Genomic DNA, 60948 nt, shown 5'->3' with positions numbered 1-60948 from the left:
CGTTATTACAATGTACAGTTACAATTATAACTCTTTACATTTTTTCCATATAATAGCTGCATTTTAAAACAGGGTTTGCCTTTCTGTACTACATTATTTACATTTTTTTTTTTTTTATACTGCACTCGTTTCCCGGCTGCCTACGGAAGTACGGACACTCCTGCGTCTCTTTTACCACCGCTGCTTTTCACCTCCAATTTTTAACCCTCAGTTATGCCACCATCCTCACTGTTGACCAACTGCTAAAATTTTTTAATGTACGAGCAGATCTCATAGAGTCCACTTCCACTCTGTTACCACTCCATTCTTCAATGAACTTTTTCACCTCTCCTTTAACTTTCATCATAGTTTCTCTACATTTAAATATGTGTTCAAGATTCTCCTTTTCATTTCCACATACTCTGCACATCCAGTCTTGGTAACCTTTTTTTCCTGCCCTTCCTATGTTGCCACACCTTAGTCTGCACCACGTAATTATAAATAATAATTAATAATTAATTATAAATAAATAAAATAAGAAATTAAGGAATAATTTTATAGTGCCGTAGCTAAACGCACAAAAATTTGACTCTCAATTTTTTTGGCGAGTCGGTGATGAATAGTTCAAGTGTAAATTTAAACCGATGGAATAAAATTTTATAATAAACGAAATAATTAAAGAATAATAAAAATGAAACAATTCGAATTAATAAATGAAATAATTAATTCCATTATTAATAGATATATAGATAGATTTGTTTTATTTGCATAACGTACAGTGTCATTCAGTGTTTAAGAGTAGTATTTGGTTTATTAATTTAAAAATAAAAAACATATAATTGATCTAAGTATTTATTTATTCAATTACCCTATAATGTATAATAAAAAGGAAAATAAATAAATTTGTTGTAAGTTTCAGTAACAATTGATTTCTAATTTATAATTATATATTATATTAAACATCATTTATTTATTTATTTATTAATAATAATAATAATAATAATAATAATAATAATAATAATAATAATAAATAATATTCTAATACAATCTTATTTAAATTAATTTTTTTTTTTTTTTTCAATTAAATGGTATCCAGTCAATAATTATTCTGTACAATTTGACAGAATTTTCATATTATTTAATGAAATTCTACAAAACTGAAATTTTGGCCTCACACGAAATGTTAAAATTATAATATTATATTAAAACAAATAAGTTGATAAACAAATAAAAATAAATCCTTCTTTGATAGAGAGACAGTAGTCTCATTTTAAAGAAAAAAAGTGATTTAAAAAAAAATTCAGCCGTTAGAGAGCAGTAGAGAGAGCACAAAATTCTATAACTATGGAGGGTAGAGGTACCTCTACCTCTACCCTGCATATCTGTAACCAAGCACGTGGTATTTAAATCCGATTGACTTAACCTTTAAAAATAATTTTCATAACAACAATAACTTAACCTCATAAATAAATTTTTTTGTATGTTATCTAAAGTATTTTTAAATTATTCAAGATACATTAAATTATCGAAAATGAGTATTTTTACCCAAAATTATGATCCCATTACTGGATGTTCTGTTTGGGAGGAAAAAAATCCTGATTATGATTATCATCAAGAAGTTGCGCGTTCAGCTTTTGCTGATATGCTACACGATCATGAAAGGGTATATTTTTCATATTTATTATAAACTAATAAATCATATATTTATTCATTTTTTAACATAAATTATTTTATTTATATTCTTTCAGAATGAAAAATACTATCTTGCTTTGCAAAAAGCAATCGCCAAAAAACATAAGCAAGGTTTAAAAGCTAACGTTCTTGATATTGGTACCGGGACAGGTTTGTTATCGATGATGGCAGCTAGATGTGGTGCTGATACAATTATTGCATGTGAGGTAATTGTGATAATTTATAAATAGAAGTAAAAAAGAATATTTAATGTCATCAATAAATACAAAATATATATTTTTATTTTATTCAAAGGCTTTTAGACCAATGGCTGAATGCGCTGAAAAAATAATAAAAAACAATGGGTTTGAGTCGCGAATAAAATTAATTAAAAAAAAATCAACTGAAATAAGTGTCAGCGAAACCGGAGATATGAAACAACGAGCAAATATTCTAGTTACTGAAGTATTTGATACCGAGTTAATCGGTGAAGGTGCACTGCCAACATTTAAACACGCCCATGAACATCTTCTAGAGGTAAAAAATATATTGTTTTAAGGGGGTCCGTTTTATAAGCGTTTTTTGAGACTTTTTTTTTTTTTTTGACGACCAATGAAAAGATAGAACTTTGACTTTTTTTTATCATTTATTTATTAATATTTCAAGAGTATATAAGACGAATTTCAAATAAAAATCTTCATTACAACGTAAGTTGTACCGCTTTAAAGATACCCGCTTCGAAAAAAATGTACGCTCACTTCCTCCACGACTTCGGCTCATCGGCTTATCTGAAAAAAAAATAAAATAAATAAATAACAACGGCGTTTCAATCTGTAAGCCTAAATGCATCGAGTGAACTAGAATCATTTGCTAATATTAAAAATTGTATTTTTAACAGACTTCTGAAAAAAAAGTTTCAAATTTCGTGATTTTTTTTATTTTTTCCCCGGGTCAAAAATGAAACTTGATTTAGACTTAGTTTACCAAGTCGAAATTCGGAGCCGTTTTTCACAAGACAAACTCGACTTTTTTTAAGATTTAGACTTAACTGGCTTACTTAGTCACGATTTAAGACGAAAAAGTTGAAATCAAGTCGATATTAACTTGATTTAGACTTAATTGACTTAAATTATAAGGCGAATGACTATCATGCTCGAAGTAAAGACGAATAAGTTCAAATTAAGATCAAAAAATACAAATAAGTTGAAGCTAAGATGAAAAAAGTTGAAAAAAACTTAATTTAAGTCAGAGAAGTCGAGATCTTATCGAAAAATCCTCAGCAAATCGACAACTTCATAAGAAAATAAGATGAAGTGAGCCTGAATCAAGTTTTATTTTTGACCCGGGTCGTTACGAAACAAATAGAAATACTTAGAAATTTCGGAAGATAAATAAATGTTAAAAAATTCAGAGTTCTATCTTTTCATTGGTCGTCAAAAAAAAAATTCTCCCAAAAAAAAAAGACGCTTTAAAAACAGACCCTTACATGAGGAAACCCCCTCAAATAGCTGATAATATTTATTAGTTTTTATTAATTAATTTGATAGTACGAATAAAAATTGTCATATTTTTTTTCAGAAAGATTGCATTGTAGTGCCCGACAGTGGAACCGTTTGGGTTCAAGTAGTCGACAGTTTAACTGTTCGTAAATGGAATCGCGTGAATGAAATAAAAGATCCAAAGACTGGAAAGTTACTAATGAAGCCTCCTAATTCAGTAAATGAATGTGCTGGTTCTTCAGCAGTACATGATATTCAGTTGAGTCAATTACCAAGAGAATCTTTCATACCATTATTAGCACCTCAGCCAATTTTTAAATTTGATTGGTCAGGAAAAATTCCTTTGATATTCAATGAAATAAATACTTTGCAATGTAATGCTATTGCATCCGGTACTGCACACGCTGTATTTATGTGGTGGGATTTAAATATGGACGAAGATAAAGAAATTTTATTGAGTTGTGCCCCAGTATGGGAACATCCTGACACTAAATTAGATATTTATAAAGGATTATCTCTAGAGGAAATGACTGACAAACTTCCATGGCGGGATCACTGGATGCAAGCTATTTATTATCTTCCAGAAGAAATTTCAATAAAAATAAACGAACAAATAACTCTCGTTGGTTATCATGACGGCTATTCATTTTGGTTTAATTTACCTAAATCAAATTATTCTAAATTAAAATTTACCAAAAGTCCTGTCTGTGATTGTTCATTACATATCGCTTACTCCAGAACCCGGCTAGGTCAACTAAATGACAGCGAAAGAAATAACAAATATATAAATGCGTTAAAAAAACACATTACTTCGGACACCACGTGTCTTTGTATATCAGATGGTTCATTAATTGGAATCGCTGCTGCTAATCTTGGCGCTAAAAAAGTTATTTTATTTGAACCAAATTATTTATCACGGAGATCTATTGAATGTTTTATAGATGCTAATGATTTAAATAATAAAATTAAAATAATTGAATCAATTGAACAATTTGCTTGTAATGATAACGATGATAAATCGAATTATTTAATTATCGGCGAACCTTATTATGCTAATTCTATTTTCCCATGGGATAATTTAAGATTCTGGTATTTAGCGTCGACTTACGCTAATGGAATTAAGTCTGTACCCATGTCAGCGTGTATTCGTGGAGTTATTGTTGAATTTAAAGATCTACATCACATTCGTGCTCCACTTGGAGTTTGTGAAGGATTTGATTTGACAATATTTGATAAGCTGATTGTAGTAAGTCATTATCTTATTTATTTTTTTTTTCAGTCTTTTTTTGTTAGATTTGTAATTATTATATTTTTATTACAGTCGTCTAGTGAAATAAGTGATCATCCAGTTGAGGTTCATCCACTATGGGAATATACTGGACGTGCACTATCAGCACCGTTTGATATTGCGTCTTTTAGCTTTGACCAAAACTTTGATAGTGAAAGTAGAAAAGAATTCTCTGGACAAGTGCCTATACTTGAGTAAGTATATATGTATATGATAAATATATTAAGGAGAGAAACTGGTCTGAGATAAAAAAAAAACATATTTTGGTGATTTTTTTTTTCAGAGTACTTTTTTTATTAAAGGTCTTAAACTTTGTGACATTATCAAGCATCATTCCAAGAATATTCTGCGAAATTTTCATTAAAAAATATTTAAGAATAAGCCAGTGATAGTGGGGAGAGACGAGTTACCTCAAAAAAAGTCTCCATGCCGTAGGCAGGATAACTCATGACTGCTTCATCTGAAATCAAAAAACCAAAAAGATTTCTTTAGTACATAAGTTTATCTTTGATCTGAACGGATTATTTTTTTTTTTTTTTCAATAAGTACGTATTTTTTAATTAAACAAAAGGAGCAGTTTTTAGCAAAAATCAGAGTTTTTCGATTGCACCTTTACCAAAAATTAAAAAATGAATATTTTGTTTATTCCTTCGTTTAAATCCACGATAAGCTTATGTATTAAAGAAACTTTTTTGGTTTTTTGATTTCGTATAAGGTGGTCATGAGTTATCCTACCTACGCCATGGAGACTTTTTTATAAGTTGACTCGGCTCTCCCCATTACCACTGTCTTATTTTTAAATATTTTTTTATGAAAGTTTAGCAGAATATTCTTGGAATGTTGCTTAATATTGTCTGAAATTTTAAAAATGGTAGTAAAGAAGGTACTCTGAAAAAAAAAAAAAAAATCACAAAAGTATCATTTTTATTTTGTCTCTCAGACCAGCTTCCCTCCCTTAAGGCTATTTTTAGACGCTGCTTAATAAACTTTTTCCTGTTCAATGAAATTATGCTATTTAAGTTTCGACTTTAAAATTATACATTTTTAATTATAATTCCAAAATTAAAATTTTATTGACTAAATTTTAGATATGAATTGTAATTTTTTTTTTATATTATCAATATTCTATCAATTTTAATTAATTTTATCCTTTTTTCAACTAGTGCTTTAATTAATTTTTTGTCAACATTTTGACATCATAATTAAATTATTAATGCAAAATGGAAAAATTGTCTTAAAATTGACCGTCAAAAAATTGATGACCAATCATAAACAAATTTATTAAAATTCTTTGGTATAAAATCGATTAAAAATTTTAAAAATTTTAATTGACTTTGATGTATTTTTCAAAATTTGACTTAAAAAAATTAAATCAGGATAATTTCGCATCATAAGATTAAAATATTTTCAAGTCGTTATAAGTTAATTACTCTTGGAATTCATATTTTTATTGTATACTTTTTTAGAGAAGGATCATGCAATGGAATAGCTTTGTGGGTAGATTGGTACCTAGATTCTGAACTGATGGTATCAACAGGACCATCAAAGCCAATAATTGCTGGTAAAAAAATAACTTGGGACATGAATAACCGGCAAGGTGTTCATCTCTTAAGAAAAATCCAAAGTGTCACGAAACAACATTCAGTTACATGGTTTTTCAAGTATCATAATCAAGATTACCAATATTTTGACTTTAGATCCTGCATTAAATTGCAATGACTGTTGAACATTGACTAATTAAATAAAAAAATTGTTTTATTATATACACATTATAATAAAATATATTATACATATTAATAAAATTTTATAAAAATTAAATTAATTATATACTTTTGTAATTATCAATTTATAAGTTTTATATTTTAATAAATTATCTAAGTATTTAATTATGTAATTCATTTGAATTTATTTTTAATTGTCTAGCCAGTCGTTTACCTACTAATTTAGGATACGTTTTTTGTTTGATTAAAAACTCTTTACTCTGGTGTGTCACTGCTCCATTCTCCAACTGAAATCTTAAAAAAAAAATTATTTATTAAGAAATTTGAAATGTGCCCATGGAATTAATAATATAAAATTAAATTTATTAATTTTACATAAATATCGATGTACTAATTAGCAAATTGTCTAACTCCATTTCAGAAAATCCTCCATTTATGCGAAAAAAAAGTAATTTAAAAATTTATTTTTCATCTAAAAATTAATTCCATATCTAGTATATGTATATTATTTTGGTCTAGGTTACTCGAATAAAATTTTTTCTGACTATTAGTATCGGAAAATTGCACAGAATCACTTAATAAAAGATATTAAGTTGGACAATTTGCTAATTAGAACGTCGATATAATTTGAAAAATGAAAACATTATTTTTAATGAAGATACAATTAAATGGGATTATTTGAAAATGTATGCTCTATGGGATCAATTTAGATATTAAGCTGGTTTGGAATACAAAGAATTTTAAAAATACAGTACTCAATTTTTTTTAATAACCTCAATTAGTTTTTGATAATTGTGAGTTTATTTAAGCCTTGCTATGAGCTTTTTCGTATTTAAAAATTAATTATACATGAAAAAAAAAAATTTCTATAAAACTGATTGGTTTTCAAAAAACTATAAGCGATAAAACTATAAGCGATAAAACAAAACAATTATTTAAATGAAACAAAATAAATTCGATTGTGATTTTATATAACTTTTATGACAATTATATTTTATGTTTATGACTGATTTGACAGATGAGAAAATTTATTGCACTTGACTTAAAAATTTTTTAGATTTTCGAGAATAATGTCATGGATAATTGCCATGGAAATTTAACAAAATTTATTACTTTTACATAAATAATTATTTTTTACGTAATAAAAAAAATATATATTTTAATGTTTAGTGAAAACACAAGATGACTATTTAAGAATCTATTTTCCGTTAAATTACTGAAGATTTTGAAACGGAATTTAATTCAAAAAATACAGTACTCTTTTTTTAAAAACTTTATTAGTTTTTCATAATTGTGAGTTTATTTAAGTCTACGAATTGAGAAAACATAACTCTTTTTAAAGACGTTTTACTGAGTTCGCTAGGTGACTCATTCGACATTTTGAGAATTTCTTAAAGACTTCTTTAAGATGTTGATGAGACGTCCAAATCATAAATAGGAATTCATTCAGAACTCATCAAGATGTCATTTTGCTACCTGGGCATTTAAATTACACAAATTTTTTTTGTTTTGTTGCGCGAAAAACGTTCCGATCTTCAGGTACATGAAATCACAATATGCATAGATATAATATTTCGTTGTATTCTCCTTGACTTGCTCAAGATTTGCTCCAAAGTTGATCAATATTGCCACTAGGGTTAAAGTAAAATATCTAACTGTATAAATAAATTAAACATACTTGCAAAGATAATGCAGTGGACCAAGCATTGCATCTTTGTACCACAGTTGGTTTTCTAGAATAGCCAGTGAAAACGCACCGCTTTCAAGTGTAGATAAGCATCCTTCAGTTGGTTGTGTCCTTATAACATAACTACTCGCCGTACTTTGTACTAATTTACAAGCTCTAAGTTGTGACAAATATGGAGTAGAATGATAAATAGCCTAAAATATATGAAACTTTTATATAAAATAATTTAAAATTATAATAACTAGTGCTGATAAAATAATAATACTTTAGCTTGAGGCCAAGTGCCATCCAGTAGAACAAGATTGTAAGGTCTTTGTCCATTGACACCGACTTTAGGAAGCTCATTTATGTCAACAGCATCAGCCGATGGATAAAGCAGTATTGTATCTTTGTCCTTGAAAATTTCCATAAGATCTTCATGTTTTGATGAAAATTTTTTACCACGAAATACAAGGCATTTATTTTGTTCCAAAGACAATGAAAGCATCGGAGCAGTACGAAGACACCGTTTAACCTCTGCAGGATGTTGGAGAATAATTAGTCGTGATTGAGGACACAAACGAGTTTTAGGTAATCCTGGACACCAACAAACAGTAATTGGTCTTCTGTAAATTAATATTATTGTTTAAACAAATTTATTTACTTTTAATTATAATTATTTATATATTACCTGCATTGTGAACATTGATCTCGCATTTCAGGTGGATCTGCTGGTATTTCGGCTAATTCTTTCCAAATATCATTACTTTCTTCAGTCATTATATTTTTAAATAAAATACTTGTACTAGCACGTGTCAATTATTATTTTATTGTGTCAATTATTTTAAATAATTTCAAATTTACTTATTTTGCTTGCGTCACACGTGTTCGCTGCAGTTCACTGATTTAAACGTCAGTGGTTCTCATTTTGTTTGCTCAGTACCCGAACCCAAACTTAAAAATTTTTTAACTTTATTATGTATGACATAATTTCAATATCGAAATTCATCAATATTTTTATATTGAAAAAGTCATAAAATGGATAGTGGGAGTATAAGAAATACGTGCTAAGATGGTGGTGGGACTTTTTGGTTGGAATAACAATACAGGTGAACTTTACTGTGTCAAATAGTCACTGTTTCGCAAAAAGCTCGCATAAATTAAATTTAAAAACTCAGAGCATTAGTTGATTGTGTACTTATTAATGATTTTTGGAAACTTTAAAGTCTGATAAATGTGATGGTCAATTTTGGTATTAAATATAATTGTTTATAATTAAAGAAAAATTCAGCAAAAAAGTTTCCCTGGTTCAGAAAAATAGTTTGATCCATGCTAAGTGTATGTTTATATATCACCTTATTCAAATTGTTTTAAATCATTTCAAATTGTTTTGAATCATTTAAAATCATTTTTCTTAAATCATTTAAAATCATTTTTCTAATTCTTTGTGTGGAAGATGTCATTAATTCTTGGGATGAACCCTATTGAATATTAACAACCAACTCTTTACCATTTAAAAGATGTCACTAAAAATAGATAAATTTTCTGAGATTTTTTCTTAAAATTTATTGTCCACATCCCTAATTAAGAAAAATAATTTAATCCATGCTAAGTGTATGTCTATATATTACTCGATTCGAATTGTTTTGAATTATTTCAAATTGTTTTGAATCGTTTTAAATAATTTTTCTTAATCAGGGATGTCTTTCTGTCTTTTTTTTTTCACATTTAAATTTATACACGCAGCCCTGTTTAGAAAATCTCATAGAATCCAATAGATTCTCATAAATTCTCATGAAGATTTTATAAGATAGAATAAGTTCTATGAGAATTGCTATAGTTAAGTATAGGGCCTTATATACAGCTATAAGAATCTATCGGATTTTTTAGGCAGGGAGAGAATTTTTGAGTAAAAATTACACATGAAGTTTGGTACTGTAAGGACATCTAGCCACCTGTACGAAAAAAGTATATATCTGTATATATCCAGCCAAATCTGAATATATGTCACACATATATTCAATTTTACCCGGATACTTTTTTCGTACGGACAGTAACTACATTTTTTTACTATGTCGTTAGTAGAAATTGCACGTAATTTATAGTCGTCCCTATCAAAAAGTCGTCGCCCGCTATCATAACTTATTAACACGTATTTCCTATACTCCCACTATCCATTTTAGGATAACGTTTTCGTTGGGAATACTATACATGCTACCGAGTACGATATTTTACAATGTGCATGAGAAAAATTTAGATACTTATCTCATGTTCTCACAATATCATACTTTTTTGGTAATTTTTACTAAAAATTTTTCTTGTTACCAATTACGATCGAATCCTATTGAGATCGATAGAAAATCGATAATTTTTTTAGATCTATCAGATCTACACCTACACTATTTATTAAGAGCACACCATTTGCATAGCTATAGTTTGCCGCTGGCCAGCCCTTAGCTTGCCGGCACTTAAGCCAATGGCAGTTTTTAAAAAAATGTCGTTATCATTCTTTAAACACTTTCTCTACTTCATTAATCTTTTGAGGGCCGCGGAGGGGGGGGGCTATGTAAGGCCATAGATAAGCCGATTTGGGTCTTTTTGTTCGTGACCTCTGTGCGGATAGCATCTCTCTAATCACACAGTACCTGAGCGAGCATAAAAGATAACCTTGAGACGGCGATATAAAATATTTCGCACCGCGGCATAAAATATACAACCATAACCTCAATTAGCAATTATTGAATTAAATATTCGCCATACACGTTGACCATTTTCCGGAAACGGATAATTATTATTTTATTTTTAATTAAGTATTTATTTTAATCATGGATTCTATTAACCCAGAAAAAATTGATAAATGCATAAACGATGCAATGCCTAATATAATACATGCATTATGGAATACTATGTTGAAAAATAATATTTTAAACCAGGATGATGTTAATATACTGACATCTGAGGTGAAATATTTTTAAAAATTAAAAACTAACTTTTTTTTTTTTTAAATATAGTAGACATATTTAGTAACATTAATTTTTATCAGGATCAAGAGGAAAATTTAGAAAAAAAGCGGGAAATAATGATGAAAATAGGCCAAGTTGGGGAACATGTCAGCGAAAATTTTTGTGACCGTTTTTCGAACACTGACGACAATAAATTTTATCGAATGATTGAAAAAGCCCAACTGGTTTGTAAGACCGATGATGATAATAGGTAAGTCAAAAAAAACATCTTATGAGTATGCAAACAATTGCTAATCAATGGCCGATGGAAATAAGGAAAGTTTTGATGGAAAAATGCAAATTTGAAAAGATTAGTTTCTATAATGAAACATACTAAGATTTAAAAGACGAAGTGTTTAAATCAGTTATGAGTCACACGACGTTTATTGAGAGGAAAATAATTTGAATTTATGAACGAAAATGAATCTGAGAAGAGGTCCAAGAATTATTTTTAAATAAATTGGATTAATTTGAATTTCATTGAAGCGCATTAAATAATTTATAAATTATAAGTAATGAGTAATGAGTTGAAACGGAATACACACGAAAAGTATATTAAGTAAATCTTGCTGAGTAAGAATTGATATGGAAAATTTATGAAGATTTATAATATATATATATATATATATATATTGATAATTAAAAGGCTGATAGCCAGAGACTACTCATTACTATAACTATAAATATTTAAAAGGCAACGAAATACTTGAAAATAGATTTTATGAATTATTTATAATATATATAATTGTGTCCTACTGAATAGTAAAGAGAATTGAGATTCGACGAATTAAACAATGAATTGATAATTTTTTTTTTAATATTATAAACCATCAAAAGGCTAAGTATTTTTTTTTTTTTTTTTTTTTTTTTTTTTTTACAATAATGATTTCATCTTATTGTTATTGTTAATATATGGGTTTGTTGATTTACATACATAGTTATTTTTTTTCACAGGGATGATGAGTTAGAAAATCCTCTATGGAATGCTCAGGAGCTTTTGAATGTTAAAGTCGAAAAAATAGCGAAGGGAAACATTATACCGGAGCATATACTCAGAAGCAATCCAAGAGGCTTAGTATTGTTGATAACAATGATTGACTATAACGATCCAAAGCGCAATCGAACATCTGCTAAATGTGATAATAAAAAATTATTTAAATTATTTCAACAATTTGGTTTTCGAGTTATTGAAAAAACTAATATCACTGTTAATGTAAGTAATATGTGTGTATGAAAGGGTATATGGATGTGTATAAGGGTGTGTGTGTGTGTCTGTGTGTCTGGTTAGAAATTCCGATTGAGAGTAATAGAAACTTGATTATTTTCCGATTGAAAAGAATCAGATTCAATTAGTGAATTATTGAGTTTCTATAGTTCTCAATAAAATACAATCGAAATTTTTAACCAGAGATGTATATATGACTGATTGTTTAATTAATAAATCAAACAAATTTATATTACAGAAGTTGAATAAATTTTTAAAAAAATATTCAAAATATTCATTACTTAATAAAGTAGATTCATTATTTGTCGTAATATCAGCACACGGTGGATCTAGTAATGATGAAAATAATAATAGTGTGATTGAGTTTACCGATGGTCTAATACCATGCAGTGAAATAATTAATTATTTTTCGGTCGAAAATTGTCCTACTATGGCTGGGAAACCAAAATTATTTTTTTTTCAAACATGCAGGTAAATAAAAAAATTATTTATGTAATATCATTTTTTTTTTCGTTTGTTAATTTGGTGTTATATTTTTCAAATTCTCAATTAAACGAAGAGCTCGAGAACACAATCAAAATATCGATAATCCTTTAAAGGATTTAGATATTAACAAACTAGATAATAAATATATGAAAGTTAATGACAAAGGAGAACGTAATTTTTCTGATATTTTTGTTGTGCACTCAACTTTGCCGAACCATATATCGTATCGTAATAAAAAATATGGTTCGTATTTTATCCAAATACTCTGCGATGTTTTTCAAAATTATGCTTGCCGTTATTCAGTACAGGATTTACTGCTACTAGTAAGTTTTAACATTTTAATATTTTATGGGAGTAGTATATATATATTAAAGTGTTTTTGCAATAATCCGTTCGAAAATAGTTCTTTTTGGTTTTTTGATTATAGCTTCTTTGATAATGGTCTAAATCGAAACTTTTTTTTTTTAATTTTTTTACAATAAACTACATCTATTTCACAATTTTTAAGCCCAACCTGATCGTGGGGCCTTCATATAGCTATTAATTTTTTGCGATTTTTGAAAATTTGAAAAAATTTGTTTACTCTATTAATCATTATAAATGCCAATTTTTGTCACTATTTATTTTTTTTTTCTAATTCTTTTAAGTAGTTTTTTAAAATTGTTTATGATTTGAAAATGTTTTTTTTTTTTTTTTTAGATTGATGCTGAGATGGCAAAGTTACGGTTCGGTGAATACACTAATTCTCAGACGATTACTGTCAAGACTATCGGAGTAAATAAACAATTATATTTAAATCCTGTGGTTAACAATAAGCTAGATTGAGCTTTAGAATGATGCAATAAAAATTTTGTAACAAACAATGTTGCATATACAAAATTGACTATAACTAATACCACGTTGACGTGGTGGCCATGGAATTGTGCCTTATTGAAAATAACTCTGTCGCAGGTTCTAATTTTCCTGCGTTGACTGACTACAAATTATATTTATTAAATATTTATAAATAAATTATATAATTTATTCTAATTTTTTTTTTGTACGTTTGTAAGAAAAAACTAAATAAAATATTGAAAAAAACTGACGAATATTTTTTTCTATTCTACTTAATGATAAGCAATTAGTAAGATTAAATTTAATTAGTTTATTACATTAGGAACGAGAATAAAAATTTTTTTTGTGGTAACTTTATTTATATTTTGCAGTTTGAAGTGAAACTCCGATTTTAATACTGTTACTAGTAATTAGCAATTTTATTGCGTACAACAGATTAATTTTTTTGAAATTTAAAAATAAAATTTCGTGTATAAATGTATATTGTGATGAATTACTATTTTTTAGAGCTTCTTTAATATTTAAAATTATCTACCATCACAATGCGAAAATTATTTTACAATTAATGTTCAGTTAGAAGTTATCGCTATCCAATTCCGAAACTTAGTAAATGTCAAATGTTTAAAAGTTAATTTTTGTTTTGTATGTAAGGTAACTAGACCAATAAATGGATGAAAAATATTTTGATAAATTTTACTAAAAATATTTTGTTCTTTTAACAAGTACTAAATTTCTGAAATCAATTTTCGATTAATTCTGACAAAAAAGCTTTTCAAAATTCATAGAAATTTTTGTCTTTATTTACTACTATTTCTTATGATTTTGTTAAAGTTATTTATTTACGCTTTCAGCAATTTACAAATTTTCGATTCATTTGCATTCTCCAGTGCAAATAAACAAAAAGAAACTACAATAAAATAACAGATGATCTTTAGGAATAAATTACCAAGCAAATAACAAACTATTTGATATGCTAATTATTCCTAATTTTTGAATTCAGCTTTCACTCTAGTTTCCATTTCCACTTGAATTGACTTTTTGAATGAATTAAAAGATCCACCAAAGAAATTTACAGTTTTTGAGTTTACATTGAGTAGTCCAAATATTCTGTTCCTGGGCCCGTTTTGTATAAATGACTTATTGAAGTATGGTACTTGTAAAAGTCTATTTACCCTCAGATTCTTATTCAGAATGTTGAACTTGATATCTAACAAAATTTTATATGAATTTTCATGTATAAGTGTGAGATAACATTGCAATATTTATCAATATTTTTTTATATTATTTCTTCAGAAAACCACGAGAAAAAAATGAATTATCTATTTATTAGTCGACGCCCTACTCTATAAAATTTTTTACCTATTATCTCATTTTTTTTATTATTGTTTTTTATAGAATAATCAATTTTCTATTTTAACCTATGATGTTTTTTTTTATTTGATAAAATTAAAACAAAGTAAGAATTAGCTGTTACTGTAATTTGAAATTGCACAGCCAAATTTGAATCACACACGATATATTTTTTTGATACGGGTAATTGTTTTAATTTTTATAATTATGATGCTGCAAATAACGGTCAATTTAAAAATATATTTATTTTCAATAAACAAAATAAATACTAACAGGCGAAAATTTAAAAAATGCATGTGCGGAATTTTGAAAAGTTTTATTGTGTAAATTTTTTAATAATTTTTCTGATGACAATTATCTTGGTAATCAAAAACAACAAAATTATTAGATGTCAGGGTTTTTGATTATCTTATTGAAAAATTGTCTTACCACGAGAAAAATTACGAAATCAAATTTGTTTGAAACTAAGGGGGATAGGCAATGTGATGGATGAAAAGAAATTTTTTTTTCTTGTTTTAATTTAAAGTTTATACCTTCGAAAATATATGTATAAAAATTAAAGCCAAAATTCTGAAAATTAATTAAGTTACAGTTATTTTATTGAGTGAACCTGTCTATTTTTCCTGCGTTGCCCGCGTCACTACTGTTTTCAGGGTTAATAAAAAAATTAAGAAGTCAAGTACATGACTGGAGAGAAGGAACCATCATATGGACTAGGATTCGATAGTTATATGTACCAAAATTTTAGAAGATGTATAATTTTAAAGTAAGAAAAATGGAATAAAAACTTTAAACGCGTTTTTCTCAAAACTACTTTTTTCAAACTCGTTGCATCGATAACTCAAACAATTATGAACCGATTTTAAACTTGCTTTTTTTATTTCATTCGTCTTTGCAATAGCCAAGGTTAAGTATAGCCGATTTTTTTTTTATTTTGATTTTCACTTTCTATAAGACTGCTTGAATAAAAAACAGGAAAAAAAATGAAAAAAAATTTTCAATCAGTCGCCATTTTGTGAAAAATCAAAATAAAAAATCGACTAAATACAACGATAATTACATTCATACAATTTATAAATTAATTTTTTTTTTTTTTTTTTTTTTTCAGATAACCCCTTTTCGAGAAATCGGTGCAACCGTAGAGGGGTAATTTTTTTTTTTAGGCTCTGCAGCAACGCTAATAATTCTGTTATAATTTAATATTTTTCAATAAAAATTTATAAAAACTATATTGAATATACACTTAATAAAATAAAAAACTGTGATCCCCGTATTTTTTAACTGTCCAGGGTTTCGGTAAAAAAAAAAATCTCTAAAATCACTTATTTTTTTAGCCGTCACAGTGACTATCCCTTTGAAGGCACTTATAAATTAACATTTTTTTGTTTACAAAAAAAAATCGAATCATTTGAGTGATAAGTAAATAGTCTATTAAAAATTCATAATATAAACTTGTTGTTCATTAGAATATATACTTTTCAAATAATATTTCATAATCGATTTTAAAAATACATTTGATCTAAAAACTTTTTAAGTTATTGCTCAATAAAATAAAATCATTAAATACAAAAAATTAACAAAATTCACATTGTAATTTTCTTTATGAATTCTTCAAATGATATTTTAATGTATTATATTTTTTTTACTATTTAAAATTTTCTAAACCTTTTTACTGGATCTAAAGTTATAAAAAAAAAAAAAATGATTTAATTTTATTTGTTATCGATGATTATAAATTTAATTCAAATATATTGATAAACAAAATTAAAGATTATATTTTTACAAAATCAAATTATTTATTAATATGTTTTAAATTAATATACATACGTATATACACAATTTAAAAATATTATACATATTAAATTGTGTATACATAACAACTAATATAACGCAAGTTAAAATATTATACAATGAAATATACAAATTTATTATTTTTTTTTATTTATTTATTTTTTTTTTTATATTAATGTCTATATATAAAGATTAAATATTTGTATTTTTTTTTTTACATAAATTTATTAATTTTAAATATACAATACAAAAGAAAGGAAGTTAAATATATCATTTACCATTCAAGTAAAAATTTATCATCGTACGCATCATTAATTAATTACTATTTTGATTTATTGAATATGCATTTGTGAATACTATTTATTGAAATGAATTATTTTTTTTAAATATTAACAAATTTTTTTTAATTTATTGTTCATATTTTTTTAATTTATATTTATGATGACGCACAATATAATATTTATAAAGATTTTATTAAATGATAATTTTTTGTGTGCTAATTACTCCTTTTTTAATTAACTCAATAATTTATATATCAAGGCATTTATTCAAATAGCCATGATTATTATTTTTTTATGTCTTTTAACGTATTAAATTTTTTCAAAAAAGAACTACACAAATAAACTGTATAATCCCGTGAAAAAAAAATTCGTTACAAAAATGTTCCAAAAACTTTCTTGGCAGTGAACTTTCAAAATTGAGACAATTCTGAACTTTGAGTTGAATATTTTTGGAACTAAAATAATTACAAGTGTGGAAAATTTTCAAGTAGAATCCACTTTTTGTGCAGTTTTTTTTTAATTTTTTAAGCAAAGTTGATTTGATTTTACCATTTCGAGAGTTCATAATAAGTTCGGAATTAGTTCTAATCACTTATTAATTATCGAATCAAATTATTTTTGCTCAAAAAATAAAAAACAAATGCGCAGGAAAAGCCTACACCAGTTGCAAATTGTTCATTTTATAATTTTTTCAAAATTCCAAAAATGTTAAACTTAAAGTTCGTCTCAATTTTGAAAGTTCACTGTCATGAACGTTTTTGGAATAAATTTTTTTTACACAGGATAAAAAAAAATCATTACTATTATTCCGACGAAGAGAAACGAGCTGCTTGGACGGTTCGACTAGTTTTTTTTTTTTTTTTTTTTTTTTTTTTCTGTGGAACTGACCGATAATTCGTTTCGTAGATCATTTTCCTCCATCGTTTAGTATATATTTATAATACATATATATTTTTTTCTTTATTATATAATACCCGACGATAATATATGTCTACACGCGTCATTTCAACGCAAATTAATTTATATTTTAAAATTTAACTATGGAAAAAATTAATATTTATGCATTTTTTAAATTTTAAACATTTAAATATTTAATAAGGCTTCTTCGATGTGTTAATTTTTTTCACATACGAAAAAAAAATTGATAGTTTTAATTATTATAAATATTTTTTAATAATTAATTCGTTGAGTTTTATAAATAAACTTGGCCAGTACTGCGTGCAATATTTAACACGCACAATAATCTCTTATTTTTAATTAATAAAATATAAATATCAAATAATTAAATTTAAAATATATATTCTAGTGTCATGTACTTAGTTTTTTTTAGCATAATTTATAACGAGCATTTACGTCATACATTAAAACGAACAGTACTCGGTATATATATATATATATATAACCCTGAAGCAAAATAAATCAGTTATTAACTGAAATTGCTTGTAAACCTCATTATTTTATATGTTTATTGTATGAGCTTGACTGTTTTGCTCTACTTACATTATATTATAATAATAATTATTTTTATTATTACATGAGGATGCAAGCCTAATTATTTAATATAACGAAACAATCGATATTATATTTTCATATGGCCAAACAAATACTTGATTTCTTAATTAACTAAACATATATATATGCTTTAATAAATAAACTATCACATAAACTTACGTTTACACGACGTAAAATCCCACATTATTTTTTTTAAATCTATACAACTATTACTGTACGTTTTTTTTCTTCCGATAAAAAATAATATTCATACACAAGCGAAGATATACAGAAGACATTTCAGACTTTTACAAAATAAATATTTATATATATTTATGTGTATATATATAATGTATGTATATATACTAAGCAACACTATTTGCGAAAAAAAAATAAACGCATATTATAGACAACAAACAAATTCCAAACAATTATTATATACATCTAAGAAAGTTTGATTAGAAAAATTATTATTATTTATTTTTATGATTGTAATCATAAATCACCTGATCTTGGATATTCGTGTGACCGGAAATTGTACTTTACTATACATTATTTAATGTTTATACTCTTGGAGTATTATAATTTTATAATTTATTTTAACTCTTGGAGTGAAGATTTGTTTTTTGCGCTTTTTTCTTTCGCGCGGCCAACATATCATAAAATGGATTATGTGATATACTTTGTCTTACACATTTTATCCATTCGTCTTTTTCTTCATCTGTTGCAGCAGACATTCTATACACAGTATGCTTACCTAAATAATTATAAAAAATTTTAATTAACCAACAATAGAAACTAAATAACTGTGTAGTATTCGTATCTACACTGTCAAATTTTTTTTAGATTTTAACGGATAATTGTCATGGAAATTTATTAATTCTATGTGAATATCAATTTGTTCACGTAATTAAAAAAAATTAAAGCATAATATTTAATGAAAATACAGTGTGACTATCAAATAGAATATTGCGTGACAAGGGAAGAAACAAGACGATTTCAGACGAGGGCTGACCTGACCCGAAATCTAAATTGTGTTTTATCCCGTGCCACTAACTATACTTTTAAATTTATCTGCATTGATACTGGGAATTTTAATGTCTGGAGTCGGTCGAAACAGGCTAATTTCTGACCAATAGCGCGGCAAAAAAAAAAAATGCTGTATTTCAAATATACAAATTTATAGTATATTGTGTAACAAGGGATGAAACAAAGAGATTTCAAACCTGAGTGAAGTTGGCCGACATCACCCAGATGAAAAGTAATTTAAGAACGGTTTTCAGATAATTTTGTCCAAGCTTGTCTCTGAAATAAAAGCTCTAAACGCAAAATAAAGCCACATACCCGATGCTTTACTCTATGAACTAGCGAAGTGCACTTCGATTTTTTGATAACTTCCATTTGTTGACGAGAAAAGCTTGGACAAAGTTTCCATTTACTGTACAAGTGCAACAAAGATACTACCGTTTATCCAGTTGAGTGCGAATAGAGAAACAAATGAAAACGCGTCTTAACAGAGAGAAACCAAAAACTCTTCATTCATTTCAAAACTTTTTTTGTTGTAGCTCATATTATTTTTGTAATTTTCCAAACATAACTGTCAGTATGAATGGTTATTAAAAATAGATAAATATTTAGAAGTCTACAGTAAATAAATTCAATTCTGACAAGGAAGTAATCAAGTCCAAAAATAATCTAGTGGGTAGAAACTGATAAGTTTTATTTTCAAAGAAGAAATTGATTAAATTCTACCAGCTAAATCGCATTAGTCTAAAATCGGCTTGAAACTGCCAGTTTCAATTCAAGTAATAAAAAAAAATTTACAACATAATCTCTCATGAAGACACAAGGTGACTATTTAAAAATATATTTTCTATGTAATTAATCATGATATTAAGTTGGATTTAAATTCAAAAAATACTACGAACTTTTCTTTTTAAATCTTAATCTGACCGTTTTTGGTCACTTCAGGACCGATTTTGAACACTTGAAAAATTAAAATAAAATAATTCATAAAAAACGTAATGACATAATTTTTTAAATTTCTTCAAAAATACCTTTATCCTACTATTAAAATGGAAATTTAATTTTACACGTTTTCATTAATTAAAATAAAGTATTAAATGTCCGAAACTGGAGCAGTGGCCACAAATGATATTCCTGCCATATAACTTGTAAATTTCGAGTATTGTATAAATAAGTTAATTCATACTCTATATTTTTGACTCGATTTGAATTTGTTGATAACTTCAAGTAATTTCCTTTAAATTTCTGGGAAAACGTTAACAGAGTAAAAAAAAAGTCAATAAATACCTTCTACAACTTTTCCTTCACTGTCCGTTTTACACGCTTTAATAAACTCGGACCCTGCAGCATAAAGTTCAAAGCAATGAGGTTTATGCCTATCTTGAACTTCTCTAACTTGAATATTTTCCAATGGAATAATCCCACGCGGTTCTTTATCAGTAGTATACTCAAAGTAATAAAGACAATTGTCGTTGAGAATGAACCATCTTCTCTTCCAACTCTTGTAGCGTCCGCCTGCAACAATTTTATCGTGTTAAATAAAAACTATAAATTAAGAACACGCTTATTGGGGCAGACTATTTACCTGCTGTCTCCATCAAGCCAGCAGAGGGACAGGGTAAAAATCGATAGTTTTATTATTTACATAATTTCTTTATTATATTTAATGCTCGATAAGTTTACGAGGGCAAATAAAAAAAACTTATTTAAAGATTCTATAAATACTTGCCATCGTAAATTTAGAATGTTTAGACTACTGTCTCCCCTTTTTTTAAATTTTTACTTTGTTAAAATATCTAGACATTTATATAAATTGTTTTCTTTTTTTATTGTCTTAGAGACATAAGTCTTTATATTTTATTTAAATTCTCAACATTACCTTGTTTCCAAAGCCAGCCTTCTTTATCAGGATTGAAAAACGTGTGCATTAAATCATTTCCATCGTCTTCGGGTATTTTAAATGGCTCCGTTTTTATACTTTCGTACAAACTCTAAAAAAAATTATAATCCATTTTATTTATATATATATTTTTTTTATTTATGTCGAGTATCAAGAATTTCACGTTAATCCTTAGGATTAGTCTCAACACATCGTTATGGTTTATTTTTATTCCCAAGTAATAAAACATAAAAATTCATAACTTTTTTTTTTGTAAATTAATTTAAAGTAAACAAAAAAAACTTCACTTAAGGGGGACTACTAGTGTGACCGTCTAAAAAAAAGATGATGTTTGGAAATTTTTTTGAAGAAAATTACTGTATGGAAAGTTTTAATGATATATTTGTGGATATATAATGAATGCAAGATAAAATTTTTGGATCAAAAAATTCAAAATTCAGCAAGTTATCCACAATCTCTCAATGCTAAAAAAAAGTTCCCCTACTGCAGTGATAGCGACCTGTCCAGTCCATGAAATCAAAAAAACTAAAAATTTTATTAAACTAGAAGGTATTTTCCGGACCATGACCCCAGAATAAGAAAAAAATTCTAATTTAACAAAATGGCGAAATTTAAAAAAAACAATTCAAATTTTGCGCGAAAATTTGATATTTGGCCTGCCAAAATTACATTTTTGATTCGATCGAAAAACTGGAGGTTCATGGTACGTAAAAAAATATATAAAAGAAACTACAATTCAAATCAAATCGATCGGATGATTCGTCTTCGAGTTATAGACGCAGCAATTTTAAAAAAATGCATTTTCGAAAACCGATAAGCGGCTGCTCTTCAGATGGCTGTAACTCAAAAAAACCATTCGAGATATGCATTAGAAATTGTAATGTGTTATTTTTGAAGGTTTAGACTATCGCAATACGGACAAAAAAAAATTGATTTTTCAAAATTTCACACTAGTGGTCCCCTTAACATTTGATTTAAAAATAAAATACTTATTTAAATAAATACGTACAACAAGTAATTCACGTGGTAAGTCTCCCCCATTGTTGATTCCCCGATTCATCGTTATAAATTGTTCGACACTAGGTTTGTCTTTGACACTTGGATTATGCAAAGAAGTATTGAGCATAATAATAGCGAAACTCAATACATAACATGTATCAGTATTTGTAAAAATATTTGGATTAAGTTGACAGTATCTCTGAGCAAAACACTCCATCATACGATCTATTTTTTGTGCCTCACCGGGTAATCTGAATGACCACAAAAATTGTCGGAGTGCTTGGACAAGTATGAGATCCGTAAAATCGTGTAGTTCAACAAACGCACGTAATACACGTTCATTAAAATCATGTCTTTCTCCTAAATAATCACCGATAGCTGTTTTATTTAATCCCTCGCCTTTGTAAAGAAATTGGGCGACGTCTTCAGGCGTAGGTGCTAATAAATTATGCTCAATCAGGTACTCGATACCCTTCTTTGGGTCCATATTAAACTTTTTACGTCCAATTGATGTCTGTTTTGTTTTATTTGACGGCTTATTTGATTCGTCAACAGTGAATCCACCTCCATCCATAGCTTCCATCTCGGCGACAACTTCTCCAAGTTCATCTTTCAATTGCTGTAATTATTAATATCTGTTAACATTATATTTATATAAATATATTAATAAATATTTATAATAAAATATTAATTACTAAACTAATTACGTGATATCATTATTAATAGACAGCAATAATTTAAACAAAAATACGATAATTAACCACAGAATGTCCTTTTGTCTCATCAAACAAATAAATGTCTGACAGCTATAATCAGTAAAACGATACTAAAGCGATGAGTAAACGTTTCTCTATCAATTAGCTACGGAAGTGCTGTTATCTTTACTCATATCACGTTTTACTATCGCGTATATGAGACAAATTGAGGATTTATGTTTTTTATTTTATTTTTCACTTAATTAATTTTTAATTACGATCTCATGCCATTAATTTTAATAAATTTTATCAAAAGTATTTTTAAATTAAATTAAATAAAAAAAAAAATAATATATTAATACCTGAATTTCAAGTAGTAGTTCAGTCTTTTTTCGACGAATGTCAATGAGAATTTTTTGTTGCTCTGGTGTTAATTCTGTGTTATGACAAAGAACAAATGAATAAAAAATTTATAAATATTAATAAAGTTATCCATGAATTACTTAAAAAAAAAAAAAAAAAAGAATTAATAGAGATGAGTAAGAATTATGAGTATACATAAATGAGTACATTACGATTTGTTATTGAGATTTAAAATATTATTGACAGGTAAACTATTTAACTGATGAATGATGATGAACATCTGCTAATACTTGAAGTTTATATAAAACAATTTGAAATTTATTATATTATTTATAGTCGTAAATGCACTGTCGTAGTACCGTAAGATTTTTTCCATTGTTATATTACAGGAAGTTATGTAATTATCCGACAAATATGGTAAACCCGTTTATTCTTTTAACTATTTAAAAAAACTTGTATTTAAATTTACCAGTTTAAAATATAAAATTACACATTCCGTCTAGTGTAACAGACCAAGAATTTCGGCGGCGAGTTTAAATATTTTCTATATGAATTAAAAAAATATATATAAATTACAGTATAACTAATATAAAAAAAACAAAGCTAATCGATAATTAAAACAACAATAAATATTTTTAAAAATCGATTGCTCATCATCATCATCATCATAATGACAATTAGCACATTATCTATTTAAATTATACTCCTAATATGAATCAACTGTATATGTAATGATTATTTGTGTTATGACACATCATACAAGCTGAAATAAATAACAAGAAAATAATTAGTTTTTTAATCGCAATAAATTTTGGTGAAATGCCAACTAACGTAGAGTATATTTGTTTACTGCATGACGTGAATAAAAAAATATTAAGTAAAACTAAAACACTACACGGTAAATGTAAATGTAAATTAGGAATGATTATGTCAGTGCTAGGCAGTTACGGAGTTGAGTGGTATGACTAAATATTGAGGATGTATTGTTGTAAAAAAAAAATTCACCTGTCGTGCTGAATTGATCAACTTGTTGAGACCCAGAATTGACTGCCGAACTAGTCAGAGTATCCAAGTCCTGCCACATTTCTGTTATTTTATATTATTTAACATTACATGCGGACAATACACCACCGAGACACCTCTTTAATCTAGCGTCGCCATTTTCGTTGTGTGTATACACCTCATCAAATATACTACAATTTTGTATTCTGTGTGGTTGTGCTGTGTGTAAGACATGCAATAAACCACTTTTTAAATATTATTGTGCCATCTTTCGGCTGGTGATGGATATACTTTGATTCTTGATGTGTTTTTTACGGCTCTGTTGGTAGAACAGATTCTCAGATTAAAAATACTCATTGAAAATTATTTCAGTTCTTTTCAATCCATATGGAAATTTTGAAAAATATTAAATGGAATTGAAATTTCGATCATTTGAATACTTTCTAATTCTTATAATGGAATTCAAAAGTATTGAAACGAATTCAATCTTTTATCATTTCAATAGCTTCCAATATGGTACTATTTTAGTATTGAGGAAGATTTAGAAAAATTAAAGATCTCAATTTATTTCAATTCTACACGTGATCTGAAATGTGAAACTATTTTACTACTGAAAAAGATTTAGAAACATTCGGAAATGTGAATTAATTTTAAGTTATTTCAATTCAAGTTATAACTCGAAATATGGAACTATTTTTGTATTGAGAAAGGTTCAGAAAAATTGAAAATTCTCAATTTCTTTCAATTTTTTTTTAATCCTACACTCGATCCAAAATATAGAACTATTTTGGTATTGAGAAAGATTCAGAAAGATTGGAAAATGTCAATTCATTTTATTTATCTCAATTCAAGTCATAATTGAAAATATGGAACTATTTTGGTATTGAAGGAAATTCAAAACGATTAAAAACTATCAATTCATTAAAATTTTTTTCAATCCCACACGTGATCCGAAATTTTAAATTGTTTTGTTATTGACGAGGATTCAGAAATATTAAAAATATCAATTGATTCGAATCTTTTTCAACTCTTTGGAAGTTTAGAAATTTTTACATTATTTTTAAATTCAATATAATTGAAAAGTATTAATTTCATGTCTAAATGAAAATCTTGTGGTATAAGAAATATTCAAAAGTATTCAATTCTCATCTTTTTCAATCCTCTTCAATGAGTATTTTTAATCAGGGTTGACATCTTCAGCGTTAAAAAGCGCTGACTATTTTAAACTTTAAAATGTGTCAAAACGACGAACTTTTAATTTCCTTCTATGAAAATTGTATATTTTCAAAAAAAAGGAAAGTTATTGGTTTTGGGTCGGATTTTCGAAAATCGAGTTTTTATCAGATTTCGACGTTTTGAGATCCTAGAATGCCATTCTATATCTGGGTGGACGTCCGGTCGAATGTGTGTGTAAACTTTTTTGTCCGACGATATCTTGGGAATAAATTTATCGAGTTAAACGTGACTTGTGGCAATCGAAAAAGCTCACCGAGACTTAGAACTGATTAAATTTTGGAGTCGATCGACTGAATAGAAAGTGTCAATTTTGACGAATCCTTTTTTACTGGATATGATACCGTTTTCTCGTTCTCTGAGTTCGAAAACAGCGGGAAGTTTTGGGGTTGGCCCACAGGCTTAACCGTTTTTCAAATTCATAAAAGTGTACTAATTTCGACTCTTTTGTAAACTTTTTTCGACTCTCCATTGAAAATGATAAATTTATCATTTGGTTTTTTTTTAGTGCAAAGTAAGGCCAGAAAAAGTTGATTTTGAAATTTTTTAACCTTTTTTTTTACCATGTTTTAATGGTATTAAGTCGATCATTTTTTTTCTTTGAATTTTCAAACACTTAAAAATCGTTTAATAAAAGTTCATCGTTATGTCAAGTTTTAAAGTGTAGAAGTTTAGTATTTCAACAAGAATTATACTAATAATGGAAAATTAAATTTAACAAAAGGATCAATTTAAGATATTATTGTAAATAAGCTTAATTAATTTTTTAATAAAAGTGAATTCTCACTCATTGAATAAAATCAACGTCTTTTCTTTTTCGTAACCGCATTCCCAATTGCGATTGTTGGCACTTAATTTTTATGAACGCTCGTTTATTGTATCTTCGATACGACTTTGGAGAGATTTACCAGTTGATATTTTAAATTCTTGTAGATTAGAAATTTTCAAAAATAAAATCTCTGATTTTCTGTTAAATTTTTAGCTAGAAAGTAATCAGTAAATAGCAAATTTTGATGTTTGATTTGATATTGAGTTTCTATTAGTTCATATAAAAATGTGATAATATGTATATTATTTTCTGACTGTTGCTATTCAGTATAAATTTAAAAATAAGTAAATAAAAAATATGATAGACAACAAATTATATAAAATATTGTAACGAATATGAAACTGATTTTTTAAAATTAGATATAGGTTTCAAAAATCAAATTTTTTCATAATTTGGTGGGAATAAATTACATTTTTAAAAATAAAAATAAAAGCATATAAATGCAATAAAATACAAAATTTCAAATTGAATATTTACAGTAGTTTAAAATTAATGTCTAGAATAAGTCAGGACATTTTCATGAAATTAGTGAAAATGAAATAAATTTGAATCATTGAATAATTTTTTAACAATTGATTTTTAAAATTCATAATTGTAAATAAAGCGGTTTTAAATTTATATGTTCAGCGAAAATATTTTATAAACAATTACTTTTAACAATAAAATTAAAAATCATTCAAATACGAATATTATTAGATTTTTTAATAACATTATTGTTAATATAAAATATGCAACACGTAATCATTTTATCAAAATTCCTATTGTGAGATGATTTAAAAAATTATGATAAACTCACATGGTCAAAATTTTAAATTATATATATTATAAAAATAGTCAATAATTATTTATCATTGTTGCCTTTTTTTACAGATTTAACACAAATAGAAGTAAAAATATCACGAAAATCAATATTTACACTTCCTTATATCAAGTTATTTAAACTATGAACACAATTACTAATTTAATCTGTGAAATAGGAAGTGCTTAAAAAAATGTTTTTTTTTTTTTACCGGTATATACTACAACTAGAATATATAACGTTATTTATAACTCAAAAGTATACATGTCTGTTTTTGTTACATTCAAACAGGTTTTTTATTCAGTACTTGTACACATTTATATATAATAAGTAATAAACATTCAGAAGGTCATATTAAAATCTTAAATTTCTTTCTGTGGTATAGTTTTTTTTTTTTTTTTTTTTCAATAATTTCAATAATTAACTAGATCTGTACGCTTGCAAACCGGATTATTGTAAATGTATCTTCAATATCAATCTAAATGGTTTATATAAAAGTTTTATCTCGTAATTTTATAGTGACTGTTTATTTTAATCGCAAAGAAGTTGTTTTTTAATTTTTATTACAGCTAATTTATTGCCAACACAGAATGCGAACATGAATTGATTCATTTATGATTATGCAAAAATAAGTTTTAATTGAAATAAAATTATACTTTCCACTTGACTTGACACAACTATCAATTATATCAAAAATCGTCACCCATTGTAATTCATAACAAACTAATTATAATCACGGAAGAGGTGTCATAATGATAACCGGATATGATATAAATATTAAATATGAATTACTATTTTTATACTCCGAACTTTAAGGTAATTGAAATTATATAAAATAAATAATTTATTTACAATATAAAAAAATATAAACTCGAGACATTCAAAACAAACTTTATTTTATCTATATTGAATTATGTTAAATACCTGACTAATTCAGTCAATAAAATAGATTATCACGAATTAACCTTCAACCTCTTGGGTATGTATTGTTATAAAGTCGACCTCCTTCTTAAAAAAAACACTAGATTCTCATAGATGCATATATAAGGCCTATACTTCATATATCATTTCCTCATAGAATTCATGCATTCTTAAAAAACCTCTATGGGAATTTATGAGATTTTATTGGTTACTGTAAGATTTTTGAAACAGAGCCATTATCATTTTTTTGTTAATATATGATTATCATGATATATTCAATATGAACAGTATAATAACTTCCTCGTTTAAACTATTCTTTTATACATTTCTATTTGTAAGTACACAAAGTACACGGTAAAAAATTGGGAGGAATTTGAAGTGATTACGGATTTTATGTAAATCCGAATTCACTCTGTCATCACTCGGAGTTCCGGAGTTTTGGAAAAAAACACTCCATATTCGAAACAAATAGTGAGTTTGTTTTTTCAGCAGAGTGATTTCGAAGTGATCTGAATTTTATTTAAATCCACATTCACTCCGATTCGAACTTTTAATATTAAAATAAACTCCATTTTGGTGTGAATTTTACTCTGAGATCAAACAAATAAACAGTCATACACTCTAGATTCAATACGGGTTTACTCCGCAATTTTTTTGCAGTACACCCGGGTCAAAAAATTTGATATGTTTTAAATAAAATACAAATTTTAAGTTGTTTCTATTCAATTGGACTTTTTCTTTGTATTCAATTAACATGGAAAATTTAATCAAGTTTTGCCCATACTATTCCTTTTTTAGACTATTTTCAGACTTGTCTTCAATAATTTTTAGTCTAGTTTTGATCGTCTATAGATTAAAATGAGACTTTTTTCTCAAAATATTTTGCCTTTTTTTGTTTTTATTCAGACCAAAATTAGACTATTCCTGTCTATGATTTATTTTTTGGTCTGTTTTCAATTGTCTTTCGATAAAAAACAACTTAAAATTTTCGTACCAATTTAAAAACAGATCAACTAGTTCAAATACAGACCAATTAATCCTAATATAGTCTAGTTATACTAAAATCCAATCAAATTTTTTGACCCGGGCACAAAGCTGAAAAATTTGTGTTAAATTTAACACAAATCACATGTCCTAAACAATCCACTCAATTTTTTGTGTTAATTTAACACATTATACTTGTGTCAAACAATAATACAGGTTTAAAACTTGTTGAGATCAAATAACGCATTCAACTTTAGTTAAATTTACACTTGATGATATCAAATAATTGACACAAAGTATTTAATCATTGAATTTTATACACAAGAACACAAAATTTTCAACTGTGTAATCAAAAAAATATTTTTTTTTTATTTCGAAATTTAAAATTTTACCCTCCGTTACTTGGATATTTTTTTATGTCAAATTACTTGCACTTTATCAGTCTTTGATTAAGTCATGTCCTTCATTGTATTATATTTATAAAAAATATAATGTAACGAAATATCTAATCTGTTTAAAAAACAGTTGATTTATATTTTTTTTTATGACTAACTGCATACACCTATAAAATTAAAAAAATATATTTTATGATTATAGTACTTAAATTGTTGTATTTATATAATAATACTTATTAGAAAAAATATACCTTGTAATTAAAAATTACAATTTATGTAAATACTTCCGTATATACGTTTGTATATTAAAAAAAATAAATAGTAGTATATGTGCGCTTGCAAAGTACTCTAAGTTTATTATCACACACTCGTCAAAATCTCGCTCACTGCCAAAGTGTCATAATTATAATCAGTACATAAAACTATGGCTAGAATGATACACACTTATCAAGAACAAAACAGAATCACTGATATTAAAAAAAATATGTGATTAGTTGGATATTTGAAATGATTATTTCAAGTTCACAAATTTATTTATTTTTATATTTTATAAAAATCCTTATATTAAAATGTACTTGCATTTAAATATCAAATAAAAAACCTAATTTAAACTATTAAAAGTATGTCAGATATTATAATTTATTGTAGCAGTGATCGCGAACAATTGGTTAGTAATAATTCGTAATTATTAATAATAATAACAATAACAATAATTGGTAAATAAAATTTTTCAATAAATATAGACTACATATGATTACTCAAGTAAGGTACCAATTATTGACATGAAATATAATTTCAATGGAATTCATAGACGTCACGAAATTCATTCGTCCAATTTTTTAAATTATAAACTAAAAATAAATTGTCCAGGATTTTTAGTATTATTATTTTTAAATTTTTCATAAAAACCATTGAAGATATTTAGTTTTCGTGTTGCAGTGAAAAAAAGAAATATATGTCCCAAATAAATCAATTTATTGGTGGCCTTTTTTTTTAATATTTCTTAATGACAAATAAATGTATTTGGTACAACTAAATATGACAGTTGATTCAAATAATTTTATACTTTGATTGAAATATATCATTTATTTGTGGTAAGCAAATGATATACTTGTGGTAAAAATATTAAATTTGTGACGAATAACGGAAAATTTGGTGATATTACATATACTTGAAGCACATGGCCCAACTAACATTTATTTGTAGCAATTCGATCATTTCTTTACCTCAAATAAATCTTTTTTTTCAGTGCACTTTAATGACAAGCTTAAAAATTTTATATCCTAAGCTATTTTAAAAATTGTAAAGGCTCGACATAAAAAATATTTATCATTTGATAAGGTCGGGAAACCGACGAAATGTATAAAATTTAAAAATAAACAACAATAACTGTATTATCCGGAGCATATACTGTGAATCACTTATTGGTTTAATTATCAAGGATGTGAGACAGCGTAATTTTAATATTTATAACTTATAACTTTTAAATTTTAATGAAATTTTGAATACTAGTAAACAGGTAAATAATATAGTGTCAATAATTGACATCTTGGTACCTCGTCAATAATTAAGTCTGCTTTTATTATAATTTATTAAATAAATATCAAATTATTTTGTACATTGATTCATAATGAATAAATTGTAATTGTTTACTATAAATATATTTAAAATCTACACCTAAACCGTTTGACAATAGAATTTACCACGTGTTGCCTTGTGTCATATAGTGACGGTTTTGTTTATTGATTTTTCACGAATATCCTACTCCACCCAAGAAACACAACGATGTCGAGGCCTGGTTGTTAGTCGAATAAATGCGAGGCCGCTGAATAGACATATAACGCAAGAAGAGAATGTACTTATATACTTGTTATTACGTAGTATATAAAATAGACTATTTATTTAAATTATTAACTCTCATGACTTAAGTCATCTTTCATTTTTAATTAATCGATAAAAAAAAATTTTGGAGTCACTAAAACAAGTAGTTACTGCTTACGGCTTTAAAAGTATGTGGGGATTTTCATAAAATTTATAATTGATCAACACATGCGTACTATTGACAGTAGGATTTGGTATTAAATGTTTATACAAAAGCTGTCATGTAAAAGGATGAATAAGACCGCACACTTTAGTGTTATATTTAGATAAAATAGTCAATATGTAGAAGTGACTATTAGATATTAGATTTATTTCTAAATTTTAAAAGGTGATTATTTATATGTTATCAATAAAATGAGTGAAGCTAAAAATATTAGTGATGACGATGGTGAGGATACTGTGAGAAAATAAATTTTAAAAGGTATTATCGATATGATAATTGGAATATATATTGATATTTTTATAAATTCAATAAAAAAGGTAATTAAAATGAGGAAAAAAATAATAATTAGTAGTGGATGTGGTATTTTATTATTTATATTTGTACTAAGCTGTAATAATGAATTAATTGCGAGATTTAATCCACCAATTGAAGATATTTCGTGTTATAGTGAACCATCAAATTTTAATTCGATTGAAACTTTTGACATGAAAGGTATTTATTTTTATCTTAATTTTAAAAAAAAATTTATTTCAATATATGTTTGCTCTTATGAAAAAAATGTTAGTGGGAAAAATATATGGTATAATATATTTTTACAACAAAAGTATATGAAAAAATATGTAATACCTTATGTTTTCCCATATAGGTATTTTGGCTGTTTTAAATATAATCATATATTTTCACACTTACTCATGCTTTTTTTTATATATATTACTTTGTACATTATAAATTATATATAAACTATGTATTTTTTAATGTATAGTTCACAACACATTACATTGATATATATTTTTTAGAATATAATCATTTTTATATGATATAAGTATATGCCTCAATTCGTTTTATTATTTTTTATATTTTTAGATCCAATAAAGCATTTTTAATAATTCTTAGAGTAATTTTTTTTGCAAGTATGTGTAAGGGCTTTCATATATATTTTTTTATATATGACAAAAAATATATTTCATATATATTAGAAAAATGCATATAATAAAAAAAAATCATGAAAAATTATACATTCGCTATAGACGTGGAATACTATATCAGTACATCATACATATTTCAACAAGTATAGGGGAGGCCTGAGCGAAACGGGTAGGGAGGCAAGACGAGGTACCCTTGAAATTTTATAAAAAAAAGATTTTTTTTCTGACTTTTGTAAATATAATTGAGCATTATTTTGAATTTTTTTCGTTAAACTTTTTCAAAAATTGAGTGTCAGTCAAAAAATGTTAATAACTTGTTTTATGATAAAAGCTGATAAATTTTTTTTCTTTCTTTGCATTCAATAATTATGAAAAATATAATTTTTCTTCATCTAAATTACTTACAAAAAAATTTAATTTAATCAAATTCATTTAAAACTTCAAAATTTTTGTTTTTTCAATGGCAACTGAAAATTTTTTCTATTTACTTTGGTTATCATTGCAATAAAAAAAAAAGATTTAGCGTATTTGAGTCCTCGAAAACTTAGCATTTTCTTAAGTACCCCGTTTTGTCCAGCCTTCTCCTAATTTGAAATTTAACATTCATGTGTACTAACATATATTTACCCATATATCTTTAGATATATGATAGAAAAATATCAAGTTCAATATGTAAAAAATCATATACAGAAATGATAGACTTTTTGGCGCCAAAAACTTTTACTCGTCCCAAGAAAATTTTTACTTACTTCAATAAATTTTTCGCATGATAAATTGAAAGCAAAAATTTTCTTGGGGCGTTAAAGAATTTAAGGACAAGTAAAAATTTATCAAGGCGAAAAGAAATTTCTCACGTCGAGAAATTTTTTTCCGGAAGAAATCTTTTTTTTCTGGGTATATTTAAAAATATACTTAAATAGGCCACATATATTTTTACCATACATGATTTTTTCATACGGGTGAATAATCATTGTATAGTTTTTATTAATTTTTATTAATAATTAGTAATGAATAAATTTATTTATGTTGATTAGTAGATGGAGACAGGCTGCTTCGTGGTAAAAATATATTTTTTCACGAGACATCATGCTTCGATGACGGAATAGTTTTAAATGCACGTCAATCTTGCGCTGTTGAATCAGCCGCGAAAATGAATCCTGGAACAAATATTTATTTACTGGTTTTAAGTAACATGAACTTTTCTAATGCTACTAAGAATATTATCAAACATTTAATGAGCTATAAAAATATTCACATCAGAAGGATATTTATGGAAAAATATGTTAAAAATACTCCTATTGAAGAGTGGTGGGCAAGTAATGTCCTTAAATCTAGTCGATGGCCACGAAGTCATATGTCTGATATACTCAGGTACCTGACGCTTTGGAAATTTCCGGGGATTTATCTTGACCTCGATGTTGTTGTTAAATCGTGAGTAATTTATTTATTTAAATTATATTCATTTTTATAATTAAATTTATTTTTATATGACGTGAGCCCGTGATATTTTATAGAGAAGCTAGAATAATAACTGGATCAATTTCTCTTAGTTAAGACCACAGCTGTTTGATAAACTGTTAATTAACCAAGTTAACTTGAGTCATAGAAAAAGAAGAAGTGATTGATCATAAATTTCAACCATTTTTCTTTCCACAATTACTGCGATGACAAGACTGAATATCTATTGCAATAATAATATCCATGAGTCATAATAATAATCGCGAGCTAAAATAAATTCATACAATAAACGAATACTTAATAAATTGATACAAAACTCATACATACAGTCCAACTTATTATTACACTGAGCGGCAAATAGTTTTTTAACTTTGAGTATGAATATTTTTGAGACTATTAAGAGCTAAAAGTTCAAATAAGAAATACAAAAATCTATGAATCAACATTTAATAAATTTAAATACGAAAATATATTGAAATTAGATCGGTTAAAATGCCTGTAAGTTCTTAAATTTTACAATTATTATTGTCCAAAATTGTCTCTCAAACAAAAACTTTAAACACTAAATTAAAAATGAAATTCAATACATTACTTTATGAGTGCATTTCAAAATACGCTGCGAACAGCTGTAGCGCATAATATGCTACAGCTGCTCCAAATTTCTTACGGGGCAATTCAGAATGAATCCTATAATCTAGTAGTAACCTACGTTTGGATTTTTAAATAGCGGCAACCGGGGTGCTACGGTCCCCCTTTTGCTACAGAAAATTTTTTTTTTCTTTTCTAAACTAAAATGAATTTAAAAAGTTTATAGATTAAAGCTCTTTTAGGCCAATAGATTATATTGTGGTTAAAATCAAAAAATAAAAATTACAATACAACTGGTTATATCAGCTACATAAAATTTTTTAAAAATAAATTTGAAGTCCATGAGATTATAAAGGTACGGAAATAATATATTTGTGTTTAAAATCTTTTTTTTCATTAAAAAAAAAAAAAAAAAAAAATTGAGTTTTGGTAAAACTTTAATGGATTTGCTTAAGAAAGGGCCAAATTAGGTTGACCTATAGATTAAACGTCGTAAAAAATAATTACCGACTTAAGGGGGCCGTCGTGCCCCGGTCTCCCCTAAATTCATTGATAAAGTTTCCATTAACTGTACAAGCGTGATAAGGATAGTACAGGTCATCAACTTGAGTTGATAGAAAAAAAAGACCTGACCTTTCTCAAGTGTATATTTTTCGATTATTAAGTTATTCATAAGTTTTCGAATTATTCGAACTTGTGATAAATTATAAATTTTTTTTTTTTTAAATTTACGAATAATTGAAATCCCACACGAAAAAATATATGACATATATGCATCAATGCATTGGCTATATGGGACATATATATTATTTATATATTTTTTGTGCGGGATTTTTAAAATATTTATTATTTTTTTAAATATTATTCGAATTCGAAAATTTCTAACTATTCGCATATTTCTAATTATTATTTATATTTTATCACTAATACGAGCACATTAAATTTCAAAAAAAAGGAGATATGATTTTGAGAATGTAATTAATTTATTCAAATAATACTGCATCTTCAAAAATGAGAAGTGAATTTGGAATGATTACAGATTTGATTTAAAGTCGCATTTACTCTGAGTTCCGAAGTTAAAAAAAAATCACTCCTCATATGGGATAAATTGGAAGCTTGTTTTTTAGCGCAGTAAATTTATAGTGATCTGGATTTTGTACAAATCCGCATGCACTTTGATTCGAAGTTTTAATATTAATGTAAACGCCCTTTTGGAGTAAATGTTACTCCGAGTGTATATTAGATAAATAAACAGTTATCCGCTTCGCATTCACTTCGAATTTAATCCACGTTCCCTCCGCAAGTTTTTTACAGGGAGCTAGTTATTTCAATATTTAGAAATTTTTAGTTTCAGGATCTGACAATTTAGTTATTTTATGATTCGATATTTTATCTTTTGGTGATTAAATTTCTGGATACTTTTGTCATAGATATTTCGTCACGTAAACGCAATTTCAATTAAACATATGTTTGCGTAAAATTATTATTTAAACAAAATTAATAATATTACGAAAAAAAAAATACTTCGATTTGACGAGTCTATTTAATTGTTTAAAGAAATTGATATTTCAACATGTGCTCGAGTATAAATCGTTGAGTTTTTACTTAATACATCTATTTTACTGTATAGTAAGCGTTTTGTTGTATTGATTATTAACTTTGCTGTCATTTAAAATCATATATATGTACTGCACTAAAATCAATTTACTATTAATAGAAACAACCGACACTTGATGAACTAATTACCGAGTAGAAATATTTTTTTTTATTTATTAAGTATTATTTATAATAAATTTTATTTTTTATTGACATCGGAAATCAAAGTTAATTATATACTTCAAAGCGATTTCATAATTAATGGAAATAAGTTGTAGTTTTATTCATTATTATAATTATTAAAATAAAAAATATTTTTCTACAGCTCATTAGAAAAACTTACGGATTTTACGGGTGCAGAAAGTTGGGATGACGTTGCTGCAGGTGTAATAGGATTTGGACCATCACATCTTGGTCGACAAATAGCTGATGCATGTTTACGGGATTTAAAAAAAAATTTCCGCGGTGATATTTGGGGTAACAATGGACCTGGTGTTATTACCAGGACGCTTCAAAAAATATGCGCTACAAAATATGTAAGTGTAAAATAAAATTTTTATAAATATATATACTGTTAAAAATTTCCCCTATAAGTTAAAGCAAATTACTTGAAGTTATCATACTCAGAAGTATAAAATATAAATTAACTTATTTATAGACAGAAAAAAAAATATTTCTTGCCGCCAAAACTTTACTTTCCTCAAAAGTTTTTTGCACAATGAATTGAAGACAAAAATTTTTTTAGGACTAGAAAAAATTTTATGCGCCAAGAAATTTATTCAAGAAGTAAGAAAATTTTTATTTTCAATTCATCATGCAAACTATGCTTAGGTAAAAATAAAGAATTTTTTTTTCTGTATATTTTATTTTTACATAAATTTAAATTTCCAAGTCATAAATAACATAAAAATTAAAATCACATTGTATTTTATTTTATTTCATTTCAATAATTGTTTATTATTGTCCATAAGTCAATTAATTTTTTTAATTTTTAATTTCCATGAAAATTATTCTTGAAAATCTGAAAATTTTTTAACAGTGTATATAAATAATTTTTAAGGGCCACTTTTTTATAAATATGCAATTACTTTCAACTGTCATAATTGTATTAAAATTTAATCAATTAACTAAAAAATAATTAAAGCATTAATGAAAAAAAAAACGCCGTAGTTGCAATTTTACCGAGATATAGATTTGGAAAAAAATTACTTACAGTCATTATCAATTAAAATTTTTTAAAATTTAATGAATAAATTTCAGCCCGCAAAATTAAAAAATTCTAATTATAAAATTGACATGAAAGTTTTACTAAAATTTATTTTCAAAATTTCGTTTAACTTCCACGCTTATGACATTAAAAATTTTTAAAAAGTGGGGGACACTATCTGCGAATGGCTTTAACTGTAAATAAGTTATTTACTTTTTATCACAACAAATTTATTTATTTATTTATAAACGGTGAATTATTTATCAGGCACGTGATATGACAAGTAAACGCTGTCACGGATTCACGGTTTATCCACCTTCAGCATTTTATCCAATTCACTATAAGATGTGGAAGCAGTACTTTGAGTCTAAAAATAAAACTCAAGTACTAAAGGTAATTGAAAATGCATATGCAATTCATGTCTGGAATAAACTAAGTCATTCTGAAATAATCAATGTTGGAAGTGATGTACCTTATGCTACTATAGCTAGCCAATATTGTCCTCAAGTTTATAATAATTGTGGTAAAGTATTTTGATATTATTTTTCAAACTGAACCAATTAAATTAATAAATTAAAAAAAAAAAAAACCTTTCTGTGATTATTGAAGAGCCGTTTTTAAAATTGGTAGCGTAATAAAAATTCAATACCATTATCTTGTTAAACATATTCATTTTGTTTTTTTTTTTTTGTTTTACTAGACACTTTATTGTATAACGGCATGACTTGATTATTAATTGTGGTATAAATACTCACACATTTTTTTTTATTTTCTACATATTTTTTTTTTGTATCACTGTATATAATTATATGGCTTTTATAAATGTAATAAATAACAATCGTAACATATATTGTTAAATATTTATAATATAATGTTTATACAAGTTAATAATGTAATAAGTAATATATCAAACAGGAATAAAATCTTTGGATAATTTATCAACAGTCAAAAAATAAATCAAGAAAAAAATGAATAAATAAAAAATAATTATTTAAAAAATTATAAATTATATTAGAATAATAAGTATCAGCATAATTATTATCCATAGAGTTCCATTTCAATGGGACCACTTCCCCATATTTTACGGTTTTTCGTATACGGAATAATACCCATGAGAAAACCAGACACTATTATCCAACCACCAGCCAATAAAAATGAAAGATCCCAAGAATTTGTAATATCAAATATTAATCCGGCTAGTGGAGGTCCTAGAAGATTACCGATTCCTTGACACAGTAAACTAAGTCCGTAGGCAGTAGTAAATCTTTCCAATGGAATTAATTCAACAAGAATGACTGGTGTGAAACTGAAATTGCTGGCAAAAAATAATCCAAATAGTGCTGCACTCACCATAAGGAGAGTGTAATAATGAGTAAATATACTCATAAATATTGTTGCAATACCACATGCAACTAAACATCCTGCATATGTTTTGCTCACATTCATCCAAGGTTGATCACCAGCCCAGCCAAGACCAATCTATTAATTAATTATATATTATTAAATGTTTTATTAACATTTATAATTTGATTAAGTGTGTAAATTGTTAAATTATTACCATTCCTATTGTGTTTGTAATTCCAATAACGCTGAGAAGATTTGCGCCATCAGCTTCGGAATAACCGTTTCTTGTTAAATGTTCCGCAAGATAAAAGTAAGGCACGATGAACCAGGTGAACAGCAATATCGTTGATAAAGACAGTAATAAAAAGTGCAATTCCAGAAACATCGAAAAGTCCATCATACCCTTTAATAGATCTACTAATTCACTATACCACTTCTAAAAAAACATTTTAGTTATTTTATTTATTTAACTGACACTCAAGTGTAAATTCATTTGACTTTATAAAAAATATAATATAATTGTTTGATAAAAGTATGAAAATTAAAGTACAAATGTAATTTTAATTGCTGATAATTTTATGTATTAATCATTTTATATTTTTAGTATTAATTTATGTTAGGGGTGTGCGAATAGTGTTCGAATCAAATAAAATTATACGATTTGATTGAAAATTGAAATCAAATCCTGTTTTCGAATTATTTCAAAATTTTTTAAATACTCGTAATTTTCCGAAAAGTTACAAGTATTTCAAATTACTCATAAATTTTCGTATTATTCAATTGAAATTTGAATATCCGGCGAGAACTTGATACATGCAATTGTTATCGAACTAATGATTAAGTCTGAAAAATTAATAATTAAGAAATTTTTGAAAATTCGAAAATTGACGAATAGTTAAAATTATTTGCGCACTCTTAATTTATATATTTTTTTGTAATGTATGTGGATCATTTAAATATGAAGTAAATCTCAGTACAAATTTAGCAAGTATTAAAAATAAATAATTGTACTGATACTTATTTTTAAATTATGAAATGTATTGAATTATTTTTGTACTTATGATAAAAATAAAACTATAATTTTTTCCAAAATTTGTAATTTTTGTTATTAGATCTTGACCGTATAATAGACTATAAATAAAGTATAAGATAAATAAAACAAACCTCTTCATTTTCTTTAGCAAGAGTTGTCATACTATTTCTATAAATATTAGGACAACTACTTGCTCTTAATCTGTATTTGTGTAAATTAAGTACTGCACCACGATACATCACAGAATTTCTATGTACTCTAATATCCTTGAAGTAATGAGTATTTGTATTGAATTGTCGTCTAAGCCATGGTAATGAATCAGTTCTGACAATATCACAACTTATACCAGGAATATGATGTTTTGAAAAACATTTTGATTTTTCATGCTCTATCGTCTGATTTTAAAATACATTAAATAATAAATTAATTTTTTAGTTTCAACGCAGGTACATTGTCAAAAATTTTGGGAGTGAATGTGGAGCAGATGACTGTTTATTTATTTAATACCCTTAGAGTGAAATTTACTCCGAAGGAGGATTTGCCCAGACAACATTCAAGTCGGAATGACTGCTTTACGTCATTTTTTTGAAGGCGTCCTCAAAAAATCTTATCATGACTTTTTAATAAGACGTCAGTTTTGTGATGTCTAAATGTATTCTTTTTTTGACTTCTTTATGAAATCAAAATTAGGAGCTCTTTAAGACATCATGGTAAATTCATACTGAAGTCTTATTTGTGAAGTCAGAAAAAAGAACTCTTTTTAAAGACGTCTTACTGAGTTCGCTAGGCACCTCATTCGACATCTTGAGAACTTCTTAAAGACTTCTTTAAAATATTAATAAGACGTCCAAATCATAAGTAGAAACTCATTCAGAACTCATCAAGACGTCATTTTGCTATCTGGGTATTTTAATATTTAAACTCCGAATCGGAATGAATGCGGTTTTAAATAAAATTCAAATCACTCCGAAATCACTCCTCTGAAAAGATAAACTCCCTATTATTCACTAGTGACGGAGTAAATTCATATTGATATAAAATCCATAAGGACTCCAAATTCACTCCCGATTTTTTACAATGTATTATGAAAAAGTAATATACTACACACCTAGGGAGGAAAGTAGGATATTCCAATTCGCGTGTATGATTGCCAAACAGACGAATTGGGACGTCCTGCCTTTCTCCGTGGTTTGTACTCTATTATTCACCAGATCTGTATCTGAAAGTTTAAATTTTTGCTTCTGTTAGTGAGAAAAAGCGCGTATGCGCTAATTTTTATCATTCGTTTTCACATAAAAGAAAAGAAGAACTTTTTTTCCTCTAAACAAGGCAGAAATTTAAACTTTGGACTCATGTGTGATGAAAAATTTTTTAAATGTCATAGTATTACAAATATTGTAAATAAAAATAAAGAAATACCTCTTCTAAATCCTTCTTCATTTTCGATGTGTTCATTTTAGTCGGGTCAATAGCGCACTCAAATCCTGGACAAAAATCTTTTACAACACCACAAGTTACCACAGTATTTTTTTCCTTTGCTTGCTTAATCCTGTAATAATTTTAGTAAATATTATAAAAAGATAATAATTAATGAAAATAAAAAAATGCAAAAAATCAGAGCAATTTGATCACCTCATAGACATTGTAACTCCAGCTTTATTAGAACTGTCACCAGTTGGAGATTGATCAACATTTTTATCTGAAATACTTCGACAAAGTACAAGGCTTGGATAATTTTCTAAAATAACATTATAAAGCCGAGAATTTGTCGATAACGATTCAAGTACTTCTAACGGTACCTGTAAAAATTATTAATTATTTTAATTACATAAAAGTATTTCATTAAACGAATTATTTTTGTAAAAATATGTCGTATGAAAAGACCATATATGTTTTAAATATATGTAAAATTATATTTAGAATATCATAAAATATATGTGGCCAATTTAATTATGTTCTTAAATATATATATATAACCATATATTGAATTTATTTTTTTCCATCATATGTCTTAAGATACGAGGGTATGTATATGTTAATATATATGCATATTAAATATCAAATTATACATGTTAAAATATGTATGGTTCTGATGTAGTATTATATATATAGCGAATATATAATTTTTCATGAATTTCTTTATATTATATGTATTTACTATAACGAAAATATATAAATCATTATATGTGCTCATATATTTTTCTAATATATATGAAATATATTTTCTGTCGTATATCATAAAAAAATTTATATAAAAGCCCTATATTTATTTCATAAAATATATTTTTCATGTAAAAAAAAAATATATCAAATATAAAAATATAAGAGTTCATATAGATATGAAAATATATGATTATATATTTAATCGGTGTAAGTACCTAAATGGAAAAATAGAAGGTACTATATATTTTTATGTTGAAAAAATATATGATACTATATATTATTTTTTCATACGTGATTGTATTAAAATAAAACAAAAACTAAACTTTTTCACTCTGTCGTACAAAAGTTGGAAGATTGACAACACTTCTAAACCCGGGATATCCATTTGAATCAGGTGTATCATTACAAGGAGTTCTAGTACTTGTACTTAGGCTTTGTAAATGGCATTCAGGTGTGTTTCCACTTTTCAATAATTTTCTCAATTCCTCGATTCCCGGAAAATCTTCAACACTCATAGCAGAGCATGATCTTCCGCCTTCTGATCTAACAATAGATTTTCTAGGAGATCCAATTGATTGCTGTTTGTTCTGTTCAATAATCCACCATTCAGGATCCCTCATTATAGTACCACAAACGATAAGATTAAAAAATGTACCCGCTAAGAGAAGACAAGTACCTCTCCAGCCATACTCAGAGATAAAATACGTAGTCATTGGGGCATAAAGAAATGTACCTATACCAGTGCCACAAGCACCTAAACCCACAGCAAGGGTACGCTTTTTATCAAACCAATATGCAATACTAACGACTGCCGTAACGTAGCACAGACCTAAACCCATACCCGCGAGTACTCCAAATGTCAAATACATTACCTCAATGGTAGTGCTAAAAGAGCTTAAAATAAAACCAAGGCCTGATATCATGCCACCAAGTATAGTCATATTTCTGCAGCCGTATCTGTCAACCAGAGCAGACATCACAGGACCACAGAGTAACGGGACGGCCATAAACAGTGAACCAATCCAAGCGGTTTTTGATTTTGAAGCTTCAAATTCAACAAGAAACTCGATGTACAGTAAACCAAAACTAAATGATACCCCGTCAGCAATAAGTGAAATTACCAGTGATGCCATTACGACCATCCAACCCCATCCGCCATCCGGTATTTTAGGGCCACTTTCATCATCACATGATTCAACATCCAAATTACTATTACCATTTTTTCTAATATTTTTTTTAAAATCATAAGCTAAATCAACAACTGATGATTCAGCAGATGAATTAACTTGTGCTTTTTCATTGTTTAATTTTTCATCTTGTTTATTTTTAGATTTATCTCCACTGGGTGTCAACCAGCTTTCACTCTCGCATTCGCTATCATTTTTATTTGACGATAATGTATCAACACTCGAACGGTCCATGGTAAGAGCTAAACTTGAATCTCTTCCGATTCCAGAACTTTTTCTTGAACCGGAATCATTGTTATCATTTACATCCTCCTGAGTATATGAAATAGGTGAAGTGGTACTAAAAGTTGGACTATCATTATGCCAACTGACTAAAGGTGCTGGTCCCTTCTTTGGACTATCTTTTTTTAAACACAATCCTCTACTTTTCGATTTTATTTTAGTATAACTATCGTCATCATTTTTTGTGTTGTTATTAGTATTATTATCATTATTATTATTATTAATATTATTATTATATTTAGTATTACTGACTACGCAAGTTTTCATTTCCCTTTCCAAGAGATTATTTGTTATTTTATTCTCAGTTGTAATATAATTATCGTTTAATCTGTCATCTGACATAATTTACAATCTTCTTCTAAATGTAATTATTGCTACTAGAGTGAGTCCAACGACGGGGCCAACCCTTCAGTCCTTGAATATTGCACGGAATAATGTAACGACGATAAATCGGTTTACTGAGCATAAGGACTTCTCGTATGCTCGTTAATCGTCTGACGCTAGTCCACCAACGCCTCAGCATGCACGCTTTTTTTTCTCGTTTCGCCTCCTGTTAATCATTTCATTATTTGTTAATACATTTATTACTTCAATACTATCTTTTGTTATAAATTAAGTTATTATATTAATTACATATATCTATATACATTTGAAAAGGTTTGAACTGAAAGGACATAGGTGACATTTTTTTAAAACTGAACCGTGAAATTTTAAAATTAATATCTCAGTGAAAATTCCTTGTCATCGACTAAATACTTTATAATTATTCAAATAGTTAGATGATAGTTTCACTTTTATATATATTGTTAAATAAATTGTAATTCGTGAAATTGTACACAGAAAAAAAAGAATTTCTCAGAACAAGAAAAATTTTACATTTTGAAATGAAAACAAAAATTTTCTTAGGACTCGAAAAAGTTTCTTAGCTCAAGAAAATTTTGTTTCGTCCCAAGAAAATTTTCGTTTTCAATTCATAATGCAAAAATTTTTTTCGCCGGAAAATCTTTTTTTCTGTATATAATTCTAAGAAAAATCGAATTTTTCTGTACTTTTACCTTTTTCACGGAAAAAATTTCAATTTTTTGTACTACTTTTTCTGAAGAATTCAGAAGAAAATACAGTATTAAATCGAAAGAAAAAATTAATCGCTTTCTCAGTGTATGGTGTCATGGATACAAATTCTTTTTCCAGATAAAAAATTTTTTTCGTCTTCTGTAGTGTCATTTTATTTCTTCTATTGAAAAAAGAAAACTTGAAAAATTACAGTTTCTATAGTGAAAATAGACTTCGGACAAAAAATTGTAAAGCTTGTATTCTATATAGTTTTTAAATGATATTGTATAAATTACAATATAAACTACAACCTTAAAACTTTTTCGTTAAAACATCCTGTTAGTTATAGAAACTATAATTTTTTAAGTCTTCTTTTTTCAATGATTAAACTAATTTTAGTTTTCTTCACTTTTTTTCTAGTTCATTTTTACATTTTAATTATACATGTGTAATATTAGCCTGATTGTGGACCAACAGTACAGTAAAAAAAATTTTTGCACTTACACTATTTTCGCACCCTGTAATTTGAGATATTTATGAACCAAATATTATCATATATTTGTAGAGAATGGAAAAACTTTTAGAAATATTTTATTTTCTTCTTACAAGAAATTATGCTCTTGGAAATTTTTAATCTAATATATATTTTAGTACGAAAACTTAAAAATTTCATTAAAAATAAATTTTTTAATCGAAGAAATCTGAATTCAGCTAGACATATGCCGATTTCTTTCATGAAACAGTGCACAGAAAAAAATAATTTCTTGGTGCAGAAAAATTTTTACTTGTCCTGAGAAATTTTTTGCATTAAACGCTGAAAAAAATGTGATAATACTTCTCATATTAACGAAGTAACTATTCCCATCTTTACACTTTAATGATTCTCATTCTTTTATGTTAACTTTTCCTATCAGAGATGGTACGCATTCTTATCCAAGATAATAATCATTACTATATCAGAAAGCAAAATTTAAAAATTTTTCAGGCATAAGAAATATTATTATCTAGATAGTAACTATTACTATACGAGAAACTAATAGTTAACATAAGAGCATGATAATTATTATCACATACAGATAGTAATCATTCCCTATTGCAAGATGGTGATAGTTGGCACTTTTTTCTCAGCATGTATGAATTGAAAATGAAAATTTTCTTGGGACAAAAAAAAAATTTCTCGGCGCAAGAAATTTTTTAAGTCCTACGAAAATTTTTGTCTTCATTTCATAATGAAAAAATTTTCTCGCACCAAGAAATCCTTTTTTTTTTGAGTCAATAAATTTCGATTCCCTTCTGCCAAGAAAATAATTTTTCAACTTAGATATGAAATTAATAATTTAATAATTTTTATTTTTATTCACTTTTATCCTTTCAGTTTTAATTTTTTCAATCATTTAGTTTACTAATACATATATTCATAACGATAATAAATAAATAACTCAATAATTCACTTACCATTGAGGTAAAGTATATACTTTTAAATTCTAGTGCGAGTACATTGCGTGATTGGGTTTTTTGTGTTAAGGAATGTGCGTGCGACTACTAGCAATCGAGAGTAAAAATAATATATAATAAAAAAAAAATAAATTAAATTAATCTTAATGTTCACAACTCATAACTGTAAATAATACGATAATTAAAAAAAAACAACTTATTATTATTCAATTAAAAATATATTCAATAAAAAATTATAATTCTTAAATCAGAATCGTAAAGTTAAATATTTGATAAATAATATGTAATATGTAATATTAGTAAATACAACAGAGTTTATTTATAAAATGATACAAATAATTATTGACATTCAATTTTTCAACGTTTCATTGTTAGATTTATTATCAGGAAATAATATAATAAAACAATCGTGATATATGTAAAGAAAGTTTAACGATATCCTTGAAAATGGGGAGTGCTAGCCGCCAAGTGCGTCACCATGGCTACCAACTAATCGATTTTCCGAACTTGGAAAGCTTCTGATTTTATTATCATAATCATAATTTGTAAATAATGACTTAAAATTAACAAAAATTTTTGCAATTCATTCATTACTTTTTTTTTCTTTCACTTCCTTTCAAGAAAATTTGAAAAATGAAAAAATTATTCGTCTTTTTTTTCTTTTTTTTGCTGATAGAAAGCAATGGGGATGAAAAAGCCCTTATATATATTATTTGAATTCTAAATATCAAATCTTTACGCTACCCTACACGAGAATAATCCATTAAGGTCAATCGGCGTATGCGTCAGAGAAAACAGAATCGATATTTATTAGGGTACTATTATATTTAATTTAAAAATATATATCTATATTTGGAATATGTAATATTTAATTATACTTCAGATAAGTATGCTGATATGATAACCTTGTAAATAAAAAAAAATGTTAAAGCATTTTTTTTAATTTTAAAATTTAAGACATTTCAATATCTTGATGTTTGCTCTTATCTTTTTTAATGGCTGAGTCAGATGATAATGTACATAAATCATTGCTTTTTATATTTTCCTTATTTTCGATACAATATTTAAAAATAAATACGATTCTGATTTAGTAAAACATAAAACATAAATATGTACATAACAAAATAAAAATAATAAAGGGTTTAAATAATAATCACCTGTTCATGCTGCAAATAGAAGAGTTTTAGTGTGAATATTTCTATTTTTTTGGCTATAATTTATCTCTGTACAACTGAAAGACAAAAATATATTTCTAGGATCGTGCCAGGATTATTTTTTAAATCATATGCATAAAATACTGATAACTAATACTAATAATAAAATAATTAAATTTAATAGTAAATAATTTATGAAACTTACTGCGAAAACGATCAGTGGTTCAGTTGATATTTAAGTACTTAAATGTTTTTATTTAAATATCACAGATATTTTTTTTGTAATTAAATAAAAAATTGCTAAGGTCGTTTAAAAAATTTATATGATAATTATTTTATGATTAAAACTTAATGTTGGAATAATTATTTTTATTGTTTAATATTTGGATAAAATTTTATTTGGCTGTTAATAATAAATAACAAATGTGGGATTCAAATTTGAAATCAAGTAAAATATTGGGTACTTTTAAATAACAACACAAGTTATCAAGAAGCTTGGAGAAGAATAAATTTTAGTTGACTATCTAATGTAAAATACCTTGAAGTCCCGTAGCGCAAGCCTGGTAATATTTGCGCTCTTGCGCACTGTACCATTATAAAGCCGTAAATATTTTCTTTTAAAAATTGACTGATTTATTGTTTATTAAATGATGACATCTTTAATGTAATCTACTTTGATTTCATAATCGAAGTTAATTTATATCCACTTAAAATTTAAAGCCAATTGTCAAAAATTGACAAGAATGAATCTGTATAAAATATTCAATATAAATTAACCTATTTATGTACTTTATTTTTACATCACTTTAATTTTTGAGTGATAAATGTCGTGAAAATGAAAATCACAATGAATTTTCTTTTATTTTATTTTATTTCAATAATTATTTTTTTACTGTCCATAAGTCAATTAGTTTTCAATAATATTTATTTTAACTTGATAAATATTCGAAAAAGCTGAATTTAATTGAAATTTTTTTTATGTATAGTTAAATTTTAAGTAGAAAAAATTTTCCTGTAAAAAAAAATTCGTTCCAAAATGATTTCAAAAAAAGTTGGCATGTAGTACTTTTGCACAGAAAAAAGGATTTTTTGGCGTAAGAATAATTTTGCATTATGAAATTAAAACACAAATTTTCAGACTAGAAATAATTTCTTGACGCAAAAATTTTTTTCTCGCCTCTAAAGATTTTTTCTTTGCTCAAAAAAAATTTTTTTTGCTCTAAGAAAATTTTCAATTTCAAGTTACAATGCAAAAAATTTCTTAGGGCAATTAAAACTTTGCTTGGAGCGAGTAAAAATTTTTTGCGCCAAGAAATTTTTTTTTCTGTGTAAATTTGAGCCAGATGATAACTTCAAGATGAACTTTTTTCAAACTTTTGTGATTCTTAAGTCAAAAAAATAACTTAAATTTTAGTTTTTTGACTTAAATGAATACTAAGTAGGTCAAGTTAGCCAAAAGCGAGTCAAAAATGAACGAAAAATACATTTGATTTTGATTTACTTTTGACCAACTTGACCTACTTAGTATTCATTTGTGAAAAATAGTTAAATTTGATTTTGTTTTTATTTAATGGACTTAAAATTCATTTAAAAAAGGAAATTTGTTATTTTTTGACCCCCAACTTGACGTCAAAAAATTTTGATTAAGATGAGACGTTTTTGAAACATTGTTCAAGACGAATTCTTGCAACATTTTTATCAAAAACTAATTATGGTTTTTTTAAAAAAAAGTTAGTTTTGTATTTAGAAACTTTTTTGAATTTCAATCCAACTCAGTATTTGAATTACTTAGATAGAAAATAAATTTTTAATTAGTCAAATTTTATGTTCATTAAAAATTATACTTCAACTTTTTAAATTGATCAAATCGATATTCATAAAAAATTAGTAAATTTCATTACAATTATCCTTGAAATTCGAAAAAAATCCTTAACAGTAAAAAAAAAAAAATATTAAAATTAAAATTAAAATAATGACCACTTAAGAAAATAAAACAAGCAATTTTTTAATGATTCGTTCTCACGAATAAAACGCTAAATTATTTAAAAGGAAATTATGTCATTCGACATGTAAGATAATTTATTAAATGAAACTCTATTCGTATGAAAATTTTAAATTAATTCTGAGACTAACTCATTTGAAATTAACAGTAACTCATGCAAACTCAATAAGAATGAGTGCGAGGTACACAAGGATAGAAAATCCTATTAAGATAATTAATGAAAATAAATAAACTACCAATGGTTCAATAAATCAACTATTGTAATAGCAGTAATTGTTCTCAAACTTTCCGCGCGGAAAATTAAAACATTATTTCATAAAAAAAAAAAGTTATAAATTCAGGGTAATTTTTAAAAATAATTATTTCGATGTGAAATCAATTTGAATTATTATTAAGATGATCGAAATATTAATCAAGACTTTAATCGCATTAAATTTTGACAATTATTGTAATAATAATTTAAATATTCAGAAAGTGAAATTTTAAATAAAAAAAAAAAAAATCTGGGCGTCGGTTGACCCTGCGGGCCAGCCCCAAAACTTCCCGCTGTTTTCGACCTCAAAGAGCTCGAAAACATTAGTGTAGATATATTTTCGAGCTCTTCGAGCTCGAAAATGCTATCACATGCAATTGTTTTTTTATGATCTTTTCAAGCTCTAACAAGTTACCTGTTATGCTGAAGTTTTAAAATTTATGAATCGAAAATCATCAATGAAGCGGTTTTTAAAATTTAGTTCCTGATTATGTTCAGTAAAATAAGTGTATTGAGGCAGAAATCAATGTCAGGGATCGAAATCAAGATTTAAATAAGTTTTGACTCATGTAAGAAACAATAAAATATGAAATATCCGATAAAAATATTAAAAACTACGTTTTATCGATTTTTTTGTTGATAATATGATTTAAACTAAAAACCAAATTCGATGACATTATATCATCAAAAGAAACCATAAAAAAGATGAGTTGGTATGATATCAGGCACATTTTAGTACGTTATATTATGATTTATCCGGAAAAAATAACATAAAATGTTATTTTTTTAACATTTCAACGTCGATATCTTTTGAACTAATCAATCGATTTTGATAGTTGACGTGGCAATCGGCGCGTTTTATTGAATTCTAGAGCTGATTAAAATTTGAAATCGATCGCGTCAGTCGTTTCGAAAATATTTAGAAAAAACCGTTTTTCACCATTTCTTTCTCCCGCGATAACTCTCGAACGAATTATCCGGTTTTGATTTTTGAGGTGGCAATCGACGCGTTTTATTGAGTACTAGAGCTGATTAGATTTTGAAGTCGATCGTATCAGTCGTTTTTGAGAAATCAATAAAAAACTAAAAAAAAAATTTTCTTTTTTTTGTAATTCGCCAATATTTTCGAGTCTATTCGATCAAATAATCTGAAATTTTCAGGAAAGTTGAAGGCCAACAAGCTCTTTCGATTGCCACCTCAACCATCCAAATCGATTCATTAGTTCAAAAGTTACAAAGAGTTTACATACATACACACACTCGGACATCATTCTGAAAATAGTCAGAATAGCTTCCTAAAACCTCAAAACGTCAAGATCTCTTAGAAATTCGATTTTTGAAAATCGAACTGAAACCAATAACTTCCCGAATTTTTGAAAACTTGCAATTTTCTCAGCGGGAAGTTAAAAATATGTAAATTTCTACGATTACTAATTTTTTAAAATAATTTAAATACTAATGAGTCAATTCCTAAATTTATTTATACTAACCCATGTAAAAAAAGTTCGATCCAAAATTAGTTCCAAAAACATTACTAACAGTGAGTTTTTAAAATCGCGAGAATTTCCAGATAGCAAAATAACATCTTAATGAGTTCTGAATGAGTTCCTATTTATGATTCGGACGTCTCATCAACATTTTAAAGAAGTCTTTGAGAAGTTCTCAAGATGTCAAATGAGTCACCTAGCGAACTTAGTAAGACGTCTTTAAAAAGAGTTCTTTTTTCTGACTTCGCAAACAAGACTTCAGTATGAATTTACCATGACGTCTTAAGGAGCTCCTAATTTTGACTTCATAAAGAAGTTAAAAAAAGAATTGATTTAGAAGTAAAAAAAACTGACGTTTTATTTATGAAGTCTTCAAAAACTCTTTATTAATAGCTCTTAAAAATGACACCTTTAAAAAGTCATGATAAGATTTTTTGAGGAGGCCTTCAAAAAAAAGTCGTAAAGCAGTCATTCCGACTTGAATGCTGTCTGGGTTTTGAACTTTGAGTTGAATATTTTTGCTCAAAAAATAAAAAAAAGCGTAGGAATAGTCTTCACTAATTGAAAATTTTTCACACATCTAATTATTTTCAAATTCCAAAAATTTTCAACTCACTTTCAGAACTGTCTCTATTTTAGAAGTTCGCTGTCATGAAAATTTTTAGAACGAATTTTTTTTTACACGAGTAAACTATTTTCTATAGTAAGATTGCTATAAATAGAATTTTTGAAAAAATATTTTCAAGTTTTAAAAATATATCAGCTTTCTATGGAATTTATATTCCCCGAAAATGAGTTAGAAAACTCTAGTTAAAAAAATTTTGAATTAAGTAAATGAATAAAACTAAAATTTTCGTCTCTTATTTAAAAAAATAAATGCAAATATTCAAAAAAATTGGACCAGGATGTGAATAATTAATTTAGATGTAAAGAATAAAAATAACACACGAATATAAATAAAAAAAAAAGAAAAATTTAATAATCAATTGAGTAAAATTTTAAATTGTTACAGCTTTATTCTATTGTCATAATAACTTTCAGTAAAACGATAGTATATCGAGCAGATTTAATACCTAAATTTTCTATTTATACAATGGAATAATAGGTAAATAAAATATATAGTCTTGACAATATATGTGAAAGGCCACGAAATTTCTTTGGGTGTTTTTTACTACAATATTTAAGTAATAATTATTTAAATTTTCATCATTGTTACATTAGTTCCTTTTTTTATTTATTTTTTTTTTTTTTTTTTTTTTTACTATTTGATATATGTAATAGAAAAAAAAAGTTTAATCCAATTTATCCAATGACTTAAACATCCTATGAAAAAAAATATGTTGACTATTCTAAACTTCAAAACGTGACAACAATAAACTTTTTTTTAGCATTTTTTAAACTTTTAAAAATTCAAAGGAAAAATCAATAATTGATTTTCCTATCAAAAAAATTAATATGGGAATTCAGCATAGATTCTTATGTGGGTTCCCACTTGGCGTTTTCGGATGGATTCCCATATGGTTTCCTATAGGAATATTAATCTATTCTTTTAATCATACACGCGTATCAATAGACGATGCATAGAAATCCAGTTAGAGATACCCCGGATTCTAAAGAAATTGTATACTTACATAGAAACCCAGATTCTTATATGAATTTCCCACTAAGAAATCCATGTATCCAAGTTTCTATGTTAAGTTCCCATATGAGAATCCAGGTACCCATGGATTATTATATAAATCCATACTTTTTTATAGGGGTGTGCGAATACTCGAAACTTCGAATTATTCGAGGCGAATCGAATCGAACAATTCGATTCGAGATTCGCCTCGAATATTCAAGATGTTCGAATAATTCGAAAGGTTCGATTAGTTCGAAAGGTTCAAATAGCTCAAAAGAACTCTTTAAAAACATAGAAATAAACATTTTTTTTAATTTTCTGTCAAGTTATGACCTCTATAATGTTTTTATCATATTTTAGGTCAATGTGTGAGGTAAAATGGACCACTTAAAAAAATTGTAACGAAAAAATTAATTCAACGGAAAATAAAAAAAAAATTTTTTCGTTGCAATTTTTTTGTGGTTCATTTTACCCCACATTTTAGTCGAAAATATGATAAAAACATTGTAGGTCATAACTTAATAAAGCCATAAATACTAAATTTCTTAAATGTAATAATATTATTTACCGAAGATTCGAAAAAATTTCGAACTATTCGAATCTTCCGAACTATTCGAATCCTTCGGATTATTTGAATCTTTCGGACTATTCGATATTCGACTCGAATATCGAATAATCTAACTATTTGACTCGATTCGATTCGAACAAGATTCGCACAGCCCCACTTTTTTACATGGATTCTTATAAATTCCTATGCAATCCCACATGGATTTTTTTGATAAGATTAATACTATTAAAATATGATAAAAAAAATTCAAAACAAGTTTTTTCTAACTGTTTTTTGCACTAAAAAAAAATGATAAAATTTATCATTTTTAATAGGGAGTCGAAAAAAAATTTCCAAAAGTGTCTAAAAATGTTCATTTATAATATTAAGTTTTTTTTTTTTTTAGAAAAAAGGATTTCTTGGCACAAAAAATTTTTACTCGCCTCAAAAAAATTTATACTTGTCCCGAGAAATTTTTTGTATTACGAATTAAAAACAGAAATTTTCTTGAGACAAAAAAAATTTTTGTAGAGCAAGAAATTATTTTTAATCCTACAAAAATTTTTGTGTTCAATTCCTAATGCAAAATATTCCTATTGCCAAAAAACCATTTTTTTCTGTGCAATCTAAAAACCATTTGAAAAAAATGCATCGTCGTATCACGTTTTGAAAATTAGAATCGTCCCCGTTTTTAAAATTTTTCTATACACAGGACATAGAATAATTTTATTTTATAATTCAAATTATTATATCCATTGCATTATTATATTTGCATTAAAAAAAAATCTCATTTCCAGCATGAGATAAAATTATTGTAATCATGCATTAGTCATATAATTATATTTACTTAAATTTAAAGTTAATAAACGACTATATTATTTATTAATAATCGAAATATTATATATTCCATGATGACAATTTTATAATTTTTATAATTTTATTTATTAAAAGTTAAATATTAATGCCATGCCTTTCATGCTAAATGAACTGTTGTTACTTAGTTTTTTTATTAATATTTTATTTATTTATTTATCTGTACTCCATTCTATTATTTGAATAATATTAAAATATTGCTTCTATTTATAATTATAGTATAATATATGAGAGTAAAGATGCCGATAAGGCCGCAATCTGATGTATTTATTAAATGACAATCACGTTAAATGTACTATAAAAAAACTATTATATTACATACATATAATAAACTCGCGATTAATTTTAATTTTATTATGACTAATGACACAATACTTCTGTTGAACCACAGAAACACTGTCGAATACACAGTTATTACATACACTATTGTTTTTTTATGATTTTATCACATTTGTGATATATAAGAAAAAATTAACTATTATTATAATTATTATTATTAATATTGTTATTATTATTTCGAGCTATAATGTTTGTTTTTATTAATTAAATAGAGTATATTTGTTTTAATAATGGTTCTTTATCACTATATATTATTTGTATGACAATATAATAAAATATCTAAAGAAATTAAATTTATTAAACTTATAGAAAAGTTTTAATTGTTATTATTTTATTAAAACAAATCAAGTATTTTATTTTAATTTATGGGATTAATGATCCCATTGATTATTGTTATTATTAATTAATTAATTAATTAATTAATTAATTATTATTATTACGTTTATTTCAGCTACACTTGAGTTGAAATTTTCGTAAATTTTTTTATTCTTAAAATATATAAATATATAATCGACCGAAATTTATATAATTATTACCCGTGTATAAAAAAAAAATTCATAAAATTTTACAAATAAAAAACTTGAAAAAAATTTTCATTCAAAGTTACGAATTGTCTAAAATTTTCAAGTTTTTTATGTGAATTGTAGAAATTTTTTTTTTACACGAGAACGTTATAATTGTAATAATATTCATACTTATATTAATAAAAATAGTTATAATTTTTTAGAGATTTACGTTTTTAAATAATCATTATATATTTGTCGTAGACAATAGAATTGCATACTTTTTTAATACTCACAATACATTAAATCAATTGTGTAATCATGCAATTAATTAATTATAATCATTATTCCAAGAATCAAAGGAAAAAAATTTTGTTTCAAGAGATTTAAATAAATGTTCTTCGAAAGGAAACTTTTCTCAATTCAAAGTAAATATGAATTTTTTATATATTTTTATATTAAAACTCGTCCTTAAAAAAAATATCAACTTCATAATTTTTTAATTTTGTAGACTAATAACAATAAAATGATAAAAAAAAACTTTCCAAATACTTAATAAATTTTTTTAAGCAAAGTCAAGGCGTGTTTGGTTGCTTGCGCTGGGATGTCATTGATTGGTCAATTAAACAGAATAATTTCTGTCAGAAATTAGAAAACATTATACACAAAATTGAGACAGTTCTGAACTTTGGGTTGGACATTTTCGGAATTTTTTTTTTTTTTTTTTTTTTTTTAATAAAAATAATTGAATTTGACAGTTTTTTGTGGATGTAATGAATATTAAAAAGAAAGAAATTAATTGGAAATTATGAAAATTCCCGACTCATATTAGAATTATGAGGTAAAAAAAAAAATAAAAATGATTTGAAAATATTTTTTTAAGATTTTTTTATTTTTATTCGAAATTTTTGGAAGTCAATTTTTTTTTTTCACGTTTCGTATTCGTACAAAAATAGTCAAAAAAAATGAGTGATTGAAACTAACTATAAACTCACAAAATCGTCGATTCAAATCGTTTTTGCTTAAAAAATAAAAAAAAAAACCCGAAGACCGCAAAAAAACTCTACACTAGTTTAAAATTTTTTACACTTCGAATTATTTTAAAATTTCAAAAATGTCAATTTTAAAAGTTCATTGTCAAGAACATTTTCGGAAAAATTTTTTTACACGGATAATGACAATCATTGAGACAAATAATATCTTTGATAATTTAATATTAATAAAGAAAAAAAAATCTCATTAGTCAATAAATTTTCAAAATAAAATAATTAAAAATTTTTAAATTTACAATCAGATTCTTTCGATATTAGCAGCCCTTCTCCGAGCAGCCGAAAACAAGCAACAACACGCTATTAATATTGTACATATATTAAAAATATTAAAACAGTATGCACGTTTATTATTGAATAATAAAACAATTAACTAATACAGTTATTATTGTTCTTATTATCAACTGAATGAATTTAAAATTTTAAACTATTAATAGTATTTTTAAATATATAATTAACTATTAAATGATAAATGATTTTTTGCAATAATAAATATTACTCGACTAAAAAAAATCGTTAATTGATTTTTTACGGTTTAATATATAAGATTGTAAAATATTTGTTATTTTATCTGAGAAAATATTAATTTTATACACTATTTATTTCAGCAAATTCATCTCTTGGTACGTCAGCATTTTTTCTCTTAAAAAATTTCTTATAATATCCCATTAGTGGTACTACCATAAGAAGAACACCGCTCAAACCGATAAAAAATCCGGCAAGATAAAAAGATAAATCATATGTTCCAGTGATGTCATAGAGCCAGCCTATTTAAAAATTATTATAACAAAGTAAATAAAATTTAAATATTTTTAAAAATAATGACGGATAGTTATGAAAGCTTACCGGCTAAAGGTGGGCCCATAAGATTAGCTATCCCTTGAACAAGAAGAAGTAGACCATATGCGTTTGTAAATCGTTCGAGTGTAATAACTTCAACAAGTATGATACTTGTAAGACTATAATTTGCGGCAATAAATATACCAAAGGCTGCTGATACTGAGCACAATGCATAATAATTACTCGTAACCAATGGTATTAAACTTGTAGCAATACCACAGAAAATCATGCAAAGCGCGTAGACAATCGATGCATTCACCCATGCTCTGTCACCAGCCCATCCAAGAAAAATCTGTAAACATTCAATGATTATATAATCTTAATTTTTTATTACTGTAATTATTATTCACAATCCTGAAATTTCGGACAATTAAAGGGGAAGCTGGTCTGAGTTACAAAAAAAAGAGCATATTTTGGTGATTTTTTTTTTCAGAGTAGCTTCTTTATTAAAATTCTAAAAATTTGTGACATTATTAAGCATCATTCCCAGAATATTCTGCTAAATTTTCATAAAAAAATATTTAAAAATAACCCAGGGGTAGTAGGGAGAACTGAGTCACCTTAAAAAAAAAGTCTCCATGCCGTTGGCAGGATAACTCATGACTAACTGATCTGGAATCAAAAAACCAAAAAGACTTCTTTAGTACATAAGTTTATCTACGATCTGAACGAAAGATTTTTTTTCTCAATAATTACTTCTTTTTTAATTAAACAAAAAGAACAATTTTGGAAAAAATCAGAATTTCTTGATTGCACCTTTACCAAAAATTCAAAAATGAATATTTTGTTTATTCCTTTGTTCAAATCCAAGATAAACTTATGTACTAAAAAAATCTTTTCGGTTTTTTGATTTCGAATGAGGTCGTCATAAGTTATCCTGCTTACGGCAAGGAGATATTTTTTTTTTTGAGGTGACTCAGCTCTCCCCTCTACCACTGGCTTGTTTTTTCAATATTTTTTTAAGAAAATTTAGCAGATTATTCTTGGAATAATGCTTAATAATGTCACAAATTAAAAAAATTTTAATAAAGAAGGTACTCTAAAAAAGAAAAAAAATCACAAAAATATTTTCTTTTTTTTGTATCTCAGACCAGCTTTCCCCATTAACAATTTACAGTTTTTTTTTTTTTTCAACAAATCAATTATAAAAAGAAAAATATTAAAATTATGCACATGTAGAAAATTAAAAAATCTATCTTCAGTATCTTTTATTACTCATGTATTATTATGTCTCTACTTAAGTATAGAATTATTGAACATTTCTATCAGTAAATTTTTTTTTATTTGAAATATTTCTATTTTCGAAAATTCTGTTGCTAAATTTTTCTATTCATATCATTTCTATTTAGCTTTATGATAATTACGCCCTCAAGGAAAGAACTTGTATGGATAAAAAAGATTCTAACTAGACAATTTTAGTATCGAAATGTTTTAAGACGCGTTTTCATTTGTTTCTCTATTCGCACTAGACTGGATAAACGGTACTATCTTTGTTGCACTTGTACAGTAAATGGGAACTTTGTCCAAGCTTTTCTCGTTAACAAATGGAAGTTATCAAAAAAGTGAAGTGCACTTCGCTAGTTCATAGAATAAAACATCGGGTCTGTGTCGTTATTCGGCATTTAGAACTTTTATTTCAGAGGAAAGCTTGGACAAAATTATCTGAAAACCGTTCTTAAAAATGAAAATTTACTGATAGAAATGTTCAATAATTATTTCTTCGATACGACTTTGGAGAGATCTAACGGTTGATATTTAAAATTGGTGTAGTTTAGAAGTTTTTAAAAATAAAATTTTTGATTTTCTATTAAAACTTAAGGTGGACGGTAGTAATAAATTAGCAATAAATCAAAAATAAATCAAAATGTAAATTATAAATAAATAATACTTATGTAATATATATATATATATCTTATAAAAAATTGTTGGTATTCCGTTTATGCTTTGGCATTAACAATTTAAATAATTAAATTTTTAAAAAATAGTTTCGTACTCAAGTAGAAAAATTTTAGATAGGAACATAATAATACCAATATTTAACTATAAAATTTCTCTAAGTAAATTTAAAAATCAGATTTACTGTTAATCTATTGATAGAACAATCCTACATTAAATTAAATAAAATGTGTAACAAAATAAAAACATACCTCGCCAAACATATTAGCGATGCCAATAACGGAAATGAGGATCGACGCGTCGGTTTCACTGAATCCCATCTCAATAGCATTGTCAGTAAGATAAACATAAGGCACATCGTACCAAGTGTGTAAAAGAAAATTACTTATAGAAAATAAAAGAAATTCCGAAACACCAAAATGTGAAAAATCTAGCATGTCAACAAGTAAATCCCAAAACTCCCAAAGGCCTGAGTACCAAACAAATTTTGTTTTAGCAATTGTTGTCATTGAATTTCTATAAATATCTGGACAACTAGATGCCCTTAAACGATATCTGTTGATGTTGAGCATGGCACCGCGGTATGTAAGACTATGCCTGTGAACTCTGACATTTCTCAAATATGCTGGTGCTACTCTACGATGTGCCTCAAGTGTTGCAGATCTTTTTAAAGAACAATCAGCTTTATTTTTATTGAGCCACCATAGGTATGCAATATTAAAGGCAATATCGTCGTTGTCTTGTTGTTCAGAATTGAAAATTTTATCGGAATTCAATTTCACTGAATTATTAAATTTTTCTGTTGTATGTTGTTGCTGATGCTGTTGTTGATTTTGTTGTTTTGGCTGTTGATTTTTTCTATATTGATTTATTTGCGGTGTATTTAAACTATGAGGACTTCCTGTTTTGACAGTTGGACAATTAATCATAGGATCATTTAAAGTTGCTGAATCACTTATACTTCGTGAAGACGTCAAAAGTCTTGGATAATTGTGCATTAAAACATTATATACGTCTTTGCGTGTTGATAAAAGATCAAGTACTTCAAGAGGTACTTGATCACCATTTTTTAAAAATGTCGGCAATGTAAGAAGACTAGAAAATAATTTACCATTATTGTCTTCTTTGTTAATTCGCCTAAGGCAATCTGTGTCTACTGGATTTGCTGATACTGAATTACCAATAGTATGAGGTGTTTGGGTCGTTGTGTTAATAGACAAGCTTGCTGAAAATGAATCAACACTTGAACTTTGTAATCTACTAGTTCTTTTACGTTCTCTATTACGTTTACGTTCTTCACATTTAGCTTTAGCACGTACTGTTGTCCACTCAAGATCACGCATAAGACAACCACAAACCGCTAAATTTAAAAACAATCCAGCTAATATTAATGTTGTACCACGCCAACCGTATTCGGCTAATAAATATTGTGTCACTGGAGCAAATATAAAAGTTCCAATTCCACTACCGCAAACTGATAATCCCGTAGCAAATGATCTTTTTTTATCAAAATAATAAGCGACAATTACAACGGCTGCGACAAAGCACAGTGACAATCCGAAACCCGCAACAACTCCAAATGTGAAAATCAGTACGCCCATTGAGCTGGTGAATGAGCTTATAACAAAACCAAGGGTTGCAAGTATACTTCCAGCTATTGAAACACGTCGACAGCCATAACGATCAGTTAAAAAACTTGCAACTGGTCCCGACAACAATGGCATTGCCATGAACAGTGATCCAATCCAAGCGGTTTTAGATTTTCCTTCACCAAAGTAATTTAAAAATTCAACATAGATAACTCCAAATGAAAATGTTATTCCATCGGCAATTAAATTAACCATAAATGCTGCTGCAACTACAACCCAACCCCATCCACCATCAGGTGGACGAGCTTCCGCAAATTGTTCAAAACTCGAATTATCTTCATCAGAACTAACTCCAGTTGATGGTGAACAACTTGATGTTGAAATAGATGACGGACTTGGCTGTTCTTTGTTTATTTCTTTTTTTGATCTTGACGATGATGTTTTTTTTCGTTTCTTCGAACTAAATTTAACTCTTAAACATTTATTATTATTACCATTTGCTATTATTTCATCATTTTTTATTTTACTGTCAAACAAACTTTTTGGTCGTTTTAAATTATCTTGCGCGGTAATTTTATTTTTACCATCTATTTCACTATTATAATTTGGTTTTACTTGATCAAAAATAATATCATTCACAAAACCTATAACTCCTTCTTCATCATTATCATCTTCTTGTTGATCTTTATTAATCATATTGACACTATTATCGTCACGATTTATTTGCTGGACACTTTTAACATAACTAGTTTCAAACTCCGAGTTTAATGCTTCGGAATTTATGTCTCCTTTAGTCCAATTGAATTTAATATTTACACCCTCATCGTCGGCTTTATAATTATTCATTGATTCATTATCAGTTGAGTTCGGCCAAACATTCGGGTCCATTCTCAAAATATTTATTATAAAGCACTTAATTAAAACTGTTGTCTGTTGTTGTTATTATTATTATTGTTTTTTTTTTTTTTTACACACACAAGCATAAATAATTTATTGCTTTGGTTTTCAATTTGAAAGTAGATAAAATTG

General features: G+C 26.4%; 7 protein-coding genes across 14 annotated transcripts in view; 3 read left to right on the top strand and 4 right to left on the bottom strand.

Moving 5' to 3' along the window:
- Nucleotides 1-1347: 1347 nt before the first annotated feature.
- Nucleotides 1348-6232, top strand: LOC103573988 (protein arginine N-methyltransferase 7). 2 transcript variants are annotated; one of them, XM_008553304.2, is made up of 6 exons: nt 1348-1642; nt 1728-1877; nt 1966-2187; nt 3229-4395; nt 4471-4631; nt 5904-6232. In XM_008553304.2, the coding sequence occupies exons 1-6, from the start codon at nt 1460-1462 to the stop codon at nt 6154-6156; spliced, it is 2136 nt and encodes a 711-aa protein (XP_008551526.1). In that variant the 5' UTR covers nt 1348-1459; the 3' UTR covers nt 6157-6232. The 2 variants fall into 2 exon arrangements, with proteins under 2 accessions (XP_008551526.1, XP_053595210.1); XM_053739235.1 differs by lacking the exon at nt 5904-6232 and adding an exon at nt 4721-5323.
- A 74-nt stretch (nt 6233-6306) lies between these two features.
- LOC103573989 (tRNA-uridine aminocarboxypropyltransferase 2) lies at nt 6307-8608 on the bottom strand. The gene is made up of 4 exons (XM_014443930.2): nt 8516-8608; nt 8111-8450; nt 7837-8039; nt 6307-6452 (listed from the first exon to the last, which is right to left on the bottom strand). Exons 1-4 carry the CDS (start codon nt 8602-8604, stop codon nt 6320-6322), a joined length of 765 nt encoding a protein of 254 aa, XP_014299416.1. The 5' UTR covers nt 8605-8608; the 3' UTR covers nt 6307-6319.
- Nucleotides 8609-10371: 1763 nt separating this feature from the next.
- On the top strand, nt 10372-13621 carry LOC103573987 (caspase-7). The gene is made up of 5 exons (XM_008553303.3): nt 10372-10784; nt 10868-12039; nt 12290-12522; nt 12611-12860; nt 13237-13621. Exons 2-5 carry the CDS (start codon nt 11917-11919, stop codon nt 13360-13362), a joined length of 732 nt encoding a protein of 243 aa, XP_008551525.2. The 5' UTR covers nt 10372-10784; nt 10868-11916; the 3' UTR covers nt 13363-13621.
- A 3206-nt stretch (nt 13622-16827) lies between these two features.
- On the bottom strand, nt 16828-24485 carry LOC103573986 (cytohesin-1). The gene is made up of 6 exons (XM_014443937.2): nt 24273-24485; nt 23267-23340; nt 22220-22828; nt 21190-21301; nt 20598-20825; nt 16828-19041 (listed from the first exon to the last, which is right to left on the bottom strand). Exons 1-6 carry the CDS (start codon nt 24349-24351, stop codon nt 18884-18886), a joined length of 1260 nt encoding a protein of 419 aa, XP_014299423.1. The 5' UTR covers nt 24352-24485; the 3' UTR covers nt 16828-18883.
- Nucleotides 24486-31274: 6789 nt separating this feature from the next.
- On the top strand, nt 31275-37822 carry LOC103573985 (lactosylceramide 4-alpha-galactosyltransferase). The gene is made up of 4 exons (XM_014443919.2): nt 31275-31966; nt 33435-33831; nt 36368-36578; nt 37517-37822. The coding sequence occupies exons 1-4, from the start codon at nt 31744-31746 to the stop codon at nt 37784-37786; spliced, it is 1101 nt and encodes a 366-aa protein (XP_014299405.2). The 5' UTR covers nt 31275-31743; the 3' UTR covers nt 37787-37822.
- A 213-nt stretch (nt 37823-38035) lies between these two features.
- LOC103573983 (uncharacterized) lies at nt 38036-47440 on the bottom strand. 4 transcript variants are annotated; one of them, XM_053739410.1, is made up of 9 exons: nt 47126-47440; nt 46924-46997; nt 45767-45853; nt 42113-43808; nt 41259-41425; nt 41046-41175; nt 39758-40021; nt 38808-39029; nt 38036-38728 (listed from the first exon to the last, which is right to left on the bottom strand). In XM_053739410.1, exons 4-9 carry the CDS (start codon nt 43598-43600, stop codon nt 38288-38290), a joined length of 2712 nt encoding a protein of 903 aa, XP_053595385.1. In that variant the 5' UTR covers nt 43601-43808; nt 45767-45853; nt 46924-46997; nt 47126-47440; the 3' UTR covers nt 38036-38287. The 4 variants fall into 4 exon arrangements, with proteins under 4 accessions (XP_053595385.1, XP_053595386.1, XP_053595387.1 ...); XM_053739411.1 differs by having other exon boundaries at nt 45767-45850; XM_053739412.1 differs by lacking the exon at nt 45767-45853.
- A 7816-nt stretch (nt 47441-55256) lies between these two features.
- LOC103573997 (uncharacterized) overlaps nt 55257-60948 on the bottom strand; it is a 15159-nt gene continuing 9467 nt past the window's right edge. For all 4 annotated transcript variants that reach the window (XM_053739002.1, XM_053739001.1, XM_053739003.1 and 1 more), the window contains 3 exons: nt 58582-60948; nt 56441-56726; nt 55257-56361 (listed from right to left, as the gene is read on the bottom strand). The exon at nt 58582-60948 is cut by the window's right edge and continues 428 nt beyond it. In XM_053739002.1, coding sequence (XP_053594977.1) covers nt 56183-56361; nt 56441-56726; nt 58582-60807 — 2691 coding nt within the window. In that variant the 5' untranslated portion in view covers nt 60808-60948 and the 3' untranslated portion in view covers nt 55257-56182. The remainder of the gene's footprint in view (nt 56362-56440; nt 56727-58581) is intronic.

Source organism: Microplitis demolitor, chromosome 5 (genome assembly GCF_026212275.2).
Source record: "Microplitis demolitor isolate Queensland-Clemson2020A chromosome 5, iyMicDemo2.1a, whole genome shotgun sequence".
NCBI lineage: Eukaryota > Metazoa > Arthropoda > Insecta > Hymenoptera > Braconidae > Microplitis > Microplitis demolitor.
This window is presented reverse-complemented; position numbering and strand designations above follow the sequence as displayed.

Bases quoted from the DNA above. Each gene is read 5' to 3' on its own strand.
- LOC103573988 (XM_008553304.2), top strand. From the start codon at position 1,460: ATGTTATCTAAAGTATTTTTAAATTATTCAAGATACATTAAATTATCG. The intron at 1,643-1,727 runs GTATATTTTTCA...ATATTCTTTCAG, and splicing joins TGCTACACGATCATGAAAGG to AATGAAAAATACTATCTTGC. The intron at 4,396-4,470 runs GTAAGTCATTAT...TTTTTATTACAG, and splicing joins TATTTGATAAGCTGATTGTA to TCGTCTAGTGAAATAAGTGA.
- LOC103573983 (XM_053739410.1), bottom strand. From the start codon at position 43,600: ATGTCAGATGACAGATTAAACGATAATTATATTACAACTGAGAATAAA. The intron at 40,022-41,045 runs GTATTTCTTTAT...TTTTAAAATCAG, and splicing joins TGAAGAAGGATTTAGAAGAG to ACGATAGAGCATGAAAAATC. The intron at 38,729-38,807 runs GTAATAATTTAA...ATTAATTAATAG, and splicing joins TTACAAACACAATAGGAATG to ATTGGTCTTGGCTGGGCTGG.
- LOC103573986 (XM_014443937.2), bottom strand. From the start codon at position 24,351: ATGTGGCAGGACTTGGATACTCTGACTAGTTCGGCAGTCAATTCTGGG. The intron at 23,341-24,272 runs GTGAATTTTTTT...GTCATAACACAG, and splicing joins TGATCAATTCAGCACGACAG to AATTAACACCAGAGCAACAA. The intron at 22,829-23,266 runs GTATTAATATAT...TAATAATTACAG, and splicing joins AACTACTACTTGAAATTCAG to CAATTGAAAGATGAACTTGG.
- LOC103573985 (XM_014443919.2), top strand. From the start codon at position 31,744: ATGATAATTGGAATATATATTGATATTTTTATAAATTCAATAAAAAAG. The intron at 31,967-33,434 runs GTATTTATTTTT...TATGTTGATTAG, and splicing joins TGAAACTTTTGACATGAAAG to TAGATGGAGACAGGCTGCTT. The intron at 33,832-36,367 runs GTGAGTAATTTA...ATTTTTCTACAG, and splicing joins CTCGATGTTGTTGTTAAATC to CTCATTAGAAAAACTTACGG.
- LOC103573987 (XM_008553303.3), top strand. From the start codon at position 11,917: ATGATTGACTATAACGATCCAAAGCGCAATCGAACATCTGCTAAATGT. The intron at 12,523-12,610 runs GTAAATAAAAAA...AATTAAACGAAG, and splicing joins TTTTTTTTTCAAACATGCAG to AGCTCGAGAACACAATCAAA. The intron at 12,861-13,236 runs GTAAGTTTTAAC...TTTTTTTTTTAG, and splicing joins TACAGGATTTACTGCTACTA to ATTGATGCTGAGATGGCAAA.
- LOC103573989 (XM_014443930.2), bottom strand. From the start codon at position 8,604: ATGACTGAAGAAAGTAATGATATTTGGAAAGAATTAGCCGAAATACCA. The intron at 8,451-8,515 runs GTAATATATAAA...ATTAATTTACAG, and splicing joins GATCAATGTTCACAATGCAG to AAGACCAATTACTGTTTGTT. The intron at 8,040-8,110 runs GTATTATTATTT...CATATATTTTAG, and splicing joins GCACTTGGCCTCAAGCTAAA to GCTATTTATCATTCTACTCC.